At 40.6% G+C, this 70,855-nt stretch overlaps 5 protein-coding genes across 6 annotated transcripts; 2 read left to right on the top strand and 3 right to left on the bottom strand.

Moving 5' to 3' along the window:
- Positions 1 to 21,978: 21,978 nt before the first annotated feature.
- Positions 21,979 to 27,390, bottom strand: tor2a (torsin family 2, member A). The gene is given in 6 exon segments (XM_039802045.1): positions 21,979 to 23,039; positions 24,203 to 24,330; positions 25,139 to 25,314; positions 25,558 to 25,759; positions 25,761 to 25,821; positions 27,159 to 27,390. Coding segments are annotated over 6 exon segments (1,029 nt in total). The 5' UTR covers positions 27,376 to 27,390; the 3' UTR covers positions 21,979 to 22,794.
- Positions 27,391 to 30,526: 3,136 nt separating this feature from the next.
- Positions 30,527 to 61,725, bottom strand: sh2d3cb (SH2 domain containing 3Cb). 2 transcript variants are annotated; one of them, XM_039802732.1, is made up of 11 exons: positions 61,423 to 61,725; positions 55,106 to 55,145; positions 53,809 to 53,937; positions 52,226 to 52,620; positions 49,163 to 49,263; positions 37,640 to 38,106; positions 36,623 to 36,738; positions 34,398 to 34,569; positions 33,057 to 33,168; positions 31,585 to 31,791; positions 30,527 to 30,975 (listed from the first exon to the last, which is right to left on the bottom strand). In XM_039802732.1, exons 1-11 carry the CDS (start codon positions 61,479 to 61,481, stop codon positions 30,806 to 30,808), a joined length of 1,968 nt encoding a protein of 655 aa, XP_039658666.1. In that variant the 5' UTR covers positions 61,482 to 61,725; the 3' UTR covers positions 30,527 to 30,805. The 2 variants fall into 2 exon arrangements, with proteins under 2 accessions (XP_039658666.1, XP_039658665.1); XM_039802731.1 differs by lacking the exons at positions 55,106 to 55,145; positions 61,423 to 61,725 and having other exon boundaries at positions 53,809 to 55,075.
- LOC120560344 (UDP-glucuronosyltransferase 2A2-like) lies at positions 39,002 to 43,455 on the top strand. Its single transcript, XM_039802734.1, has 2 exons — positions 39,002 to 39,140; positions 41,246 to 43,455. Exon 2 carries the CDS (start codon positions 41,260 to 41,262, stop codon positions 42,838 to 42,840), a length of 1,581 nt encoding a protein of 526 aa, XP_039658668.1. The 5' UTR covers positions 39,002 to 39,140; positions 41,246 to 41,259; the 3' UTR covers positions 42,841 to 43,455.
- On the top strand, positions 39,028 to 48,357 carry LOC120560345 (UDP-glucuronosyltransferase 2B31-like). Its single transcript, XM_039802735.1, has 2 exons — positions 39,028 to 39,140; positions 44,664 to 48,357. The coding sequence occupies exon 2, from the start codon at positions 44,678 to 44,680 to the stop codon at positions 46,256 to 46,258; it is 1,581 nt and encodes a 526-aa protein (XP_039658669.1). The 5' UTR covers positions 39,028 to 39,140; positions 44,664 to 44,677; the 3' UTR covers positions 46,259 to 48,357.
- A 942-nt stretch (positions 61,726 to 62,667) lies between the features above and the next one.
- LOC120561070 lies at positions 62,668 to 70,544 on the bottom strand. The gene is made up of 2 exons (XM_039804034.1): positions 70,415 to 70,544; positions 62,668 to 63,434 (listed from the first exon to the last, which is right to left on the bottom strand). The coding sequence occupies exons 1-2, from the start codon at positions 70,431 to 70,433 to the stop codon at positions 62,668 to 62,670; spliced, it is 786 nt and encodes a 261-aa protein (XP_039659968.1). The 5' UTR covers positions 70,434 to 70,544.
- Between the last annotated feature and the right edge of the window lie 311 nt (positions 70,545 to 70,855).

Raw genomic sequence — 70,855 nt, 5'->3', positions numbered from 1 at the left:
TTCTTTGTGTTGTAATTTTAAACTCTGGTGGATTTATGAGGACTATGGTTAACTGCTCCTCAGATCTCTTCAGGGTAAATCCAGACAGCTAGCTAGACTATCTGTCCAATCTGAGTTTTCTGTTACACGACTAAAACAACCTTTGAACGTACACATGTTCCACCAAAACTAGTTCCTTCCCAAGTTATTTTGCAGAGGCACCATGGCTCCGTCCGGCGATTAGCGCCGCCCAAGACAATTGTGATTGGTTTAAAGAAATGCCAATAAACCAGAGCAGGTTTTCACCCATCCCGGAAGCAAATTTACAAATCCCACTATGGGCACGCCAAGACCTGCCCTACGAAGCAGCTCGATTGGTTGGGGTTAGGCATTTGACCCTGAGTGGTTAGAATAGCCGATTGGCCAGGGGATAGGACCTGAACAAATTGGGTTGCGTTACCTTGCGTAAGCATGGACGCCTGGCCAATAAATGCTATTGAAGGGCGGGTCTTGGCGTGGCCATAGTAGGATTCGTAATATCGCATCCCGGAATGCTGTGTGGACTCGCCACACCTTCCTCCGCAGCGCTGTGGAGGAAGGTCTGGCAACGCTGGACTAGTGGTCCCCAAACTGAGTTCCAGGCACCAGTAGGAGCCCCACGAAAAGTGACCAGGACCTCACTCACACTCACAATGTCTGGCAGAACAAAAGTATCACCACCCCCTGTGTCAACTGATGGTTGTTGGCAGATATCAAAGTCTACCTTCTGGGGTTCTTTGTTGTATTTTCTAATTCAGATTTCCGGCAGCTCCTATGGAACAAATCTGACAAGGACAACGTTGACATGATGACATCTGAAATCTAATTCTAATCTCTGTAAACTGATATCTGCGTTTGAATGCAAAATCTCTAGGCAACGGGAAAAGATTTTGGTATCAGAAGCATTCTGGTTTCCGTTTGTAGTCAGAGTAGTATTAGTCTCACATTGCCAGCTCTATCTCCACAGCGCTGTGGAGTAAGGTCTGGCTTCACCACACGTACATTCCAGGATAGGAGGGGGAAAAATCCTCAGAAGAAACTAGTTTTGGTGGAACATTTGCACCCCGCAAAAGAAAACGTCACATACAATATTAAATGAAGGTAACTGTTCACACAATACAGTAAGGTGAGCTATTTAAATGAGCTGGATACATGGTTAAATCTCATTTGCTCTTACCAGTGTATCTCCGTGTGTACTTCGTCCACAGCAATCCTACCAATCGGTCCCAAAACGTCCAAGTTAGATAGTTAATGCCGTAAACATATTTTTTGTGACTCTTTACAATCACTTACCGAAACACCCAAGCAGGCCTGCCTTGTTGCACAAACTAGTGTAGCATGCTAGCTCCAAGTTTGTTGTTTGTTTGTCGTTTCCTGGAGCGAAGGGATTTTGAGGCGGCGGCAACACACAGAGCGGAAGGTGAGGGACAAAGCCTGACATCCGTGCCAGATGTCTAACATTATGTTTAAAATATTTACATACATGTATATATTTATACTACATAATATATGCTGTTATATATGCTCACATTATATCTATATATCGTATATTGTATTTTATCATCATCACGACATCAACTGGCGCAATACACACATCGCGAAAGGCTACGACATATCGCGAAAGACACTCAGAGATCGTTTGTGTTAGCTGAAAGAAAATATCAGTAGAAAAGTACACTTTAAAATGTCACTGTTATTGTTTTTTTAGTGGTGCCTTTTTAATATTCAATTCAATGTTCAATTTGATCAATGAAAGAAAGTTGGAAATGATTTCCTTTCATCTGTTTTTCAAATTCAACAAGCAGCTTGTTGTATTTTAACAGAATACTGAAAGCAGCAGACATGCATAATGGAGTACACTTCTATAATATATGTTATTATATTATTCAACAACGTTATCGCATATTTTCCCTTATGTCGTGCAGCTCTAGTATGTATAATATCTCCTATATTGACTCATAGTGTCTCTATGGCCCAGAGCAGTGATCTCACTGTGCTCCATGTTATTTGTATCCCCATTAGTCTAAAGGTAACCCTCATGATGTTTCTATAATATATCTGCAGGGATTGAACACCCGTTTGTAGTGACCTTTTTAATGCATTTTATCTCTTGGTGTATTCCTATAATGTTCCAGTAGGGACCTTAAGTGTCTTTCAGTATCACTACACTACACGTTTTTCATGAGGCGTATTTATTGAACAGACTGAAGCCGTCGTGGTTTCCCATGGCACAGCCGCGTGTTACAGTGAATCCAGGCCCGTCGGGGATCCTTTTCTCATTCGTCTCTTTCTGCTGAGCAAGCATTAATAACGCGTCCTTTTCCCCTTTCATAGCCATAATCTCCAGTGATCTCGGGCCTCCCGCACTAAATTATTCTTACAGGGCCATGAAAAGGCAGCAGCGGGGCCCTTTAAGAGGCAAATGAGCATCCAACGTGCAAAGATGTTCCCAGCAACGGAAATGTTAACTCACCGTACAGAGCAGAGCAGGGCGGAGGGGGATCCACTCACATGTCTGATGAGAGGATGAGGAAGGGTCCGCCATCGCCAGGAAGGCAAAGCCTGCTGGGTAATTTATCCTTTAACCCCTTGTCTTACTGTTTACATTTGGCTTTAAGCTGATGGTTTTGTACAGAGCAATTTATAAGGAGTGCAACAGTAAAGATGCACATGCTGGGATAATATATCACCCTGGGATCCACTGTGGAGGTTTTAGAAGCCAATACAGATACATTGTTCATTTTTTCATGCCCAAAATGACAAGTGTATCAGACCATCATGGGACAGTTAACACTCACAACTGAAACCCAAAGTAAAGGTATCCCTTCATGGTGGCTAGCTCTGTAATTGGCCTTGTGAAAGCTGTTTCAGCCGTGTTTCTATTCACGCATTTATACGAACATTTTAAAGTCTCCAAATGGAAACGCCAACATTTGATTCAATCTTTTTCATTCTCCTTTGACGTGTTTTTTTTGGACTGGTGGACTGACCAGCGGTGGCACGAAAGTTACAAAAATTGTGGCACACCAATTCCGATGTTGGAAATGTGTTGCACGTGTGAAGTTGCAACACTGACAATTAGAAAGCGTACAGATGTATGGATGGAAATGGAGTAAGCTAATTATGGTCAACTCATTCGCTTTTGATCCTTCTTCTCCGGAAAGAGAATTGTCATCACATTGTCAGAAGCTGTGGCTTGGTCTGTTTTCAGTCTGCAAAGCCCTAAAGCTTTGTCCAACATCGGAGGTTATAAAGTGTTTATTTGATGGACAGTAGAACAGCCAAACACCAACTAAGGACTAATGTTTTCAACATGGACACCGATAATACTACAGTTCCTGAGACTGGGGACCCATCTTCTCTGGAATCGGAGGGGAGGAGTTACACAGGTGTTGTCTACATGTAACTGGAGTGAGGTGACTTACGGTCTATATGTACACGTGCTTCTTTTTTTCCTTTCTTCCCTCACAATATTTTCCATAAATTGTCTCCATAAGCCAAAGAGCTAAAGACTGGTTGTGTGAGGTCCTTTGTTTACCAGCAAAACAAGGTGTTTCCACTGATAAAATAAAAAACAACTCAAGCTCCACAGGATGAATTCTTTGTGTGTGTGTGTGTGTGTGTGTGTGTGTGTGTGTGTGTGTGTGTGTGTGTGTGTGTGTGTGTGTGTGTGTGTGTGTGTGTGTGTGTTAGGGGTGGGGGTCAGGCAATCACAGCTGCTTCTCATAATCCTAATTCCAAATTAGAAAAACACAGCAAAGCCACAAACCCATGCAAATAAGAACTGTTAACACATGCACTAATAAAACCAAATGAAAAACACACACTGCTAAAACTCAAAACTGGGCGATTAACCAAAACATGCAACGTTGGGAACAAAATGAAAAAGCCGCCTAAATTCACATTCTGACAGCAGAGACGTAGAAACACTTAGCAGTCCATTAGGGCCATTTTTCTGAGTCACAGTTTTTTTCATGTCAGCTGTGACAAACACCTTTCTGTCTCGTCTGCATCGACTTCTTGCCGATCGCCAGTATTGATTTAATGAGGGGAATCAATAAAGGATGTTTTGGTCTTGACCCGGTTTGTGTTTGGATCGTTTTCATTTGCGATCATATCATTAGCCGCTGAAAAAAGTTTTTTAAGTCTTCATCCATGTTGTGGCATTTTGAATCGGCGGCATGAATCGTGTCAAGTGAATTTAAGAGTAAACTTTTCAAAGAAATCCTCTTGTTTTCGGTCTTTAGTTTCGTCTCTGCGCTTCCAGCTAGGCTACATAGACAGGTCCGGGTTGTGTTTAGCCTAGCTTAGCACAAACACTGGAACAACTGTTTGTTTGATTTACACGTTCATCATTTTGTTTTTTTTTTTCTGCTCGAAACCAAAGTTAGATTTTATTTGGAAGCAACATTGTTTTGTTTTATATTTCTGTCTTTTTTTAAATGTGTAGAACAGGATATATAAAGCATTGCAGAAACTAATCGCTTAATTTTAATTACAGAAAAAAATATTGTCCTATGTTTAATTTTGTTGTGTTTTGTAGGACTCAATTTCAATCCGTCCGCTTTTTTTTTTTTTTTTACTAAAAAAGTTAATCAAATGTTTAGGTTATGAATATTTCAAAGGTATAATAATTATATAAATCATTGAGGGGGAAAAAAAGGTACTTTAAAGATTCGTGATCCATGATCTCATAAGAAAAAAATTACACTTTTCCATATTTTAACATTTCAATATAGGTGTAAATGTAACTTTAAACTTGCTCCATATAAACAAGTATAATATAAATATAAATAGTTTTTAATTTTTTTTTAATTGAATTAAGTTTACAAAATAATTTCACCTCTAGGTTCAGCTGAGGGCTTTTGTTCATAGTTTCAGATTTCAATTTTCACATTTCTAATATTAAAATTTTAGATGTTATGTTAAAACGAAATATGTCTTCAAAGATTGAAACAACTTTAAGAAAAATAGTTCAAGTAGCCTAAATGAACGAAAAATGTAGGCCTACATTTCATTTTATTCTCCTCAAAATCAAAACTAATTTGGTTGTAAACAGTAGCTTTCACATATCGATTTGTTTTTGTTTTTTCGTTTGGTTTAAGGTGAAATTTACATGATCCTTTTTGTTTATTGTCGTTATTGTTTTGTCCACCATCACATCATCAGTGAGGGGAAACCTCTGTAAGCTCCAACTGTCTCTCACAGCAAGAAGGAAACGTCATCTGTAGCACTCAGTGTGTGTGTGTGTGTGTGTGTGTGTGTGTGTGTGTGTGTGTGTGTGTTTGTGTGACAGAATACAGTGTTTATGCAGAAGGGTTAACAGTGTTTTGATTGTAATTGTAAATGATATAAAAGCGAGAGAGAGAGAGAGAGAGAGAGAGGAAAAATAAGACCGTTGTTTCTTTAAGAGGTTTGATGGTTGTTCAGTCGCAGCTGCTCTCTCTCTCTCTCTCTCTCTCTCTCTCTCTCTCTCTCTCTCTCTCTCAGTGCAGATTCATTACTTCTTCTTCTTCTTCTCCTCCTCCTCCGGGCACAAAGGGGAATTTATCATCACCCCCGCGGTGTGTGTGTGAATGTGTGTGTTTATTCAAATCTCAGTACCAAGAGCGGACCGGCCCCACTCCCGAGCTCTCTCTCGGTGACACGGACGCACCGGGGCTTATTGTTGGAGGAGCCCCAGAAAAAGCCCCCCAAATCGGCCAGTAAGGGAGGAGGAGGAGGAGGAAGCGGAGGAAGAGCAGGAGGAGACCAGGAGCGACAGAAGCAAACCGGCGGTGGCGGCCAGCGCTGCTTGTGGCGGCGGTGTGCCGACCGCTCGCACCCCGCGTCCTCCCTGCGAGCCTCCGGGGGTGGGTGGGTGGGTTGGGGTGGGGGGGGGGAGAGCATCCAGCCTCCCCAGCCCGATCCCCTCCTTCCATCATCAGCCTCTTTTCCCCCTGCCTGCCGCTGGAGTAGCCTCAACTGCTTCCTAATTATCTCCTGGAACTACACGCGGAGGAGCAGGTGCACATCATGCAACCTGCAGCACATCTCCCGTCGTTTTTCTTTTCTTTTTCCCCCCTCTTTTCCAGGTTCGTGCAGCTGAAAAGAGCGGTAGCCTATAGATGGTAGGCTATAGTTGCATCTTTTTTATTATTTTTTGGAAGGTTTTCTCTGGGGGAGAGGGAGACTACAAGGGGAAGGAAAGAAGGATGGAGGAGAGAGAGAGAGAGAGAGAGAGAGAGAGAGAGATGCGTCTTAACAGGTGCAGATATGGCGGAGAGGAGTTTTGGTCCAAAACTGCTTTGATTCCCGGGATTGCTCTTTCCGTCTTCTTCCCCCCTTTCTGCACATACACTCAAAGTTATTGTCTGTCTGTGCGCTGTTTATGAATGGAAGCTGATATTGCTTCTTTTTTTTTTTTTTTTCCTCGGCTGCTGTTTATTGGGATTATTTCCGATGAATTGGAGAGCGGCTAATTAGCGGCTGTGATTGGATAGCAGGGCTATGGCCGATGTGGCCTCCGATGTGTAGTCTGTGTTTGAGTGTGCATGCTGTCTTCACATTGAATGGGAGTCGTGATGGAGAAGAAGACTCACTTGTTAACACACCAATCCTTTAGAAGGCCTTTAGAAGAAAAGAAAAGAAAAATCCCTATAATCTTAATCTCTGAGCTTTATTATTTTCTTCTCGCGATGTCTGTTTTGAAGGCGATTTGATTATTTGTGTTTCTGAGCTCTAGCTGCTGATTGTCCAAACGCAATTCTTGTGAAATTTCAAATCCAACCCGAGAATTGTGCATGGACATCTGTTGCTGGACGCTCCTGCACTTCTGATCCTCTTTTACCCGGATACAATGTGTTTTTTTTTTGTTGTTGTTTTTTTTTTCTCTGCATGTGGCTCATTCGATTCATTAATTTAAATCATCTTTTCCTTTAATTTATTAGTCCGTATAGCCTATATGTGTTGTGGGATTTCTGTCTCAGGGCCTTTTGGAGGGCCACAGTCTTTTCCTGCCACCATCATTTGACTCCAATGACTTTTTAGTTTGTTTTTATGAAGTACAACTCTCTTTAAAAAAAAAGAAGCAGTTATTTCGTCTCCTTTTAACAAATGAACTGAAGCAGAAAAGGCCCCCACACACTCACTTTCTGCAGATTTAGTTTCATCAAAAGCCTGCAGAAGAAGGAGGCCAACCCCAAAATACAGAGTGATAATTAAGTATTTTACAAGCTGGGACATTTTTCTTAAGTTGTTGGAGTGAAACTAATATTTCCCAGGCAGACCCAGCTTCTCTCTTTATTCGCACTTTCCCCTTCTGAAAACGGCGCAGGGAAGGTTTATTGTCACTCCACTGGTGAGCTTTTGTTGCCGCCTTTTGTTGGCGTTTTGGGGATTATAATTAGCATAATTCTTCAGGAATGTATCATTTTAATTTTGTTTAACAAACCGTGACCTTTTCCAAGCCCTTTTATCCTTTTGATAAAGGATGCCATTACAAGCCAATAAAGACGGGATCCGTTTGTACTGATTCTATACTGTTGGTGAATAATAAAGAATGAATGATCATTGGGAGCATCAGATCTTCTTTTCCTTTCTTCTTCTGTTCATCTTTCCTGATTGTTTATTTTTAATTATTTATCTCATGTGCATGCAGGTTGTTTTTTTAAACCATTTATTATTATTATTATTATTAAAATTGTATTTATTAGAGCAACAGTTCAAGTTAAGCAGGTTAAATGTTTGTAAAGAAACAAATGATTGGGCATTTTCTTCTAGCATTTTTTAAAGGTGGGGGGGAGGAATGTCTTCTTCTTGTGGTCTATCAGGATCCATGTTCAGTTTGTTTGCTCTCATCCTGACATTATTCATCAGAAATCAAAAGGTGCATGAAACAAGATGCATTTAGTTTTTTTGTTCTTTCATTTATTTATCTTATTCATTGCTTTGTCTATTTTAAGATTAATTTAGTTTCATTCCAGAAAAAAAAAACTGATATTCACAGTACGAATAATATATATATATATATAAAAAAAAATCTTCAAAAAGTTACAAAACTTCAATCATATGTCACATTGAAATGTTCTTCTTGAGGAATCTTTTTCAGAATGAGGTTTTCATTTTTACAGTGAATCTCAGCATTGGGTGGAACTATTTGCTATAGATGTTAGATGGGTTTTAAGTCTATAATCTCAGCCTGTGAAAGCTGTGACATGGACAGGACTCTGACAGGCTGTCACAGCAGAGTAAACCGAACCCCCACCCCCAGTTTGACTTTGGCCTCCTTGGGTTTTTGAGACAGGGGTCTGTTTGATTTTCACACCACAGCATCGCCTGGGCTCGGACGCGTCGGGTCTCCTTAGACTAATTTGCTGCTGTAATCCGCTGTCAGCGTGTTGCCTGAGGAGCAGAGCGGCTCTGCCTCACAACAGTGGATTAAAAAACTCGGGGAGGTGTGTGTGTGTGTGTGTGCCGAGTCCAAACACAGTCCACCACCCAAGTTGGGGAGAAAAACACACAGGTCGTCTGTTGACCGAGTGCCACTGAACGCCTCGTGATTTGATCACAGCAGAGACCACTTGTTATGTCAAAATCGATAAAATAATAAAAAATAATAAAAAATAGGTCCAAATCTGATCACATTGAGTTCATGAGTAGAGCTGGGTGTTTGAAAAAGTGAGTTTCAGTACCAAAGAAAGTATCTTTTTACAAATATGTTTCATTTAACAAAAGAAAGTAAAGTTTTAAACACAAGAAGCAATACACTTTGTGCAAATAGAATACAGTTCTAAAATTGGCACATTTTTGATTGAAGCCTGGAACTAGCAGATCAAAGTCAGTGCAAACATTTGGGTCTTGACAGTTTTCATACAGTGCTTCAGTCACACTTAGCTGAGTACCAAAAAAGCAAAGGGGTCTGATACCCAGCTCGATTTTTGAGTAGAGATGTTCCGATACCGAGACCAGCATCGGTATTGGCTCCAATACTGCCTAAAACTGTAGTACTGGAGTTTACGCACCAATCCGATACCACGTAATAAAGTCCTAAAGAAAATCTACGTTAAAGTAGTTTATTTATGTTCTATTTATGTCAAACTGGAGAATAAAAGAAAGTTCTGTGGCGTTCATTGTTTGTGTTTGTTCATGTTTCACAAAGAGTTTAACCTGAGCCAGACTTATAACAAAGATAGAAATAATATCACATCCATACAGGGATAGTAGTATACAGTTAGTAAACATAATAAAATATATGATACACTGGTATCGGATCGGTACTTGGTATCGGCCGATACGCAAGTTCAGGTATCAGAATCGGTATCGGGAAGCAAAAAATGGTATCGGGCCATCTCTAATTTTGAGTCCAACAAATACAAAAAAGAGGTGTAAAACTGTAATAACATGAAGCATTTTAAAGTTTTTGAAACAAAGTACAACGGCAATGTTTAATTTAAGGAGTGACGTCTAAAAATGAATTAAAAAAAAGGAAGATTAAAAAAGAATCCTACTATTTAATAATAATAATGTATACTTTATTAATCCCACAAGGGGAAATTACAATGTTTTCACTCTGTTGTCATTACACACGTTACACACAGGCCTGAATAACACACACATGCTCAGTGGAGAGACGTCAGAGTGAGGGGGCTGCCCATGGAAAGGCGCCCCGAGCAGTTGGGGGTTCGGTTGCCTTGCTCAAGAGCACCTTGGCAGTGCCCAGGAGGTGAACTGGCACCTCTCCAGCCACCAGTCCACCCCTATTTGGTCTGGGTTTGGGTTCAGGAACTTTGACCAACTCTGGATATGTTGTTATTATTATTTTTTTTTATCTCTCATTGAAATGGTTATCATATTTTTGGCTTTAAAACTAAATAATATCAGTCCATTTGTAGTGGAAAAATGTAATAAACTAACTAAACTAAGATTGCCACCCTTCATTGCCAGTGTTGCAACCAATTTCACCAAAAAGTGCTATATATTTTTTTTCATCTTATTTTTTAGAGGTCTAAAGATTCCAAATGATTCAGAGACTCACAAGAAAAGTGGCAACGAGTAGCGGAAAGTCTGAAGAAATGTGTGGAGCAGAAGTATCATTTATCGCGACCTCTCCAAGTCATCCTTCGACTCCTTCTGGGGGTCCCGATCCTTCGGTTGGGAACCACTATGGATCAGGGTTAGGTTTTCAACAATCTTCACTAAATGTGGAAGTTTTCAATAATTGGGCTAAACCCCCCCAAAATTGAGACTTGAAAAGCTAAAAGGAGATTTGACGTGAACGTTTAGAACATATCTGATCTGAAAAAAAAAAATGGTGTGATAAAAGATTCAGCAAGAGAGCAAACGTGGGAGCATTTCAGCAGCTCGGATCAGGAGTCAGATATAAAACCGAAGCCCCTGTTAATTTACCATCAACCTGTGAAAACAGACCAAACTCCTCCATTATTTTACACCGAACCAAATCATAAAAGCTGCTGATGCAGCTGGAGCTTTCCTCTGGCAGCGAGGCCTACTTCAGGTGCACTTGCAGCCCGAGCGCCTCAACGAGGAATTGATCACTATCGGCAGCCATATTGATGAGAAAGATATCTTGAGGAAACAATTAGGAGAGCAGTGTAATGATTAGAGAGATCATTACAGCCATTTAACCTTTCTGGCATCTGCTGATGAGGTATAGACTGATCGCTGGGCCTCCTGGAGGTTTTGTGTACGTTTTAATATGATATCGCCTCTCCTCCTCCTCCTCGTCCTGCTTCTTCTGTCGCCATAACGCCAGTTTCTTTCTGAATCCATCTTGTCTCATGAAATCACCCAACGGGAGGCACATTTTCTCCTTGATTCGAAAGCCTCTGCAGCATCCCAGATGGACGAAATAAACCCTGTGTAAGTGTATTCAGGGTTGAATGTTGCAACGAACGCAAGCTTGGGAACATTTGGGCTGTCCTCTCCTTTTTTGGCAAATATCTCAAAAGAAAAACAAAGAGTCATCTCTGTTTTCATCTCCATGTCCAGGCAAAGGCTGTGGGGGGGGTGACTGAAGAGAAATGTGATTACAGACGTTAACGCAGCGTTAAAACGTTCAAAGCCGCTTCCTCTTCTGGCTTCGGCCTCCATGTTGGACGCCGTCGAGCAGCTCTCGTCCTGCTGTTTTCTGCTCCGGGTCACTCACTTCCTCCTTCATGTTTCTCATCCCCACCGCTCCTCCTCCTCCTCCCACCCAACACCACCACCTCCACAGTCACATGATCCGGGCTGTGTCATCACTGTGACACACACACACACACACACACACACACACTGCCGCAGAGTAAAAAGCAGGGAGGATGGAGAAGATGAAGGGAAGGGACCGGATGTGGGCGGTGTGAGGAGGAGGAGGAGGAGGAGGAGGAGGAGGGTGTATTGGAGCATCACAGAGGTGACGTCACATCACGACCTCCTTCCCAGCATCCCTCCTTCCCTCTTTCCCATCACACCCACAAACACACCCACACACACACACACACACCCACACACACACACACCACACACACCCACACACACACACACACACACACACACACACACACACACACACACACACACAGCAGCAGCATTTCACAGGCTTCTGTGAAACATGCAATATTCCTGAAGGTCTGTCGCTGGAAATGACCTCCTGACACGAAAACATGTGACGTCTTTTTTTTTAGAGGCGAGAGAAGAGCCCATTTGTGTGCGTGTGTGTGTGTGTGTGTGTGTGCGTGCAGGTGTGCATGTTTGCATCCAGAATTCATGTGCATCCTCCACAGTGTGCAATGTCGGCTGTTAAAAGGTACAGTTGGAATTGCCGCTGAGTGCTAGCTCGCCTGAGCTGGGTTAACGTTTTGAGGGCTGGGGGTGTGAGAGGGACTGCAGATGGTCCATATGATGTAGGACTCCCCCCTTCTCTTACTCCCCCACCTCCATACACACACACACACACACAGACACTCACTCACCCCCAAAAATCACACCATCACCACCGACCCCTCACCTCCTGCAAAATGTCACCGCCGCTGTGTTCGCCAGCCAGTTTGTTCTGCGGCGGAGACAAGAACGGGTGGCCACGTTTGACGCTCAAACCAGCAGAGCTGACAAATGGCTCCTTTACGACACCAAGGCACGCAACGTTTAAGTTCATACGTGACTTTAACGTGTGTGAGCGGGAGTTTACGTGCTTTTTTGGGCTGCAATTTGCACGGGCTGCAGACGTCTCTGAACCAGCCGCCATCATCCCCTCATCACCCTTTTTATTGGTACCAAACAGCAGCCTGTCCCCACACTGCACCACTGTTCAGCCCCAGCTGCAGACGCACAGCTGCGGTTCAGCAGGGGCGCGCTGACATCACCGTCTTCTCCCGGCCAATCATCTGCTTTGTTTATTTTAAGCGACACTCACTGTGTGGCCAGAGGAGGACATGTTGGAAGTCGCCATTTCTCCGTTGTCAACAACAATTCCGACAACAAGGAGAGTCAACGCTTTTAATAAAAAAAAAAAATCATAAAGACACAGAAATAGTTCTTTCCACACAGACAGTGAGTATGCAGTCTTATGTTGTGGTGGAACGTTGTGAACATTAGCACACACGGCAGCTAAGACTGACCTGTGGGCAGCAGAAAGGCCAAACCGAGGTCAGTTCACTGCACTTTTTTCAATGATAATGTTTTTGTCTAAGGGAGTAAGGGTTCATAATAATGTTAAACTCTCTCAGTTAAGCACCTGTTGATCTTTCTCAGACCCTGAATGTCGCTTGGCTTTTTCCAGTGTAATGGTAGAGAATCAAGGCGAATGTGAAGGACCTTTGTCTGAAAGATTACTGTCAACGTGTCGCTATTTTTACTTTCCGCCATTCTTTGTTTCATCTCGGGAACCAGAATCTTTGAAATTGGTAAACCAGGATTGACAACATGGTAAGAAACACACGGGTTCACTGTGGCGTGTGAATGTAAGTACTGTCGGCTATCTGCAGAAACAAGACAATTTACACACCACCCAGTTTTCTTCAAAGCATGGGTTGGGATTCATTAAGTTGATCTTATCCTGTCATACCATATCTTCTCATTCTTTTATTGGACGTGGACATGATCACTTTTTTGACCACAACGGCAAAGCTTACTCCAGATGTGATGAAACATTGAGATGTACTATATTGATTTTTTTTTTCTACCAGATATTAGAATCCTACTTTTGGCTTTCGACTTTTCGTAGAAGAATTACCTGCATGTAGAAGCACTTTGTTGCAACTTAAACGATATCTGAAGTGAGCAGTGAGGTTGTAATCCCGCTTGTCCTGTGGGATCAGAGAGTCGTGCAGAGCAGCTGCGTTGCAGCTCCTCGTCTCTTTCGGCGTTATTACCATAATTTGTGGTGGGAAAGGAATCGTTCATCAATCAGAAGGCTTGGGAAAAGTGACCACGCCAAAGACCTGGGGCCGCTGTTTGAGCAGCGGGCTCAGAGGGGTCAGCTGGGGTGCTCTGTGTGTGTGTGTGTGTGTGTATATGTGTGTGTTTTGTCATTAATCACTTTGGTTTGAAGAGAACGAGAGGCGTCACAGCCTGTATCCTCCCCTGCTCTTCACCCTCCTCCTTCACGACCAGTGGCCTTCGCACCCCATCTGACCACCGCACAGAGGCCAAGGTCAGCCCTGCGCCACCGCCCCCCCCCCGCCCCCCTCCCCATCTCCAAACACCAGCAGCTCATCTCTCATCAGCCCTTTCCAGGAGCCACCCTTCACCCGCTCACTCAACCTCCCTCCCCGCCTCACATTCCCCCCGCCGCGTCCCCTTTGTCCACCTGTTGTCCTGGAGACTCGATTGCCACTGAGACCACCCCTCTACTGTGTACTATGGCTGTGTGTGTGTGTGTGTGTGTGTGTGTGTGTGTGTGTGTGTGTGTGTGTGTGTGTGTGTGTGTGTGTCGGAGGTCAGAACAGAAGCTAAAATAACAGATAATCCCACAGAACGCTGGTCAGGCCATTACACCATAAACCCCAAACGTGAAGTAACGTCACAGAACCGAACATTATACACTCACAACATAATTTACTGTCCCATGACATCCCACACACGTAACTTGAAGTGACTTCATACAACATACCAGAGCTGTTAATTTAAATAAAACACTAAATGCCCCGATGCCTCTTCAGTATACTGACATCGCCGATTAACTCGCAGATGCCGTGGTGCCCCACATGTCTTTGTAATACAAAGTGGAGCAAACTAGCCAACGTGAAATGAAATTATCTGAGAAATAACGTGCCGAGGCACTTTGAAATCAACAAAACTCGTCGTGGTTAATTACCATGGCTAAAGGTAAGACTCCTTAACGTGCGTGGCCTCGTTTGAAAATGTCAAGAATGTCATGTGGATGGATGAAAAGTTATATTTGCATGCATTATTAATATTTTCTTTTGCTAACATGAACTATTGACACAGCTAAAGCCATACTGAGCATTATCAAAATTAGTTTTGTCTGTTTACGTTCACTTCTCCCGTTGGAATCGATACACTCAGGACCTGCCGCTAGTCTCCTAAAAAAGGCGTGGCCGTGGAGAAAGTTTCTCCACGGGACACACATACAGGAAATTCCTCTAAATTGGGGCGTCTCGCTTCTACAATGTTTCTCGGGCTGTGCCCTATAAGTTGCCACAGCCTCACAGAGCTGCTAGCATGGCTGTAGACTTTCAGTTTAATAAGCAGACTGGGTTGCAAATGCAGAACTCTCAAATTATCATAAAACATCCAAAAAAGCATCAACCCATTGCTGGAGCACCTGTTGTAATGGGGCCTCAATGTTGCATGCTATGGATTACAATGTTATGCTCTGTTATGCTATGCTAAGGGCATCTGCACACATCCTCCTACACAACTTCTGCCTGTTGAGCTTTCACTCTGGTCATCCCTCCACCTCAGTCCCCGTCCTCTCCGTCCCACTGGGGGGGGGACGGTCGGCTGCAGGAATGCGAGGCGAGAGCTGGGCCCGTCCCAACCGTCCCAAGTGACTGCACACACAAAAAAGGATTTAACTCTTTGTCACGATTGTCCCCTCACACTCTGGCCTGCAAGGAAAAACAGCACAAGACTCCCCAAACCAAACCCCCTCCCTCCCCTCGCCACCCTCAACCCTGACCCACCCCCTCATTGTACCCACCCACCCCCTCCTCTCCTGCCCCTACCTTTCTCCTGACCCCGGCCGCATGCATAAAAGACCCATCAGAAGTATCGCTGGCCACATTTACAAGTGAAAGAGGCCCAATAATGGAGCGGTTAGGGAGAAGAATGAGGAGACAGAGGGGCACTCACAGATGTGGAGGTAGGAGGGGAAATGGGGGAGGAAGGAGCAGTGTCCCATTGTTGCTCTCCCAATGAAGGGGAGGAAGAAGGGAGGGCTGGGAAGGGGTGTGAGGTAGGAAGAGGAAAGAGATAAATCGATCGAATCATCTCTCTCTGTCTCTTCTCTCAAATAAAAGTCGGTTTTCACAGCTGTTCTGATTTTGAGGCGATCTTTTTTTTTTTTTTTTTTTATGGAAAAGGCTCAGAGGTCATAAGAGGTGTGTATATATATATATGTGTGTGTGTGTGTGTGTGTGTGTGTGTGTGTGGGCGCGGTGGTCATCCCGGCATTATTATGTATGTATGTGTGTGTGTGTGTGTGTCTCATTGTCCAGGAGGATGGAGATTGCGATACAGCAGCTGGGGTGAAGAGGCCTCTAAGCTGACCTTCGAACCCCTCCTCTTCCTCACACCGCCTGTGGGTTGGGTTGGAGGGTGGGGGTGAATAAAGACATCACGGCAGGATCACGGAGAGATGTGGCATATATAGGAGGCGACGGGTGCCGTAAGAGGACGAGAAGATGTTTCCGAAATGTTGGGGTGGGTTGTCAGCCTCCAGTAGGTAGCGAGTCAACATTTGGACGTCGACAAAGAAGAAGAGTGGGCTGAAAAAAACTGAGTCAGAGTAGTTGGTGAAGTACAGTAACTTCAAAGGTGGTTAATGCCGGAAAGGCTTCGTTGATGTTTAGGGACAAACTTTAACTTTAAGGGACCAAACTAATGTGTTTTGGAGGGGAGCAAAGAGGTGACAGAAAATGATGGGAGAGAAAGAGATGATGGGAAACGCAGATCTCTGGAAGGGCTGAACCTGGGATGTTGGTCAACGTCTTACATCTCTAGGCCATCCCCGAAACCAGTGTTTCTACATCATTAGCCTTTTTACTACAAATCCAGCATGATTTACTCCACTTACTAGCTTTTTTCCAGAGCTTCATCAGCAGACTTTAACAACACTTTTGAAAGGAATAATGAGCAATAAAAGTAATAAGTGTCACATCATCTCTGCTTTCTGTAGTATATGCAGAGCGTTTTCCTAAACTGGCAGTGTATTATATAACTGGACTGGACCAGCAGGGGCAACGCAAAAAGTGTTACAAAGAAACACAAAAATTCCACCGTGACCCTATAGGGCCTCCATAAGTTTATGAAAATCACGTTCTAGACATTTATAGGCTGAGCTAAAAAAAAACGAACAAAAAACAACTAGACCATTTCAGAAACTGTTTAGCAGTTTCTGCAGGTTCCATCCATAGACAGTATTTTTAAATGGCCCAACAGATCCCGTGTCTCTGGACGGAGGCCAGTGAAGGATATTAGAAGCACTTTTCCGGTGATGGCTGAGCGTTACTGCGCAGCCTCCAACTGAGCTTGAAGACGTAGATGTGATGTGAGCAACGTGTCTGAAAGTTGTAAGTCTTCTGGTAGCTGTGCCAAGAGAAATCTCAATCATTCCCAATCTTACAGAGACGGAGAGTGTAGGTATTTGTAAGGAGATAACATGGGCACAGGCTAATTATTGATCACTAAAATGCTAGTTAACATTAGTAATTAAACCTAAACAGCTAATTTAAGTTGAAACTGCCTGCAAGCTTCTCCTGTACTATACGGTAATTCCTCTACTATGCGACAGAAAGTTGCTTGGTTATGACACAATCGTTAGCTTATTTTTACAAAAACGTCTGCTACGGAGCCATAACGTGAGGTACAAGGTAATGGAGCCTTTTATACATTGTCGTGTTTCTTTAGAAATAAACAATGGACAAATAGAGTCTTTAAACACTTCAGATGTAAAGTTATTCGCTGTCAAAGTGACGTCAAAATGAATGGCAGTCAATGGAATGCTAACGGCGGGTGAGTGCTTGTTAGCATCAAAATGGCGCCATAGGAGGTACGCGCTGTGGAGAGAGGCTTACCCCCTTGGTTTCGTCACAGCAAGTGGCCAAATCTCTTCCTGTTCCTAACCACTGAGGTTTCACTTCCTGGGTGCATCTTTCTGCAGCAATCGGACCTTTGAAGACAGTGGTGGAATGTAACTAAGTACATTTACTCATTTACTCTACTTGCGTACAAATCTGAGGTACTTTACTTGAGAATTTTCATTTAATGTTCTACTCCACTACATCTCAGAGGTAAATATTGTACTTTTTACTCCACTTCATTTTGCTGACAGCTTTAGTTACTTTTCAGATGACAGTTCTTCATCCCCTTCTTGTCCAGTGAAAACCGTGTCCATGTCACATCTCCAGATGTGTTGATGATGATGATGATAAACTGAAGGATGACAAAATTCTCCTACTTCTTAAGCTAAATAAAGTCTTTAAAACACCTCTTGAATCAGCTGGAAAATAGGAAAATCAAATATGAAGCACAGCTGTAGATGAAACTACCTATCAGTATATAAAGGACTACTTACTTGAAGTGGAGTGTAGTGTGATATTAATACTTTTATTTCAGTAAATGAACTTCTTCCAACACTGCTTAAAGATATATTTAGGTATCTTGCACAGAACAACATTTCACTATCAGCATGTCCATAAAACGCACAGGAAAAACTCATTTTTCAGAACCATCTTTATTCTGGTAGACCACCTGAAATGTCCTCACAACCCGCACTGTTCCCGCAAGCCAAGTGGACTTCAGGTTGTGAAACACACACACACACACACACACACACACACACAGAATACTAAAGACCTCTGACACCTGTTCATTTCCGATGGAGAAACTATTAATTTCCTGCAGAAGGAGATAGCTGAGCTACGTCTCTGTCAGAGAGATCACATCTCCTCTGCTTCCTGCTCAGAGCTGACCAACAAGCCGCTCCGCTCATTCTCCATCAGTGAGAATGAGCGGAGAGTAGGAAAAACAACATGTATCAATACTACACCATTTTTTCAGACATCAGTGTCACTTTTAGGTCCTGATAAAATACCAAAAGTCAGGCCGATGGAAAAGCTGGAAATGCTCAAGTGAAGTTCTAATACCTCCAAATTGTACATAAGTAAATGTATTTAGATACATTCCACCACTGTATTTGGTAATATAGGCCTATGCAACTTTATAAGCTTTTTCTTTTTACATTGATCTTTGTGCAGTCCATCTGCTGCATTTTAAACATAAAATCTGTGAGGCCACTATCTATATGTATAGACACACAACCATCACAACCAAATACCCCACATTGGCTAAATAATGTTGAGTTAATGACTGAGAACAGCCATAAAAGAAAATGTTCACCATGTTTTGTAAAACAATATGTTCTATAAACCAGGCTATGAGTGATACTTAAATAAACCCCTCTGTAAGAACCTTCAGAATATAGATAGGAATCAAACTATACGGTTTGGTGTCTGTTAGGGTTAGGAATCTTCACTGGTCTCACGATTTGATTACGATTATCCTGTCAATTCGAATCAATTTCGATATCACAGTGCATCACAATGCGTCACCTCGTCAATATTATTATATATTGCTACATGTGGCTTTCATCAACAAATTCAAACATATGATCAGATATATATGAACTTCCCTTTTTATTGCATCTGCTCTAAAAAAAGAAAAAAAAGACAATTGCTGAATGCAGCAAAGTCTGAACACAAGAGACAAAAGGCAAAAACTAAAAAAAAAGGCAAATGGAAAATCAACAAGTAACATCAGCAGGCAATAATGGATTATGGTCTGTCACTGCAACGATGCAGAATTGTCCAGGTCCGCATCGCGATGCATCGGTGCAATGATTCATTTCAACACCCCTAAGTGTCTGTAGGTGCCATTGAAGTGGAGCCTTTAAACTTATTTATTATAAAATGGCATACATTTTTATTAGAAACCACAATTTACAGACACAATATCTAATCAAATCCTCAGCATGCTTTACCTTGTATCATATATAAATATATATATATATATATATACTTATATCCTACACACTTAGGAGACATCTACAGATAAAAATAGACAAAGTGCAGTAAAATAAACACCTAAATGTGTATTTTGGATGTTTTCTTTCCACTACTCTAAAAGAAGACACGTTATGGAAGCAAAATAGACTGAAAAAAATTTGCCAAAAAGGTCGGTATGAGATTTTGACGGTATAACCTTCAGCAAAAATATCACGGTTTTACGGTATTACAATTACAGCTATAAATGTATTATTTTTTAAATGTCTGGGTAAAAAACAACAACTTTTCTTCCATTTAACACAATGTATTTTATTTTGAAACACACTGCACACTGGCAGGGAGAGGGATTTCTAAACTGCACCTTCTGTCCTTTCTGCACAGCTCATACCTTAGGAACGGTATGACAGAAAATGTAGTGGTTTTGAAACCGAGACTTTTTGAAACCGGTAACCGGCCCATGCCTACTAAAAAAATTGACCAGTGCGTTAAAAAAAACCTGCCTGCCGTGCTTGGCCTTAAATGTTGTCACGTAATGTATCCGTTTTTGTTGCAATTTGCCAAGAAAGAATAAGTCATCAATGTAAACAATGCAGGTTTTTAAATCTTTTCCAACGGCTTTGCAAAGGTTTTGGAGGTGGATGAAATATGCAGAAATACTGTTATTATAGAAAAAGAGAACAAAGAAACCAAATGTATAAGATTACTTTAAAATATGGTTTTAAAATGATCATTTCAACAAAGTGCAGAGAAAATGTGTTCAACCAACAATCAATCACTAACACCGCTGTTTTAGAGTGTAGACAGACATGTTGTGTATTTAATGGACTTTTTTTTTTTTTTTACATGTCTGAAAGAGAACAGAACAACAGTTTCATTGTGCATTTAAATGCATTTATTGTTTTCATTACACTGTAGTACAATAAGTTGTATTTGGCTTCAGTCACCAACATCCAGGCACTTCAGTGGCTGACACAGAAACATTAGTGGTCATGTAACAATAGAAGATGCCAGAATTGTCCAAAAAGACACAAACAACCCAACAAATTATGTCTGCTTCTGATTGTTATGGCTAAAAAGGGGAGATTATGTAGTTTATTGGCAGGGTAAGTCTGATTACAACTGGTAATACTCTCCCTGCCTGGCCATACTAAAAATGACTGATATGGACATGAAGTCTGGTGGGAGTTTACAGGCCGTCTTCTCTGTGTACAGTACAGAACAACGTTCAAGTCTGTGCAATTATTTAATTAAAAAAAAACAGAATAGAAAATAAAACAACTGAAACCAACAGCTGGCTGGAAGGAGCAAAAAACATCTTTAAACTGATAAATCTTCTGTGGACCACTTTACAACAGTAAAGATGGACTGTATGTTACAGACTTCTGACTATTATGGGTCAATATTAAGTATGTCTTTGCTCCAATAAGAAAATCCTCTTCATGTACTGCACTTGTAACTTCAATTAAGCATGATTTTCATGGCATTTAAATTGTCTTGCCTTGCTGCCGCAGGTCTTCACACAGCCATCATGTAATACAACAAACCATTACAATGATTTCAAAAATTAAATCATGGCAATATTTCAGAATTAAAGAATGCATTTTGGCAGATGCATACTGACTTCTCATCACACACTTTGCCTTCACAAAGGCAGAATGAGACTATAATAATAATGCTAATAATAATAATAATAATAATAATAATAAAAATCAGGTCCATTTCATCCTCCAAATAAGTAAATTGCACTTTGAGTGTGTTTGAAAACACACGCATAAATTTACAAAACATTTTACACTAAAGAAACAAAATATAACTTACACATCATTTTCTTGACAGAACTCTGAATTAAAATGCACTGAGCTGCAGGTGAACTCTGCTTCACCTCTTCCACTCTTGGCAAAGTTAAGTATTTACTGCCCCCTGATGGCCGAACGGATGATGTGCTCTAAGACCATGACCACCACGCTGGACAGCAGCAAAGGAACAAAACTAGCTTCAAGTAAAATCCATTTTCTTTTTCAGAATTCTTCCTACATTTTTTTTTTTTTTATAGACATGTCAGGATCTTGAGTCCCAATACAGCCTTCCAGAAGACAAATACTAATGGACATTGTACATTTTAAATACATAATGTATGTTGTTTGGTACGACACATTGGATGCTGATCATTTAGAAGAAACCTAAACGTTGCTGAGTGAAGTCATAAGTTGCATTTATTGAGGAAGCTGATCATTTAAGGATAATTGGGTTCTAATTAAGGACTTTTATTGGTAGCAAAAGTTGTAATCATTGTATATTGTTTTATTATACAGTACAGGCCAAAAGTTTGGACACACCTCATTCAATGTGTTTCTTTACGTTCATGACTATTTACATTGTAGATTCTCACTGAAAGCATCAAAACTATGAATGAACACATATGGAATTATTTACTTAACAAAAAAGTGTGAAATAACTGAAAACATGTCTTATATTTTAGATTCTTCAGGGTAGCCACCCTTTGCTTTTTTTGATAACTCTGCAAACCCTTGGTGTTCTCTCAATGAGCTTCATGAGGTAGTCACCTGAAATGGTTTTCACTTCACAGGTGTGCCTTGTCAGGGTTAATTAGTGGAAATTTGTTCCCTTATTAATAAAAAAGCAAAGGGTGGCTACTTTGAAGAATCTAAAATATAAGACATGTTTTCAGTTATTTCACACTTTTTTGTTAAGTACATAATTCCATATATGTTCATTCATAGTTTTGATGCCTTCGGTGAGAATCTACAATGTAAATAGTCATGAAAATAAAAAGGAAACACATTGAATGAGAAGGTGTGTCCAAACTTTTGGCCTGTACTGTATATTGATTGGATTTGGTTGAGCGCCAATGATGGCATGCCTAAATTTCTTCCCTTAAAAGCTCTGGTATGTTTCTTAAATTTCTCAATCTCACATGGAATTACATAATCGCTTAAAGTGTTGCTAAGTGAAAACTTGTATTTATGATTCTAGCGGGGTTTTTTTACACTTTCACACAAGTTGAGTGAGTTCATGAGTGCTCACTTACCAACTCTTTAAATTAAGCCAAATATGTATCCTAATCCAGCTAACATACCCATTTTCAAGCTCATGGAAAGTCAACATTTCGGAAATACAGGGTTGAGATTTCATCTCCCTCTTTAACTGCTGCATGCAGGAACTCTGAAAGCGCATTGTACCTGTACCTTTAGAGTTCATAAATTAACGGTAGAGTTGGGTTTGAGGTAGAGCGTGGCTCCTGCTTTAGACACTGACTAATGTTTAGAGAATAAACTCTCGTGTGCTCACAGTTAGTATCGAGGATGCCTTCAGGGAACCTCTGCACTGACAGCACAAACCTGCATTGAATTCGGGAGGCTGCGAGTTCCATTCCCCTTGATTCCAAGTGCAGGAGGCGTCCTTGATGCTGCTCTTACCTCCATGTGGAAGAAACAGAAACTGGGATCTGTTTCTCTTCACTGACTCACCTCAGAAGGAGTTTCCCTTTCAGTCCTTGAAAAAAAATCAACACTTCAGTCCCCGCCTTGGCTCACAGGAAGAGGTTGATTTTGGCGGGGACGGCCTTACAGCCGGTGCTGGAGAAGTATTGTCCCTGAACGGGACTGTAGATCATGTCGCCCCCTACTGCCTCCACCACGTCACTGCGGCCGCAGCTGCCCCGCTGGCAGAGCTGCGAGTGGACGCAGCGCTCCACGTGGCGTCGGCTCAGCGGCAGGAATGGAACGTAGCGCGTGATGAGCTTCTGCTGGATGATGCTGGACTGGAAGAAGCCGCCTGGAGAGAGAAATCCACGTCAGTTTCCTTTCGTCTGGCAGTAATGTAACAGTAACTGGGAAAATGAGCTTGTTTGATCAACTGAACAAAGATGAGTAGCTGTTTCATCTCAGCATGTCCAACATTCTGCTCATTAATGTGCACTGAGGAGGCTTTAATCCTCTCCAAAATATTGTTGGATTGTGTGTTTATTTCATCAAAACCCAAAGATAATCAGCGAATGTCAGATGAGACAAAGAAAAGCAGCAACTTTTTTCATAATTAGGATTAATTAGTGGCTCTATATAAGGAATTTGAAACATTACATGTAAATAACGGAGCTCTTACAATTTTCTCTGAATATTCCTGACACAGTTATTAATTGGCCCATATTTGTTTTTTCTCCAATGTATATACTTTGTCAATGTACTGTACATAAATACACAATTTCTTTTGAATAGCTTTGTGCACACTGTGTTCCAGAGAGTAAGATGTACTGGTGACTGCACACAAAAACATAAGCCCAATTAAACCACAGATATTGGCAGAAGGAAGTGCTGAGCAACATGTGAATTTAAAAATATGAAAATAAAGTGTAGTGTCAAATAGGGCTGGACGATAGAGAGAAAATCAGATATCACGATATTCTTGACCAAATACCTCGATATCGATATTGCAGCGATATTCTAGTAGAACGGCTAGAACAGGCTGGTAAGTTCATCACTTATGTCAAATCACGATATTATGATATCCAAAATCTAAGACGATATCTAGTCTCATATGACGAGTCAACATCAATATAATATCGATATATTGCCCAGCCCTAGTCAAATATACAGTCTGTTAGCCTAGAAATCTAGTCGCTTTGGCCGCGACTCTAAAAGACTTGGAGTTCAGCTTTTCTTTGAGAAAAGAACAAAGAACGGCACTGAAGTCATTCTTAAAAAAGGAAGATGTGTTCGGAGTTTTGCCGACCAGATACGTTTAATCTATCAACTAGCGTTGCTCTGGTTGGTTGTAGCGCTATCCTATTGCTGCAGAGGGAATTTGAAAGACAACCGTTTATCCTGCCCCTCCAATGGGGAGTTCCCAGACCCAACATCTTGATGTGGGTCTGGGTGGTCAGGCTAACAGTCTGTACTTATAGCTGAATATTTTCAAGATAAATTACAAAAGACACTCACTTGTTGTGCTGTTGTAAACCGCCCGTGCGATGGCTTCCTCCAACTCGGCTAACTTGATCTCCTCCCTGTCCCGTCCGGCCTGCCGGCTCTCCAGAGCCAATTTTTTTATCACCTCCTCTCCTGTGGTGCTGCAGGGAAAACACACATTAACTGTTCAATGCTGCCATTTTATATTTCAAAGTTTTGTTGAGAGTTTGAACCCCGGTATAATCACTTTTAATATAGTTTCACATGGAGGCAGGGCCGTAGTACTTGAGTCCGGACTCGGACTAGAGTCCAGACTTGAGACGCTTTTGTTTAATTCAAAATCCATCTAGAATGGGCATCGAGACTGGTCGCCTGGTCTATGCCTGGCTGCATCAGATACCTCAATCATCAGGTATCATTTTCATTTTGGCCACAGACACAATGTCAGCGAGCACTTTGTACTATCAATTCTTCAGGACAAGTAATAAGTTCCAGAATGGGAACATTTCCATTTCATATTTTAACTATAAAATATAGCCTTATTTGATGCCATAGTGTGTTACTCTGCACTTGCTTTTTGATTATTACAAATAATAAAGCAAAATGATCATCTTAAGGTAGAAGATATACTGTCTCTCACATCACATAAACTATGAACAGGTTAAGTGAGTGGTCTTGAAGAGGATTCTTTTTTTTTCTGTCTCGGTATTGACCATTTCTCTCTTGGCTTGGACTTATGGAGGTGACAGGATAACAACTACATTCTAAAAACTCTTGATTTATGTAGTTTATCACATTAGTAGATTACAAAACCATCACTCATAGTTATAATATTTACTTATTTGGGATATCCTCTGTTTTCAAGTCATAGTGGCTGATACATTTTGTTGTGGTTTGGTTTGGATTTTTTCCACGGCCATGTCCAGACTGACATTAGAATTTCGTAAAAAATGTAGTGTGTGTGCGTACCCGATGAAAATGTAGATAGCCTTGCGGTAGTTAGTGCGAACCACAATGTGGGAAGGACCCAGGAAGGGCTCCAAGACGTCGATGAGACCCGGAGGCATCTTCTCCATCTCCTCGAAAAAGAAGACGGAGCGAGCGCACTCCGTCAGGTTGCCCTGCACCCAGCTCTTCAACTCCTCCTGCAAACCAAAGGAGGGAAATTCAGTCCTGACATGAGTTCCAAAGGATGCCAATAATTAACACATTTCTCTTCCACCCAACACCATTTTCTTGTTAGCTAAATTAAGCATTAGGTAAAAATGAACAATTACTGCATCTAATTTTTAATCTGTTCTTTGTCTCTCATTTTAGGTTTGGTCACAAACTTAAACTCCTGCTTAAATCAGGATTAACACTGCCCTACACATTGATCCCTAACTTACCCTGTACTCCTTGACCCGGTCAGGTAAGGAGAAGTGCAGCGTGGGAACAAACTGGTGGACGTACGGGCTGCTCATCGCCGAGCCGTACAGGTGATTTCCCAGCATGGAGCTGACGAGTGTCTTTCCCGTCCCAGAGGAGCCATGGAAGGACAGCACCAGGGGCCGCTCAGGGCTTTTATTCTTTAGGAACCTGGCCACCTCGCGACACAATTTCCTGGGCCAGATGCTGTCCGTAAACATTCTTGTAGAGATCCCACTCCAGGTCTGGTTGTCAGGAAATAAAGACACCTGTGATGTTAATGTTACCAATCATCCTCAACACCTACTTGACTGACAGCCTTAAAACTTGTGCCCCTTGTCAACCAAATTGGTCCAGGAACTAAGGAGCCACAGATATACTAAATACTCCAGTACAAGTAAAAGTCCTGCATTCAAAACCTGACTTAAACATATGTAAGTATTATCAGCAGAATGTAATTAAAGTACGTAAAGTAAAAGTATTGATTGTACAGTAAAATGTTCCCTGTCAGTGTGGTCCTATTAAATCTGATGTTTCTGGATTAATATTCCTGCTGCATTAATGTCTATGTTGCATTTGACTGCTGTAGATGTTTAAGGTTGGGCTCATTTTATCTCCTTTACATACTGATGGGTAGTTTAATCTACAGCAACGCATCATCTTCTATAAGATCATCATAAGTTTGTAGCGTTGCTGTCCTGTGAGAACCACGTATCTCTAAAAAGTTTTAAAACTTTCCATGGCGACAGAAAAACAGCCCTGTTTTCAGCTCTGTGACGATGCATTTTCCAGCTGATCCAAGAAGCTTTTAAAGACTTTGTTTGGCTTAAGAAGTAGGAGAATTTTCTCAAAACATAAAGGAACACTTCATCACAAACATTCAACATCAACACATCTGCAGATACGTGGTTTTCACTTAAAAAAAGTTATTAAATCTGTCAGACAAATGTAGTGGAGTAAAAAGTACAATATTTACCTCTGAAATGTAGTGGAGTATAAGTATAAAAAGGTGCATAAAAAGTATAAGTACCTTATAGTTAAATTACACAATTGCCCAATGTATTGTCAGTTTGTTTTAAGTGATGGGCTCTAGTCTGTGTCTGTCTGCCTACCATGGAATAAAGCGTACATTTAATTTAAAAATGTAATTTCATATACCAAATACTTTCCATGTAGCAACCACCACACATTGTTATTGTGTTAATTTCACATTTTTAAACTGCATATTAAGGAAGATCCCCCATAGTTACAACTTGCAAAACAGTGTTTTGTTCCAACCTCTTTAAACTGTATCTTCAATGTTTATTAGCAGAGAAGACTTCCTGTGTTTTGCTAGCTAGCATAACAGCCAACTAGTACATCAGTGATTACAGTAACAGTATTAACTAGCTCTTGAACACTGTAAAATAAAGACAGTTGGCTAATCCCCTCTGCACACGAACAAGACATATTACATTTGTTTAAGTTATTGGACAAACTATCTTGGCATACTTGTTTAGCTTTTTAGCCCAGGCGCTAGCTGGCTAACAATAAGTAGCATCCATCAGTTAACGTTAGCTAGCTACGACATGTGTCGACTTACCTCTGATATTTGGCTTAAAGTCGCACTCACAGCTTTCTGATATGCTGCAGTAAAGTTTCTGAAAAACGCCACAGACCGGATTAGAAAGGCATAAGAACAGCACAGACAGGATGGCCAACATTTTGGCTGCCTGCTGGCAGATAGAAAAACCGAATGGACCTTCTCCTAAGGACAACCGGTCAATCTGTAGTTTTTCTACTTCAAGGAAGGCGTCCATGAACGCTTAACGAAGTGACAGATGGGACAACATTTCCCAGAAAGCATCTGGCATGGGGCGAAGTGTTTGGGACCGTTTGGGACACGTTGGAGGATCACAGTCCAGAGCACAGCGGTAAACACAACATCTGGAAACATACTGACATTTTCTTTTATTGCTGTATATGCAGTATTTTATCAGAAATATATGCAAATTAGAATGTATTGAATTATACTGGACATACTTGCGAAACATGGTGAAATAGAATAGATTAGAAACGTTGCTGTAATAGCTGATTATGTATTAGTAGGATTTCAGCAAATAATTCAAAAGAAAAAAATATTTTAGACACTCAAAATAGACGTTGATATGTGTAATGAACTGTAATATATAGAAATAAACAACCTACAGTATAATAGACAATCATAGAAAATATCATAGAGGGTAGTAGAGGGCAGTAGAGGGTGCTACTGTCAAGGGCGTAACTTTGGGTTCAACATTGGGGGGGTTGAGATTTCAACTTTTGAGCACAATTGAAATTTTTAACACATCAAAGACCTGCATTTTGGTGAATTTTTTCAGCAACAATTCGTTCCTTTTCTGCATTAATTTATGGTGCCAATGTCTTTATTTATGTAAAGGAAATTATAATAGGTTTTTGGGGTGGGTTGCACTGGCAAGTTTTGATTATTGGGGGGGTTGTAACCCCCCCTCTAAATTACGCCTATGGCTACAGTATTAATGTGGAAATGGGAGCATTTCCACATTAATACTGCTGTGGTGCAATTAAGTTGATAAATTTTTTTTTTGAGAAAAAATTTAACTTTTTATGACGGTTAGACAACCGACCACTTTAGAGCAGAGATCTTCAACAGGGGGTCCTCAGAGTTACTGCAGGGGGGTCCATCAAATTATTGTTAATTTCTTTTTTTCAAAAATGAAAATGTCTGAAAATGAATCCAACAAATTATTAGCAAATGTAAATCAACCTATTTGTGAAAAAGCCCCACTGATGATAGGCTAACAACCCTATAGGTAAGGTAGTCTCTAAGATAGCCATCCACAGGTACAGGTAATCCTACAGATTCAGTGTGCCACATGTATGTTTAACATTTAAACATGATTTATAAAATCATGACAACTATTATTTTAATAGCTTAGTATTCTATGCACCAAAAAGGTATGTACAAAGGCTTCAGGCCGCCCTACACGTTATTGTAGGCCCGGTTTAATATGCAACTTTATTTCATACAAAATATGTAGTAAGGGGTCCCTGTCTCTCTTTCAGTTAAGGGGTCCTTGGCCTAAAATACGTTGAAAAACCCTGCTTTAGAGAGATTAAGGTTTCTTTAAAAGAGAACAAGTCGGTAGCCTTTCAGTGACCTGTTTGGAAAGGTTGTGAAATACTTACTGTGTGCTCCTTCACAGATACATTTGTGATCCCACCATCTTGCACCAAAACAAGTCAGTGTTCTCCCTCAAATATCACCACACCTCAAAAAACATTTAAAAAATCCCATGTTTCTTTCATTCATCCGACAAACTGGCTAGACAGTGAGGTAAACTGCTTTATTTCCATTTCACATTTCAGATCAATTTTAGACATTAACACTATATGTAAAGTAATTGAAATACTCTGTGTGCTGCAGTCATGTGGTTAGAATCAGTTCACTTTTAGTTCAATCACTTCCACTTCGCATAGTGGTAATCTCAACCCAGATTATATTAAATACTCACTTTAAATTAGAAAATCATAATGATTAACACATAATGATAAACATTATACAATAAACTGGAAATGTAGATACAATGTTATTCTGTTATTGGGTTGTACAATATGACATACAGTTTTAGATTTAGGGAAGGTCCAGCCTTCAGGCAGACATAAAATCATTGCTATACATTAAGCTAACAGACTGAGAGGCACTGCCTCATCACAGAAGATGTTTCCACGTAAAACAGAGAACAACTTCCTGTTTTTTTTCTGCAGAACAAAAGCACCATACCACGACAGAACCTGGCACAGTAACGCATATTTACACAGATATCTTTCGTTTACATATTTGGTTCCTTGTTGGATATATGCCAATCAGGATTAATAACCTGGCAGCGTTAAACTCTCTCCTGCTATGCTTAGAGGAGGTGAAGGCATGGCTGGCTCAAAATTTCCTCTATCTAAATGATGATAAGACCGAGGTCAGTGTGGAACTTGGGTGTTCTCGTGGACCAGTCCTTAAAATTTGATAAACACATCTCCTCTGTAATCAGGTCCGGTTTCTTCCAACTTCGTTTACTGTCTAAAATCAAAGGCTTTCTCACCCCGATAACTCTGGAAATGCAAATTCATGCATTCATCACGTGTCGGCTAGATTATTGCAATTCACTCTACTGTGGTATATCTAGTTCTCAAATTGCCTGTCTTCAGTTAGTCCAAAATGCTGCGGCCAGACCTATTCTTAACTGTCGCAAATATGACCATATCTCTCCTATTATCAAATCTCTACACTGGCTGCCCGTTCGACAGAGAATAGATTTCAAAATCCTTCCCTTTGTCTTTAAATCTATACATAACTTAGCTCCTGTCTACCTATCCGAACTTATTCATCCGTACACTCCTCCCAGAAGCCTAAGATCACACGACCAGGCTCTGCTGGTAGTCCCTCGTGTGAGACTAAAGCGTAGAGGGGAGCGCAGGGCCTCGTCTGTGGAACACCCTGCCTATAGGGATCAGAACGGCCCCCAACCTTGCTATCTTCAAGTCGTTGGTAAAAACCTATTTATTCTCATTAGCATATTGATCTCCTTTTTAGGTTGGTTCTTCTTTTTTACACTTCAGTCTGTGTTTTAAGGTTGCTCTTAGCTTTGCTGTTTTTATTTTGTGTTTTATGTGTTGTCTTGCTGGTTTTATTTTCTTATATGCTTGTTCTGTAAAGCACTTTGGTCTGTCTAGCGGCTGTTTAAAAGTGCTATATAAATAAATGAACTTGAACTTGAACTTAAGTCCTCTGGAATTGGCACTTTGAAACATTAAAGTTGTGTTAAGAATATAGATATTGCATGGCCGGGTTGGCTCAGTGGGTAGAGCAGGTGCACATATATTTAGAGGTTTATGCCTCGACGCAGAGGTCCAGGGTTCGACTCCGACCTGTGACGATTTCTTGCATGTCTTCCCTCTCTCTCTCTCCCCTTTCTCACCTGTCCTATCCATTAAAGGCAGAAAAGCCCAAAAAAATATTAAAAAGAATATAGATTTTGGTAAATGAAAATACAGTTTGGGAAAAAAAGCACCAAAGCAGGAGCTGAACTGTACATTTTGTAGCTTCTCGGTTTGCCTCTTCTGTCCTCCAGGGTGCTGTCTTACTTTATACTTCCAGTGCCTCCACCATCATCTGCATCTATGTGTTTCTGAGCTCATCCCGGATAAACTAAGCCATTAAAAACAGGTCTTGGGTCAGCACGGTCGTACAGGCGGCTCCAGCCTGTTGGACAAGGCTGTCAGCACCTGGTCAAACTTGGCGTATCGCAGATCCTGGCTCTCCTCGGCTCCCCTGCTCCCCCACAGCAGCCTCATCTGGAAGTCGGTCAGGAAGAGCTCCAGGATCTCCGCCTGCTCCTGGAATCCTGCAACATCAACATCACCTTATTAGTGGATCAACGGCAGAGTTCACAATTTGCTCATAATAACCAGATTTTTTTTTTTTTCACTTTCACCTCTTTTTTTTAATATCATTTTCTTCTATATAAATAATAAATTCAGAAAAAAACACAACTGGGAAAAAGGCCTCTTACTCCTCTATAACTGGGCCGAACTTAGGTTAAGCACCTCAGATAAATTATATAAACATATGCTTAAAGCTCTTAAGTTAAATAATGTAAACATTATATATAGCCTATGCTATGAGCACTTCAGCTAAATCATGTAAACATAACATATGTGTTTTAAGCACTTGCTTCTGAGGAAACTACAGATGAAAGTAAGTAAATTAGTAAAGTAAAACATAAATCATATCACCCAGCTGGATGAATAAACACTGGGTTATTCTCTAAGTTTATTAATGCCACAGACTCTTTTTGATACCACCACTGGAAGGCACAAAAGACAAAGTTTCAAATCCTACGGGTATCTGCAGACTTAAACTATTACTTTAATTTGGTAATTCATAAATAATGCAGGTATACTTTTCCTTTGACCAGTTTTGATCAACAGCACACCACTCTCCACTCCCTTACCTTGCAGTTTGCTCTCAGCGTTGGAGCGGTAGATGCCCCCCAGCTGAGCGATGGTCCTCGCCGCCCCCAGGTGGAACATGACCACGTCCACCCCGACTTCCACCGTCTCCCACGGCTCTGTCCCCTCACCCACCGCTATGCTCTTCTCCAGCAGAGACAGGAGGGGTAGGACGTGGGGGAAGGTGGTGCTGGACAGCGGACAGCTTTCTGGAGGACAGACACACAGACAGAGTCAGTGTTTTACCTCTTTTGCTTGATTTTCGTCTATTTACCTTGCCCAAAGGGAAAAGCTTATAACAGAAGAATTGCAAGGCCAAAATGCACATATGAGGCTTCATTTGAAACCTAAATTCTTCTAGTTTCTGAAAATGTGCTTGATTTGCATGTGATTAAAACACAACATACACTACAGCAGTTCAAACATGGTTCAAAATAGTTATTTTGGACCCGTCTAAAAAAATAACTACAACATACTTACAACATACAACAAGACCTCTATAAAGTTTTCAGAACTCTAGTCCTAACCTAATGGGAGCTAGGGAGTTTTCAGTATTTGGTATTACAGGTGTCACTGGTGTGCCAAAACCTCTCCAAAACCTCTCCAACTAACCACATTTTGCTAAATGCTTAAACTCACTTCTGTGCTATTAGAAAAACATAATAAAGACTTAAAATGACTTACAAACCTTTTTACATTCATTCAAACACTGTTGAACATATTTTTTTCTCATAAATCACATGTATGTGCCTGGTGGCTCTGGGAGGCGGGACTTAGCTCTGTTGCGCATTCATTTGGACTGGCTACCATTGGATGTTCTTATCATGCTATATACCATTGGAAAGGGAATGTGATTGGCTACAATTGCCATGATTGGGATAGCCAATGACAGCTTTTTCTAAGATGGCTGCTCAGAGAGATGATGCAGCATATTGACGCTCCACAGTGGGAGCGCTTGCTGGATAGTTTCATTGTGTAGGCAACAACCTGAAGAAAACAAACATACCCGGAACACCGAAAATGGTGCAGGGCAGTTAGCAGACAATTAGCATGGACTCTACAGGACAATATTCATAACCTGGATTAATTTGTTTGAAAAACTCTTGTTATCATTTTGATCTGTGGACCCGACGGACTAGAGAAATATAAATAAGCCAGGAATAGACGGGGATTGAGCGTTTAGGACAGCCTACAGGTAGGGAAGCGTCATCATTTTGCATGAGCACTAAGATCATGAGTGATGCTTTGGTGCTTATGATTTCAGTAAAATGAACTGAATGATTGAATTGCAGAGAATTTTACCAATCAAACGATGTGCAGCATGTCCATATTGACAAAAGGTTTTGAACTTTTGTGTTTAAATACTTCTTATGTAACATGTCAGAACTCACGCGCCACCGGCGACCCGGTGGATGTTAACAGGTTTAAAGGAAGATGTGTTTTACGAATGGACCGTGCAGCGGAGGAACCCTACCTCTCCCGTCATTCAGGCTCTTCATGAACGGCCTCAGAGTTTTCTCGTAGAGAATAGCCCCCTCTGTGTGTCGCTGCCGTAACGCCGTCCAGGTCTGCTCCAAACGAGACACCTTAGAGAAAGTAAAACATCACCATTAAAACCTGGCAGTAAGGGGTGAGGCCCCCGTGGGACCCCCAGAAGAACCAGGATTTACACTCCAGTCGGTTCAGTTTCTAAACCAGCCCATTTTACACTTCTACTTGTGCTTGGACTGAGAACTGAGAGCTACCTTTGGAAGCCTCAAACATTATTTTAACTCTCAATTAAATATATGTAATTACAATTATATAAAATCTGATATTATGGGGTGGCCTTTAGCTCACCCAGTAAGAGCGTTCGCCCCATGTTGGCTGAGTTCTGCAGCGGCGCAGGGTTTGAATCTGACCTGCTGCCCTTTGCTGCGTGTCATCCCCCACTCTCTCCCCCTTTTATATCTATCCACTTTCAAAATAAAGGGAGAAAAGCCCCAAAAAATAATCTTAATCTATAATATTACATTATTATAAAATATCTTACCTCTATAGTGTTTTGGAGGGAAAAAATGTGTAATGGGATTCCACTGGATGTGATGTTTATCTCAACCGCTTACAAAATTAAATAAATAAACTTTTAATGAAAAAGTACAAGAAAGGATTTTAGATTTTGTATTTTATTTATTTTCTTGTCTTTTTGTTAGGTCTTTATTCTGAGATGGAATACACTAAAAGGGGTAATTTTACAAGATGTTATACTGTATTTATATTATATTATATTATTATATTATCAGTACAGTCACAGGTGATGTAGTGATGTGATTCTGTAAAAGATAATCTCTGGAATACAAACTTAAAAGAAAAACACAAATAATAAATGACAAAAACGATCTAGGAGTTATTTTCTCTACTAAAAATAATGATAAGGCATTTATGATACCTTTTCTAACTTACCAGGTCATGTTAACTTTGACATAAAGAACACAGGAAGGACCTGTAAATTCTTTCGAATTTATAATACCAATCAAACATAATATGGCCATGCCGCAGTATTATCAAAGTATAGCCGTGCTAATTGTTTTTTTATGGACAGTGGGTGAGGGGTTATACTGCAGGTTTTATTGCAGAGGATAACCTTAGCGACACATAATGTGTTAATCTTTCAACTTTAGCCTCTTTCATGTTCAGCAGGAACACCTGTCGCATATCGTCCCCCTCACTCTCCTCATAGTTCCTGTCCGTCTCCACTATTTCTATCAATAAAGGCAAAAATACCCCCAAAAATCTTCCAATCAATGTAACTCCAGGCTAAGTGACCCATGTGTACCTGCGGCAGCTCTAGAGCTCTCATGAAGGCAGCAAACCCGAACATGTTGCCCATGGTGCTCTTGAGCTCAGCTGCGATTTGGATGATTTTATGTAGCAGGCCGGCCCGCTCCTCAGTCGTCCCTGTGCAGCCCAACACATCCACAGCCAGCATGATCGCCATGGTTTGGAACCTGCAGGAGTTTAGCTCATATATCACAATCATATCCTCATATCAGCCCTATTTCACCAGGCATTAGAATGACAAAAAATCTCCTGCTTCAGGAGAAATATTTTCATTTCTCTCAAAAAAGAAAACCAAACTGTTGAATGGATGAAAAATGGAGAGACAACTTTGCTGTTCTTAGGACAGACTTCACATATTGTGTGACTTACTCATGGTTAAAATCTTAAGGGTGGCACCAGATCCTCTGTACAGTCTCAGTTTTACACTTTCATTTATTCTCATAATTTGATGCTGTACTTTGTCACATGTAGGGGAACCTGCTAACATTTAACATGTAACATTTAGCATGATAGCTTGTTAAATATTTTTCCATTCAGAGGAATGAGTACAAAGTGCATTTCCCAGTCTAAACCCCCCTCAAATACATGAAGCAAACAATAGATATCTAAATAGACTGCATGCTTAAATATATATACAAAATTAAATAGATTACAGAAAAAACTGTTATCTTCTTAAGTGTTTTTGTGCTATAATTTTGGTAATAAAACGAACACAGGATTAATTTGCTATTACATTTGCTTATTCAAGCAAAAGACAAAGTTTGTACGTATCCCATAAAAGGGGGCCAAGTCGTATGCAACTTTTTGCAAGACCCAATACCTGACTTTTTCTAATTTCAGAGTGGTCGTCATCTCTCTGACCCATTGTATGAATGAAAGGGTCTTTGTTTATTTCCAATTGAGAGAAGGCCAACAGAAATGCAACTGTGATTTCCTGAGGATTTCTGTTGCCTGTGCTGACCGTTGCTTTTTACCAGTTTAAATGACGCCGCTGCCAGCAAATTCCAGCAGCTGCAGCTGGTTGACCTTAATTCCATCAATTAAATGTGGGGCTGCTCTCTAAGCCTCTTTCTATACTTGTTGGTGACAATAGCCGATTTTTGCAGTTCCTAGAACATAAAATTCCTAGAACTCTTTTTTTTTCTTGTGTTCCGACTGGACCAATTTGGGGATTTCCTCTGGCCACAGTTCCTGTAACTCTTTCAGCTCCTACTTCAGGGCAGGGTCTTTTCGCTGTTCCCTTATCAGCATAGGGACCTAGGTCAACGAGGGTCGGGTTTCCGGTACAGACAGACCAACAACGGGACAATTTTAACAATTTTCGCCATCTTATTCATCACTAAATTCACTTCTGACAACGTTTTAGGCGAGAAATGAACTTTTAACATTTCTAATAAAGGCAGTCTTGCGAAAATTGATGCCAAATTGACAATTTGCTTCAAAGTTTTCTGAGGTGAGAAGCTCCATGAAGTGAGACGACAGTCGGCAGGTGCCTGCCCCGGCCGCTAGCTCGTCGCTCGGCTATGTCCTGCTCAGAAACCCCGCTGTCAGCTGGAGGTCTCTCAGACCGCTCTCGTAAATAACAGGCTTTTATTTCGCCGTTGACGGCTCGTTTGTTTAAATATCACAACACATGTCCATCATAAGATTAACGGGAACCTGTGGTTAACCGTCTTTTTGGCTTGACAACCTCGCTGTCCGGCCATCTCACACACACACACACACACACACACACACACAAACACACACACACACGCACACACGCACACACGCACACACCCACACACACGTCCACAACGCAGCCGGCAGAGGTGGGGGAGAGAGAGATACCCGTTTCTCTTCGGGAGACTTGTTTAAATTATGACAAATATGCTATATACATTAGATTTAGTATGTAGTTCATACTTTTTTGGTGTATTTGTTTTCTGATTTTAACGCTATGAAGACCGTCGCCGTGCTTGCATTACTCCCTTACCCCTCCTGCCAGTCCCTATGGCCACTTGGCCAGTGCGAATGCAAAAGGAAAAAACGGTTTTGGGGGAGAGTAGTTAGTAGAACTGCTTAGAAGTGGACTTTTCCTATAACTACGTTCCTGTAACTACTTGGTCGGAAAGCGGCTAATAAAGAAACACCCTTCTGATTGAGTATTCTGATTGAGAACTACTGGTTGAACTAGGTTGTCTGGGTGAAGGTGCCCAGAATTTCTGAATTCTTTCTCACCTCTCCAGTAGGTCCAGTCTTAACTGTGTGCCATGTGGTAACGTAAGCAGCTCCATCCCAGAACTAACTCCCATCATCCTTTGCACCTCCGGGGTCACCTCCAGAATTCTGGCCACCTGTGAAACACAGACATAGTTTTATTGATCTACTCCTGACTGTGCATCTTTTTATGTGGTTGGGTGATTTAATGCACTTCATGTGTAGCCCTATATATGTGTGTGATGTGATGTGGTTTTCTTTAGTTAGTGGCAATTTTATGAGCAAGACACCTCGTCATACGTGTAAAGAAAAACATAGTAAATTATTAATACAAATGTGCATTAAAACACAACATTGGCACATTATCATCTAATAGTTAGGCGAACAGTTCTACACACCAGCAGATACTGAGCAACATAAGCATTAATTTAAAGTGATGTTTGTGTCCACCTGATGAATGTTCAGTATTCACTCTCCTTTTAGCTCTGTTTTGGATTCCGCCAACTACTGAGGAAAATACACGTCTCTTCAGTTGCTTAAAGTTCCGCTTTCTTCACTAGCTGGTTTCTAACTGTGTCTTTCTGCTGTTTGCTGCTGGGGGTAGATAGCATGGCATTGCCAGACTGATTCGCAAATGCGTATTACTCTGGAACCTCTCAGTTCATTTTTGATTTCCAAGAGCGTTTTCCAACGGTACAGACCAAAATACCTCTACACACAATTGAATAGACCTACAACCAATCAGAACAACAAAACAACGTGGCTCTGAGCGACACATGCAAGTTGAGGCATTGCATGGTATGTTTTGAAGCAGGAAACTAGAAGATTGGACTGGTTTACATGCTAGGGTACAGAGCTTTTCCCCCTGACAACAGCTGTTGCATCTGGAAATGATAAAAGTGGTGAGACGCAATCAAAGCAGTTATGTTGTAGGGCATGAAGTGAGGTTAAGAGACTAAAGTCTTCGATATAGTTGATATAGTAATTTTAGCGATTTCATTCTAAAAAAATATTGATTACAGCAGCTTTAAACAGTACCATGCAGTCAGCCTTGGTGATCTGTTTGGCCGCTGTCCTGGGGTCGACCTCTGCCAGCAGCTCCTTCACTCTCCGCAGGATGCCCACTTCCAAAGGCTTATTCTCCTTGGGCATCAGCGGCGACAGATACCTGCTCGGTTTGAAAGACGAGACCGCCTCCACCACTGGCGAGAAGTACACGTTCCCGTCCTCCAACCTCAGCTGATCGATGCCCGCTGACCCTTCCTCCACCCGCAGCCTCTCCACGTAGCTGTGGGGGCCAGGGTGCAGCTCTGTGTAGCAGCTTCCACCAGCATCAGAGGACGGGGAGTCCTGGTTCAGAAGAGGTTGGGGTCTGTTGTTACACTGTCTGCGGAGGGTGCTTTTGGGAGAGGACAGGGGTCGGCCGGTATCAAAGCGCCTGGAGAGGGACGGGGATGGAGCCACGCTGGCTGCCCGGCTACTGTTAGGGCTTCTAGACTGTGGGGCTGGAGATGGAAGAAAAGAGTGAAAAGGAGAAATTTTATGAACTCTATAATGTGTTTCAGTCCCTTTTTACTCGGCCCATCAAATGATTAAGGTTTTAGTGCAATTTTATCAGAAAAACACAATGTACAGTATATCTCTAAAGGCTAAAGTGTATATGACATCTAGGGTCTAAGGTAAAGTTGACTTGTTTTAAAAGGTAGATTGTTTATTTCCCTGACAAAATCCTTCACCTTAGCCTCTGTGTGAATATTTGTTTTGGGGTCATTTGTCTCACAAATGAACATTGACTGTATCAAAGGTAAATGTAGTTCATGCATGAGCACAATGTCTGGTTACACGCTATAACTTTCAAGGTTCAGCACACTGACTTAACAACCATGACTAAGAATACTTTATCTACTGCATGTAGGTGCAATGTTAAGATTATTTAATTTCAACTTCCTTCTGTTCACATTCTTTTTTTTTGTTGCTTTGTTTTATAGTTCTTTTGTTAGATCTTTTTAATTTTATTTTGGTTTTTTTGTTTCTTTTTTCTTAACACCTTCAATGTCTTATGTAAGCTGTACAATGCAATATTAGTTTTTATAATTATTTTCAAAGTTAACGTTACAAAATAACGGCTCGTTGGAAAAAACAGTTAACAGAAAAGACAAAGCGTAGGAAATGTAAATTAATAAGGATTAAAACAAACAAAATAAATCTCTTGAGTCTTCAAATCGGGATGGTTTGCCTTTGTTCCATTTAACCAGTGCAACAATATCACTCTTATCTCTGTACATCTTATGATCAATGTCCAAGTCACGCCCCCCCTCCCGCCTTGTTTCAGCTCTCTTGTATAATCAACCTGCAGCTGCTGCATGCCACACACACATACTCCGAACTTTATTCCTGTTCAGAGTGTACACCTTCCTAACTGCTTAACCGTCAGAGTTGGACGACAGTAAGTCAGTGATCCATCTGCTGTGAGAGTGGCTGGACGCACAAAAAACAAGCTCACGTTGACACGTGAAATCTGTTGACTAGGACGCTCGTGGTAAGTGTTGAGATCAAAGACTCTAGGCCAGTGAAAGAGTTGTACAAGCTGACATAGGCTGGTGGTATGTTGATATAAAGCTAAAAAAAACATCTTACTGATTTTCAGTGCAGTCGTTTTTGTTTTCATGTTGGATGACGCAATTATTCTACGTGTTAAGTTACTGTGATGTATATGTGCATGCATCGAGTGTGAAGCAAAAGTACTTGCAGATGGTTGCTACAGTCTCAAAGATTAGCGAGTTCCAGATGTTTCCTATTGACAAGTTCAACAAAAGTACTCCACTTTATGAATGCTTTGAGCAACCTAGCTTTAGACTAAGCCTAAGACAAATTCACAACTATGGTATTCCTAAAGTGCATCTTATAGACTGTAAGAAAATGAGCAGACTCATGGCTGCAGGAAAACTCAGACTCAAAAAACAAAATGTTCTACTGAATGTAACTACAGCAAGAACATTGAGGAATTATTTGGGAAACAGAAGCGTATCAGCTTACAAAATGGCCTCAAGTTTCCTGCAGAAATGTCACCGTCAGACTTTTTCTTTCCTTATTCAGAGAACATGCACTTGTACAGTATTTATTACTGGTAGTCTTTTGTTAATGCATTGCTCTCAACTAACCAAAAAGTTCTTTACACATAAAAAGTTATAAATAGTAAACTGTTTTAATTATAGCTAAGAAAAGAGCCCATATCATTAAGCCCCTGCACTGGTTTCAAGGTACTGTAGTTTTATTAACCTTTACCCAGGTGTATAAATTATTTATTATTTATATAGTTATGTATTTTATTTTGAATTCACATGAGCCATAAATGTATATTATTATTATTATTATTATTATTATTATCAGTAGTAGTAGTAGTAGTAGTAGAAGTAGTAGTAGTAGTAGTATTAGTAGCACATAACGTTTTACTTTAGTGAACCTGAGACAAAATTATATTTGCTCACAACAAATGATATAATAACATGTTTGAAATAGTCTGTGAAGGTAAAGTTGAACATTTGTGGTTCTTATTCTTGTTAGCACCATATGTGAAAGCTTGTTTGACCTTGTGAATACAAAAGGCAGCTGCTATTAAATCCCCTTCATAGTTCAACACCTATTATAATGAGCAACACAAGTACATGAACACAAGGCTGTGAAACCTGAGAGAGGAAACCTCTACCTTTATCCAAACTGCTTTTGTAAATCTCTTGGGAATTAGCGGCAGGATTTCCACACTGTATGGTTGTGTAATCAGGGTCTTGGAGCAATGAACGTATGTTTGCTGACAATCATTTGTGGAAAGACTTGTAAGGATGTGTACTGTATTTGGGCTGCACTATTGAAACTTTGCTCTCAGCTGTGAGTAGGTGATATTTGTTCATCACAGAGCCAGCAAATGTTGCTCTTGTAGTAAACATGACAATGTCAATATCCAACCATATGCGCTGGTGCTATATTGCCTTGTCTAACACACTATAGTCTTAGTCCCAGAGCCAATTTGCAAGACTCAGAGGACATTTGGCTTGTATCTTAATGAATTCAACTAAGAAATTATTATTGAAAAGTAATTTAACCCTTGTGTTGTCTTCACGTCGACCATGCAACTTTTTGTTTTTCGGGGTCAAAATATATATAGCGAATGAGTCTAGCTTCCAGTGGCCCGATTCAATCATTGCTCAGTAGTTGTTTTCCAGACTAAAACCTTTGTCTCTCAGTATAATATCATATATAATATAAGGTTAGGTTACTTTATTGGTACCCGTAGGTAAACTACTTTTACAGTCTAAGAGGCAGGACATCCTTAAAACTTTGTAGACCGCAACATAACATACAACACACAAAACATTAAAACATATAAAAACAGGTAGTAAAACACAGAAAAAAGAGGAATAGAAAATAGAATCGGAATAGAAATATATCATAGACTAATCTGAGAGGACTGAAAATAATCGATAGAAACATTTCTAAAACTATAAAGAAGCTGAAATTAGATAACAATTATATATTTTAAAGTTATTTATGTAAGTTATTTGTTAAGTTGATGCATGCGCTGTGACCTCAAGAAATGTAAAGCCTTGTTGAGAGAGACAGATCTAACATCCTCACATCTCTTGTCAGAATTTCTTTCAGAGATGTACCAACCGATCTTGGTGGCACTTGCAGTGCTGCTCTGCTCTTCACCCTTGGTAAATGGAGGGAAAGTCTTGGTGTTCCCAGTGGATGGAAGCCACTGGGTCAACATGAAAGTCCTCATCGAGGAGCTTCACTCCAGAGGCCATGAAATCACAGTGATGCGGCCATCAGACAGCTGGTACATCAAACCAGAGTCCCCTCACTACAAGTCCATCACTATAAATTCCTCTGCTGGTTTTGATGAAGAACTCTTTGGGTCATTTGTAATTACGATGATTAACATGCGGCGGGAAGGTGCTTCACTTATGGCCCGTATATCTATGGAATATGGACTGTTGCAGCAGTTCTATCAGATGAATAAACAGGTGATTCAGATGATGCGGGAGATGTTTGAGAATACAAAACTAATGCAGAGCCTGCATGATGCCAAATATGATTTGGTTCTGACGGACCCGGCGATTGGTGGTGGAGTGCTTTTGGCTCACCGTTTGGGTCTTCCAATTGTCTTAAATGTGAGGTGGACTATTCAGGGTGAGGCGCATCATGCAATTGCTCCTTCCCCACTCTCCTATATCCCAATACCAATGTCAGAGCTGACTGACAAGATGACGTTTCCCCAGCGAGTCAAAAACTTATTTTACTTTGCCTTCACGTGTTTTCAAACTTGGTATGTCACAGAATCAAACTACAAACCATTTGTACATCATTACTTTGGAAATGATGTACATTACATGGAGCTGTTTCAGGCGGCAGACATCTGGCTGATGAGGAATGATTTTACTTTTGAGTTTCCACGTCCCACAATGCCAAACATCATCTACATGTCAGGATTTCAGTGCAAACCCTCCAAGCCACTGTCTAAAGAACTAGAGGACTTTGTCCAGAGCTCTGGTGAACATGGGGTCATCATTATGACATTGGGAACCCTGGTAGCAAAACTTCCGGAGGACATCACAGAGGACATTGCGGCTGCTTTCGCCCAACTTCCTCAAAAGGTGATCTGGAGGCACAAAGGCAAAAGACCATCCACCCTCGGCAACAACACCTTACTCTTGGACTGGCTGCCTCAAAATGACCTCCTGGGCCACCCCAAGACCAGATTGTTTGTGGCCCACGGAGGCACCAATGGAATACAGGAGGCCATCTACCACGGTGTCCCCCTGGTCGGCCTTCCCCTCATGTTCGACCAGCCTGACAACTTCTTCAGGATGAAAGCAAGAGGTGTGGCCAAAAACCTGGACATTGCAACTGTGAACAAAGATAACTTCCTGGAGGCACTGAAGGAGGTACTCTATGACCCAAGCTACAGAGAGAAGATGAAAGCGCTGTCCAACCTGCAGAGAGACCAGCCCATGAAACCACTGGACCGGGCCATGTTCTGGATTGAGTTTGTCATGAGGCACAAAGGAGCAGCACATCTAAGGACGGAGTCTTACAAGATGTCAACGATCCAGTACCACTCAATTGACGTGGTGGTGTTTCTCCTGGCAGTTATTTTGCTAGTATTTACTGTTTTTGTTTCTGCAGTAAAGTTTTTTTTGCGAAAAGTGTTTTCTAGAAGCAAAGTCAAAAAGGAATGAGGAATGTGCCACGGGATAATTGTTTAACATTTTCTGGATCCTGATTTATTTTAAAGAAAACTTCAACATACATAAATTGAGCCGGATACAAACACTCTTACATCTGTATCCTAACATGCCTGAGTGTGTGTAGCTGAATGCCCTCACAAATCTAATATTGTCTAATGACGTCCGCCAAAGACGTCATGTTTTTGTTTTGTTTGTTTGGGTTTTTAACTTAGCAGAATATCTGAAAAATCTGTAAATATTTTACAATACAATTTGGTGATAAATTAGACCTGGAGTCAAGCGATCAGTTTAAAGTCCAAATCCAGCAATGTTTAAGGATTTCCTGCAGGTTTTATGAAGAAAAAAAAGTATTCTCATAAACTATTGCACTTACTTAATTGAAACGCAATAGGCTTAATTTTTATAAAAACTGGCACATGTATCTTGTGATAGTTCATCACTAGGGCTGGGGGATGATTCAATATTGTATATGATTTTTGGTGATGATATGATGTCATGTTTTCTTTTCATTAATTTCTGTTGTCCACATAATGATTTTGAGCAAGCTGTAAGTGAAAACTAACAATATGTGTAAAGGGAAAACTATAATAAACAATTTTAAGAGTTTGGTCTTGTGTACTGTGTAACAATGGAACATAGTTTATTGCTTCACAAAAAATGTGATTAACTTTTATGTACTTTTGTATATCATTACCATACACCACAAGTCTGCAAATATGTAATGGAAAAACTTGCATCCTGGACCATACATATACACAGTAATATATACACACACAGGACCATATATATATATATATATATATATATATATATATATATATATATATATATATATATATATATATATATATATATATATATACAAACATAATGACTCACTGTGTTACTATACACAAATATGGTGTACAATAAATAAAAATGTTGAAACAATCCTTAATAATACAATAATGATTACAACTTTATCGGCTAACTGCTTGTATCATGCTTGCTTTTGCAGAAGTGAATATAGATGCAGGTTAAAAGAAATACAGAACCTGTAGTTTTCCACAATTAAATATTTAACTAGGTAATTGTAACTAATAATTAATTAAATTAATACATTTCATGTTTAGTTTACCCAATCAGCAATTAATGCTGTCATCTTTGTGAAGTTATGTATTAAACATCTTTGTTAGAATTTTCACTATTAAAGATGTATTTTCTGCTTTAAAAAAATAAAATAATGTTCCATACAACTGTTTGTAATATAGAGATTAGGCATGGGCCGGTTACCGATTTCAAGGTATTCCGCGGTTTGAAAAAGTCATGGTTTCAAAACCACTAACATTTTGTGTCATACCGTTCCTAATAATAATAATAATAATAATAATAATAACTTCATGTGATATAGCACCTTTTACAGACAAAGTCACAAAGTTCTTCACATTAAAAACATTTGTAAAAATGCAGTAGGTGTGTTTAAAAATAAAATATATTGTGTTCAATGGGAAAAAAGTTGTGAAAAATGTTCAAAGTAGTTTTTTACCCAGACATTTCAAAAATAATACATTTTAAAGCTGTAAATGCGATACCGCAATACTGTGAAACTGTGATAATTTTGCTAAAGGTTATCATACCGTCAGAATCGTATACCAGCCCATGCCTAAAAGAGATGTTCGTAGGCACAAACATTTCTAAAACTATGAGGTAGCTGAAATTAGACACCTCAGTTCTTTATGTTCAGTTGTTTGTTAGATTGACGCATACTCTTGAACTCAAGAACTGTAAAGCCTTGTTTAAAGAGACATATCTAACATTGATGCATCTCTTGTCAGAATCTCTTTCAGAAATGTACCGACTGATCTTGGTGGGACTTGCAGTGCTACTCTGTTCTTCACCCTTGACAAATGGTGGGAAAGTCTTGGTGTTTCCCTTTGATGGAAGCCACTGGCTTAACATGAAAGTCCTCGTTGAGGAGCTTCACTCCAGAGGCCATGAAATCACAGTGATGCGGCCATCAGACAGCTGGTACATCAAGCCAGAGTCCCATTACTACAAGTCCATCACTATAAATTCCTCTGCTGGTTTTGCTGAAGAACGCTTTGGGTCATTTGCAATCACATTGATGAACATGCAGCGGGAAGGTGCTTCACTTTGGACTCGTTTATCGCTAGAGTTTGAAGTATTGATACAGTTCTACCAGTTGCATGAGCAGGTGATTAAGATGATGCAGGAGATATTTGAGAATAAAAAACTGATGCAGAGCCTGCATGATGCCAAATATGACTTGGTTCTGACAGACCCCGTGATTGGTGCAGGGGTCCTTCTGGGTCACCGTTTGGGTCTTCCACTTGTCTTAAATGTGAGGTGGACTGTTCATGGTGAGGGACATCATACAATTGCTCCTTCTCCACTGGCATATGTCCCAATTGCCATGTCTCAGCTGACTGACAAGATGACGTTTGTCCAGCGGGTCAAAAACGTACTTTGCTATGTCTTCACACTGTTTCAAATTTGGTATGTCACAGACCCGAATTACAAACCGTTTGTACATCATTACTTTGGAAACAATGTACATTACATAGAGCTGTTTCAGGCGGCAGACATCTGGCTGATGAGGAATGATTTTACTTTTGAGTTTCCACGTCCCACAATGCCAAACATCATCTACATGTCAGGATTTCAGTGCAAACCCTCCAAGCCACTGTCTAAAGAACTAGAGGACTTTGTCCAGAGCTCTGGTGAACATGGGGTCATCATTATGACATTGGGAACCCTGGTAGCAAAACTTCCGGAGGACATCACAGAGGACATTGCAGCTGCTTTCGCCCAACTTCCTCAAAAGGTGATCTGGAGGCACAAAGGCAAAAGACCATCCACCCTCGGCAACAACACCTTACTCTTGGACTGGCTGCCTCAAAATGACCTCCTGGGCCACCCCAAGACCAGAGTGTTTGTGGCCCACGGAGGCACCAATGGAATACAGGAGGCCATCTACCACGGTGTCCCCCTGGTCGGCCTTCCCCTCATGTTCGACCAGCATGAAAACTTCTTCAGGATGAAAGCAAGAGGTGTGGCCAAAAACCTGGACATTGCAACTTTAAACAAAGATAACTTCCTGGAGGCACTGAAGGAGGTACTCTATGACCCAAGCTACAGAGAGAAGATGAAAGCGCTGTCCAACCTGCAGAGAGACCAGCCCATGAAACCACTGGACCGGGCCATGTTCTGGATTGAGTTTGTCATGAGGCACAAAGGAGCAGCACATCTAAGGACGGAGTCTTACAAGATGTCAACGATCCAGTTCTACTCAATTGACGTGGTGGTGTTTCTCCTGGCAGGTATTTTGCTAGTATTTACTGTTTTTGTTTCTGCAGTAAAGTTTTATTTGGGAAAAGTGTTTTCTAAAAACAAAGTCAAAAAAGAATGATCAATGCGCAGCGGGATACTGGAGTCACATTCTCTGGATCCTGATTTATTGTAAAATAATAACAAAAGAATAACACTAAAATTAAACAGTAAACTGTTGTTAGTATACTGAGCAGGTTACAAGATTCCTACACTAGTAAATTGTAAAGAGGTCATGTTTCTGTTCTGTTCGTAGGGGTATGTATTTATTCTCAAACTACTGCAGTTATTTGAATGCAATGAAATAAGATCTCTATCACTAGGGCTGGGCCATTATTCAATATTACATATGACTTTAGTAATAATATGATGTTGTCATGTAATTGTTTTGCAGAGGCTGCAATTACACCCTGGTCACGTGACACGCAATAGTAAAACAGTCTGCAGAGGAAATTTCTGCAAACCGTCACGTATTGTGCAAAACGTGCCTTGCTAATGTTGCTACCTCACGGGGTAACGCCACTAACCTGTATCACCACTTAAAAAACACACAGCCATGTACGATAGTTGCATGGCTAAAAAGACTAACACCAGAGTGCCAAGTACTGTCAAATAAGCAAAATACCACCCGACAGGGATCACTGACCGCATAACTCCATATGAACACACTTCAGTAACGGAACGTTGAAATTACTCAAGCAGTAAGTTTATCGCGAAAGAAAGGATGCTCCTCAGTACTGTGACCAACCCTGGGCTAACGGCTTTGATAAATACACTGGATAAGCGGTACAACATGCCCTCTGCACATATTTTAGCCAGGTCGCCATACCGAAGCTAACGTTACACAAAAAATTTAAACATAGAGTCGCAGCGGAGCTGAAAAAATGAGTATTTTCCGCTGCTACAACTGACGTGGTCAAGCCGTAAGATCACTGCGGCTGGCACTGCCATAATCGTTGTGTACATATACATATTTAAAGACTGTCCAGTAAAGTTCACAGACAGTGTTTAAAAAGTGCTTTTCTGCAATCTGCACTTTAGTAAGTGTGATTTCTTACTGACTTTACTGGACACTTACTGACCAGGCTTATTTGTCAGTGATTTATGTTGTCATGGTAATTATTACATGTCATTGTATTACAAGGCTGGACGTTCAATAAATCAGCCACTGTGATTAAAGTAGTTTATAAATAAATAATGTCAATCATATAAACTCATGCATCACCTAATTTAATCAATATAATAACAGTAAAGGACAATTTGTTTAATCCATCTAATATTGTGTTAGTAATACAATCATTTTTTTGTCTTTGTTAAATAATACAGCAGATAATGAGCTTAAAAAATTATCGCATTTTAAATCGCAATCACAATATAGGTGAAAAAAATCACAATTAGATTATTTTCCAAAATTGTTCAGGCCAAATTTCACGGTATTGCGGTATTGCAATTACAGCTTCAAAATGTATAATTTGAACACAATGTTGTTTTTTATTTTTAAACACACTGCACACTGGCAGGGAGAAGGATTACTAAACTGCAGTTTCTCTCCTTGACCACTCATTATAAACAGCTCATACCTATAGGAACGGTGTGGCAGAAAATGTTAGTGGTTTTGAAACCTTTACTTTTTCAATGCCTTGAAAACAGTAACTGGCCCATGGCTAGAACAGTCTTCCTGCTTAAATTAATCTTGCAACCTTACTGATTTATTTTAGATTGCTACTGAATAACTCATTTTTCTAAACCTGCTTTGTAGTAATAACTTGTCTTTTTTGTATATTTGATGTGTTATGGGAGAGGTATATTATTTTGTATTTGTATACATTTGTATTTGTATGTATTTGTGAAGCACTTTGTAACCCTGTGAGCACATCATTGTTCTGAAGAATTTGTTATTATATTATTATATATTTTGACATTTCTGTACTGCTGTATCTTGTTAATTATCACGCGACAAATATGCACAACTGTGATTATTGATTAACTAAAATCATTGAGTCAGTCAAGCTCTATTTGACAAAGGTAGAATCAAAACATCCAAAACATTTGGCTATAATCCAACCGCCTGTTCAGGTGATTTGTGTGTTTGTGAGTAAGAAAGATATCTTAAAAAATCTTTAGATAATTGACAATAGAGTTTTATGAAAAGTTACACCTTGAGTTAAGTTATTAGTTTTAGTCCATTTCCAGAAATGTTTTGAAGGATTCCTTTTTTTTTTCTTGAAATAAAAATAAAAAAAACTGGCACATGAATCTTGTGATTGTCTATAGGGCTGGGTGAAGATTCAATATTACTAATGTATTTTAGTGATGTGTTGTTGTCATGTTGTCAGAGCCGTGTTGAGACACAGGAAACCTTGAAACAGAGAGGTTTAACAACAAAGGTGTAACAAAGGTCCCCAGCCAAAATCGAACCGTGGATATTGCTGTTATGGCACATGCGGCAAAACTCTCAAATCAACTGACTTGGGAAGAATGGCACATTTCGAATTTGAATTTGACTCCTGTATCCTGTTAGCTCTGGGGAATTATTTTACAGTGATATTGGTCATTAATGCTCCTGTTATGGTGCAAATTTACCCTGTTTAAAGTTTTTAAGATTCGGTTGATGTGATCCAATCACAAGATGGGGTCTGATTTTTGTTCAATTCTGAACATAAATAAAGTTTACTTTCAATACAAATCCTTATCATTAATTTGACTTGATTTTAAGTAAAAGGGGAAATTTGACCCTAAAACGAAGGTGTGTAAGCATTAGTATTGGTGTTAGTCATGAAGTACAAACAATGTTTGTTAGAATTTTTTGGTTGCTGACAACTTGTGGATGATTACAGTAAACATGCACCGGGTCACATTGACCAAGGAACATTTCTGCTGTTACTGGCAAATAAACATAACAGGGTTAATGATTTAACTATTTTACGGGTTCATGTAGGACAGAGCATCAAAACAAAGAGGAGAAAGAGTTTAGTATTAAACTCACTGTTGTACAGAGTAGAGACAGAGGATTCTCCAGCAGTCATCAGAAGCCGCTCATCCTGTTCCCTGTGTACATCGGCCTCCCTGTGGTGCAGAAATGAAGGACTGCATGGAGACACAGAGAGAGAGAGACAGATGACCATACAGGAAACAGTATCTTATTTTGAATTTGTTTACTTTCTCAGACTAAGAAAATTATATAAAAAGGGAGATATGTCTGTGTTTCATGTTGCTGCTAAATAAAGTTTTGTCACAGAAGAGTTGCACTTGGAATGAATACAACTTATCAGCCTTTAACCCCAAAAAAAGCTAAGACACATACATCATGCATTTGCCCAAACTAAATTCAGTTAAGGAGTACAGTCACACAAAGGAAATTCATTCTTTATACTTAATTCCTGCTTTACTTTTAGTGTAAGTGTAAGTTTAAGTGTGTTCTTTTCATTTTCTTTTTGGCCTTTTTTTACATGCAGGCTTGAAGAAAGAGACAGTCATCAGTCAGACAGTCCATAAAAAAGCCTTTTTTTTCTTTCTTTTTTACAGTGGATTGCATGATGGTTGATTCTATTAGGCATGTTTCCATCCATCTGTTTCAGTGCTTATCTACAATTTGTGCATAGAAATACCTGAGTTAAAATGCTAGGAGAAAAAAAGCTGGAATGTTGCAAGTTTCTACTTGACCATGGTGAAAAAAACAGCACACTGAATAGGAGATAAAAGCTGTCTATTTTAGACCTCCACTCCACCAGCCAGAAAAATAAATAAAAAATACAGAAACAGTGTGTTGGGGGTGTTTGTAACCTCAATGCCCTCAGTTTGATTCCAGGCGGTGCTCTGGTGCTGGATTAATTACAGTATTTAATCTTGTTCTATTCTCTTAAATATATCCGCATTAGGGTAATTGACCTAAACATGCACTAATCAAAGACTTGTGCAACAAATGGAACAATGCAACTATGGAAACAAGACTGTTGTTTCTAAGATTTGAACTCTGATGGTTCTAGAGGGGGGCCAGTGCTCCTTTAATATTAAGCCTGGACCCCCCTCTGGCCTAGCCTGGTCCTACCAGACTCTCGTACATTTCATTTGTACAGAGAGTCTGTCCACTCTCCACTGACAAGTGTTAACTTCCTTGAAGGCGGGTACTCTGTTGAAGTTTAAAACTATTGGATCTGCCCAGAGCCACTCTGGATCCGCCATAACCAATCGCTAACGTTTGGCCGTGACGTCGGCTTAGCATCGCTAGCGTTCAGCTAGAGACAACTCCTTCACCACTAACGGAGCGAGCTGGAAAATCAAACTTTTCCTGAACCCTGTGGGGAGCAGTATGGAGTTATGCGCGCTCAGATTTTTTTGTGTCATTGTAAGATAAAAAGATCTGAGCGCGCAGGAGAAATCCGTGAGGAGAAGATTTGCAAGCGTGCAGACTCAACCTGAGTGTGAGAAGAAGGGCCAAAGCTGAGAGCAAGCAGAAAGTTTGAGCACAAGCAGAGCAAATCCAAGCGCGAGCAGTGACTATTTGAGTGTGAGAGCAAGGTTTTGAGGGAAATTATTACAAAATCGGAACGTAATATCAGTGAGAAATGCTCTCAAATTGAAAGAATGCGCACTTGAATAAAGATAGGAATATAACTCCATAGAGGAGGGCCACAGCATCATGGCCACCAACAAAACTCAGCAAAGACTGTTCTTGCTCGGGCTTTAACTTCTGGATATTCTGCAGCATGGCCGCAACGGACCGAATGGCTTCGCTTCCATCTTTCTCCGCCGCCATTACGGAACTACAACTCAAACAAGTGCACAACCTCAACGTCATTGTTCTCAGCCACTCCCTCTGTTCGCTGATTGGACCGACAAATATTTGGCCGGAGAAAACCCAAGAATATACCGCAATCCCAGAAGGTGTACTGAAGGAAAATGAAAATTGAGCGGAAGCATGTAGAAGGGCGGAGCCAGGCTACCTCTGGCCCCCCTAACTGTGACAAACATTTTCGATCTGGGCCAACATTACTGTCTTTAAGAGGCGGTAGCGGGCTTAGTTTTAAATCTGAAGGTATTAGTCTTATATGACTAGAAGACCTAAGGAATCTGTGCATACCAACTATATCATACTGGCTTGTCAGGCTAAATAACACTCCAAAGTTAGGAAGATTTGTTGTTTTTCTCTGTTTTATATAATTAGAAATTGTATATTTTGAGGGGTTGGACTCAGCGGCGTCTTTCTCCCGTCGCGGGCGGCTGTCTCTCCTACCTACACCGGCCCCGCACCCTGTCCCTTCTCCCCTTTCTACCTGCCTGCGCACAGTGCAGCTGCACATGAGGAGAGAGCACAGAGGGGGCGGGGCTGCTCCTCAGTCACAGAACAGAAGAGAGAGGTGACGGTTTTAGGGTCACAGGAGAGAAATACCTTGCGTGCTCACTGGACAATACTGCCGACTTTTTTTTTTTCTACAGAAAGTCGCTAGATTTGTCGCCAGTCGCTTTTATGAAAAGACTCTAAGGGGGTTTGAAAAGTCGCTAAGTTGGCAACACTGCGCACACACACACCCGACTCAACGCACACATCAGCACACACGTATAAATATCAGACCACTTACGTAGGCTACAGTGAAAGCTCCGAGCTTCCTGTCGAAAGCACACTGTTTGTGTTAAATCCAGAGTCTGACTTATAATATAAAAAAAAACGTAAGTTTGATACCAATATAGGTCTTACTGAAGGCATTTAATGATCAAAATATTATTAATAAATATTCGAAAATATTCTAATATTAATATTAATAAACAAACAAACTTTGAATATGATTTTTGGGCAAAAGTCAAAGCCCTAATGGTAACATCTGTCTTATTCTGTCTGAAATCCTTTGTTTCCTGTCACTCTCTACAATGAACTTTCTAATAAAGGAAAAATGTCAAAAAAATAAAATATCACGCAAATATCAATATTAGGAATCTCCTGTGACCCCACGCTGTGTTACTAAAAAACTTATTTCTCGTAGTTTGTGCTCCTCTGAATAACACAAAACCAATGGAAATTGGAGTTTTTTGTATATTCCCAGTGAAACCTTACCTTCTGGGACAGACCCTCTCCTCTCCGCTCACGCTGCCATTTTTTAGCCCTTTGTGACAGGACGGGGGGCTGACGGCGGTCCAGAAGGATGTCTCCAGGTAGCTGAGAGGCAGCGTCCTGTTCACAGGCCGGTGAATCTGAGCTTTGCTCCACCGGGTCAGAGCCGCCTTGCTCCCCACGTAGAAATGAACAAGAGCCGGTAAAGAGTCGAAGGCCTCGTCCTCCAGGCTGTACTGGACCCGAGTGTATGTCTCACCGGACTGAACCATCGTCTTCCTGATGACAAAGTGAAGTGTTTTCTTCTCCCAGTGGCTGGTGAGGACAAAGTCGCCCTGGCTTGACTGAGAGTCCCTGACGAGGAAGTCACCGGGATTTACGACCAGACTCTCGGACACCTGAGGGGACGTGTAAATCATAAATTCATTTTGATTAATATTATGTAAATACATATAGAAGTTCGAAGAACATATTGGCTCAGTGTGATGGCTTGACTTTTGACATTATATTGTATTTGTCTTGGGATAAAATGCTGTCACAACCATTTTCAGTGTTAGTTCATTTTTTGTAGGTAAATGATGGTTTATTTTGAGGTTAGTGGAAAAAACTTTTGGATTATGTTTTGGTTGCTTTCTTTACTAGACTAAACTCAGTCAATGCCTATAATCTGCCACTCCGACAAAAACATATTTATTTTTAATTAAAATAGTCTAATTTGGAAGAAGATATGTTTCTAATTCTGATTTATACAATAAAGAAGGAATTCATAGGAAATAATCGCTTTTCATTTAACATCTGCTGCTCTTTCCTGGCACAGAGGAAATGATGCATTTCTCCAAATAAAGAAGAGGCCCACATGTGTCAACCCTCCACCCTGAGTGCTGACAACTGCCTACAGAAGAATTAATACTGTATATGTTCTTCTTCATGCTGCTGTATTTTAATATCCAGGACACCATTCTGATATCTGAGATTCTCAAACAGAAAAGCCAATCAATCAGGTCTAAATAATGACTCCTGTATTAACACAGCTGCTTAGAGGGATCCCTTCTTTTTAGCAAATATTTTTTTAATATGGATTTACTGAACAAGATTTTGCCTTTGAATTTAGAATCAGTTAAACTGGTGTTTGAGCAGAGCTCCCTCTTGTGGTTTAACCACTGCATGACTCAGATCCCTGAGATTTTAAAGGAAAAATCCACTGTAAATAATTTTTATGTAAAACCTAATTTGAAGGTAAGGTCCTATTAGTTTTAGTTTTATTTGGGTTCCTGTTGTCAAAATACCTGCTTTCATTAAGCACTTCTTAGCTAAAAGCAACAAACAAATCATTCAGGTGATAAATTACCTAAATGGCCAAACAAACCCCTTTAACCAGGGGGAAAATTAGAAGAAGATGCCGACTTTGTACACTTTCCTAACTTAAAACAAAAACGAGTGTGTGTGTGTGTGTGTGTGTGTGTGTGTGTGTGTGTGTGTGTGTGTGTGTGTGTGTGTGTGTGTGTGTGTGTGTGTGTGTGTGTGTGTGTGTGTGTGTGTGTGTGTGTGTGTGTGAGTGACAAACTAAGTGTGTGTTTGAGACAGACCTCCCAGGGGATCGGTCCGTGGTACCAGGCGTGGCTCTTCAGGTTGCTGCCGCTCAGCTTCAGCTCCTCCTCCAGCTGCTTCTTCAGTTTCTCCGACGGTGGCTCCAACCAGAACTTGTCTTTGGAGAACTTGAATGGCATCACACGCGCACAATCAGATGCAAAGACCCAAAAACATAAAAAATAAATCAGTTCAGATTCATTAGGTATGTATCTGGCTTTGGGTTTAAATCCAGACAAACACAGAGGTCTACTCTGCTGCATATCTGCTGCTCCTTTCTACTTTCCTGCATCTTGAAAAGCAAACCAGACTCCTTCAAAAAGCTGCTTGAAATGTTTGTGTGTGTGTGTGCGTGTATATGTGTGTGTGTGACGGACAGCTCTGGCATTCCCACACTGGCATCAACACTGGCGACACCAGGGGCCCGAGAACCAGACCCATGCTGGAGTCTTGGCCTCGGCGCCGTGGCAACATCATTGTGCGATGGGGGACATCACTCAGTGGCGCTTTGTCTTACACGTCTTTATACAAATAGAAAAAAAACGAAGATACTGTATATCAAGAGTTTACACCAACGATGGGCTGGGAATGCTTTTGTTTTGGGACACACACGCACACACACACACACACACACACACACACACACACACACACAAACACACACACAGTTAGTTACTGTTATTACACTTCTTTATAGGTGACATGTTGTTTTTCTACTCCCTGACGCCTCCCACCCTTCGCTTTTTGACAGAATGGTTTGTTCCACTGGACTGTGAATCAAGGGTTGAGCACCGGGCCTGGACCACTTCAAAACAACTAATGAATAGCTTTAATTTCATTAGCATTATCATTCATTGCCAGCTTGTCCCTTTCAGACAAGTGTGTTTGTCAAGTATCCAATTATAAGTCAATGAACTGGAAATTCTCTCGCTCTCTGTGTCCACCTTTTCCAGGCAGAGCTGCCGGCCGAATCGAGGCCGCCGCGGTTACCAGCAGCAACCGCAGCGGCTTCAAAGTATTTCACCACAGAGGGCCGCATTCCCCAAGTCTTTTCTGTCACCCGTCCTGATTGAATTAGAGCCTGAGTGCCGTGTGTAGAGGATCACAGCAGCCCAGTTTTAATTTAACCTTCACTGAAAATGGTGCCATGGCTGGGAACAGAAAGTGTTTTGTCCAATGAGGAAGGGAAAAGCAGAAAAGAGAAAAGCAGTATCACAAGCTAAAAAGGAACGCACATAAAGAGGATAAGAGTGTTGGATTAAAATAGATTTAAAGTAATGTAAAGAGAAAGCTTACCTTCACATATTCTCCACTGCTGTCTGTCAAGTCCTGCTTACTGAAAAACAAAAGAAACATCATTGTTTTAGATTGCTCTTATATATTTTATATATATTTTATTTGTTTAAAGGTGAAATTTAGCTTGTTTCCAAGAGAAGGTGGACCTTTTATTCATGGTTTTCTAATCACATTTCTGTTTAATTCTGTGGTATCTATTGCTGCATGTGTATCTTGTCTAGGACACTTTAATTTAGGTTTCCTCCACAGAACTTTGTAATTTGGTATTAATTATCATGATAATAATTGACTTGAGAGAACAGTTCTAATTTAACCAAACTAAATAATCATTCATTGTTCATTTACTATTATCTAAGTTACAGTAGCAGTTCATTATAATTTATTCAAATTAGATGTGTTCCAATTTACCAATACTTTGCCTTTAGTATCAGATTACATATTTGTTTCCAGGAGACATCCTGGGAAATTATTAGGAAGTTGTGGGCATCTTAAAATGAATATGTTATGGACAACAGTCTTGAGTAATTAATTAGATCGTATATATTGTATCGATATTGTGATATGAGACTAGATATCGTCTTAGATTTTGGATATCGTAATATCGTGATTAGCTTTATTTTTCACATAGATATCTTGTAAGGATTGTGTGGGTGGGGTTCGATCAGATTTGATTCTCTGTGGTAACATAAACAACTGATCAGATTCAGATTTTTAGCACAATAACTTTGACTAAATAAATCTCAATCAGAATCTGTAAACAAGATGACAAATCTGACCAGATATTTAATTACAACTTTCAGTACTTTACAGTTTTTGATACTCAATGCTACAGCTATATTTTTGCAACAAGTCCTCCAAACCACACGACAATATACGTAGGATGTTTATTCCTACCTTTTAATATCACCCACAGGAGCATTTTATAAATTAGCACCCTTGGGTGGCATGAAATATGACCCCCAGGAGCATTTTCCATCCTCATATCTAAACCTAACGGTTGCAGTTTTAAATACGTTACAAATATTCACAGCGGGCACAGTTTGGTTATGTTTAGGCACCAAAAGTACTTGGTTAAGTTTAGAGAAAGCTCGTGGTTTGGTTTTAAAACTGATGCTACTTCACTTCCGGTTACGCACGTGACACGGAACATGATGTAGCTTTGTTTGTTACATAAAGTTTAAAAAAAACTTGACGTCTACTTTAACTTATAAACGGGGCACAACCCCCTGTCGACTGGTTGAAAGTCCTGTGTTCGTCTGACCCATCCACCACCCCAACCTCCCTTCTTACGCAGAAATTTGGCGCTCTTATACTTTGTCACCTTACTGCCTGCTTTGCTCCCGTCATAATTACTATGGCCACTAGAGGGCACCCCCATTATAAATGTAAATATAATTCGCAATGGGCATTTGGTAGAGCGCGCGCCCATATACAGAGGACCAGTCCTTGACGCAGCGACAGCAGGTTCGATTCTGACCTGTGGCCCTTTGCTGTGTGTCGTTCCCGCTCTCTTTCCTCTTTCATGTCTAAGCTGCCCTGTCACAAATAAAGGCCTAAAATGCCCCAAAAATTATCTTTATATAATTCGCAATTACTGCTTGAACAAATGCCTTATGTCGAGGTTTTTCAGGGGAGGACAGTCTCCAATTTGGTCTCTAACAAAGAAGTGTTGAGGTTCAATCAGTACCCAGCAGTAATAGTCAAGGCAGAACATGCTGTTTTCCTTCTGTCTGTCTGTCTGTTTCTGTCCTGTTGCACAACTCTCTGACAGCAGCAGTGTGTTAACGCGACAACACCCAGCAACAGCTTGCCACACAACAAACTCCTCCGGGGAGGACGGGGAATATTTCGGCTGCTGTGTGAAACGTCATATCTGCAGTCAGTCTGTTTTTCAGGACTGAAGCAAAGGAAACTTCTTTTCTCCCCAAATGTCCATCCAGTGATCACACCAGCTGGCTTCTCACCAGGTCTGAAGGCTCTGGGATCCAAAAAACTCAGCTGCACACACGGAGGAGCACAAACACGTTTAACTGATGTTAGAAATAGGGGAAAAACTAACTGCAGTTGCGTGGTTTTTTCCTGACACCAGTGACGTGGGGTGTCAGTGGAACTGCACGTTGGCTATGTGAAACTTTCTTGGGTCACTCTGCTCCTCGACATGCTGCATATTTCCATGGGTAACGTCAAGGGAGGTGACCTTTTGTTCCCAAACACAAACTCTGACAGCAAACACACACACACACACACACACACACACACACACAGATGGGAACGCACAAGTAAAACATATTGCATGTGAAACTCCCTGACAGTCAAAGGCTGCATTTACAATCTTATGTAGCAGATTTTATTTCCTGAATTACTGCTTGTATCAGTATGGAGCTCATCGGGTGACATCAGATAAACAGTTTTCTAAATATTTTCATGATAAACCCTGGTTTAGGATGTGCATGCATTATAATAACAAGTTTTGTTTTGCTGTGAGTATGAAATAATTAGATAACAGATCATGAAATAATAAGAGTTGAAAAAGAAAACACGTTTGATTTATTGATATCATGAAACCACTTCCTCATGATCATGAGAAAATATCTTACATTTCAACAACAACAACATTTCATCATCTGGCCCTCATTACAAGTGAATATTAGTTTTTTGATTATGTTGTAAATACTGCTGCACATAAAGTATATATTTTTAAGGTTTAATGTCAGCCTACTGTACCCACAGCGTGTTACGATATAGGTTTGTATTTTATTTTATAAAAAACATAAAACATTGTAGCCTTGTTTGTTGGAGAACAGTTTTATCTCTTTACTTAAATGCTACAATTTAAAATCTATATGTCTATATCCTAGTAATTCTAGGGAGAAAATATGATCAAATTGCTGCTTCTCTGCAGAGCCGATGTGCATCCGTTTTGAGAAAGAGGAAACAGGACAGAGGTATCTGAAATTAATGGATGTGTGTCAGTGTGTGTTGACCTTTAGTGAGAGTACAATAACTTATGGTTATTTTTATGCCTTTATTACAGACAATAGAGAGATTACAGGAAATGAGGGGAGGAGAGGTGCAGCAAGGTCCCAAGCTGGACTAACTAACCTTAATAGAATAGAAAAAAGTAAAATTTCCCGCTCTATATCTATCTTTCTTTCTAGAGGCTATTTGTTTTCTGGTATTATATCTTCTTATTGTCCACATCAACTGTTTTATAACCACCTTATTTACGGCAGAACACAGCACTGGTTCTGGAAGCGAACAATGTAACGATCCTACAGTTTATGTTGTGGCCACCAGATTTAATTGTTTCAACTTTGTTTCTGGGATGTTGTTTTGTCCGTCATCTTTGTATGTAAACACTATGATACCCATGAGCCTTGGCCGCCGTTGCCATGGATAGAACGCCAATTTTTCCAGAAAACTGCATACCCCAGCTTTAAAGTAATAGCCGAGACACACCAGCCAGACGGCCGACCGTCGACAGAAAAGCCAGTCGGAATGATCAGTCGGGTCCCCGAGGTCCAAAAAACTGCCTCGGAACACACTGAGGCGACACCGACTTGAGAAACGTAATACGTCTCCAGCAGGCGACGCTACTCTGTATTGTTGCCCACGAAATGAAAACCAGCAGCTGATTGGACGAACGCATCACATGGGTTTGTTTTCTCCAGAAATTCAAAGCCAGACTGTCATGGCGGCTCGTTCAGAATACGATCTCATATTGTACTAAAATAGTTCACCGAAACGTGTTTCTGAAAACATTTTAAGCGAGAAATAGGCCATGCAGTTGCTGAATCTGTCTTCATTTCAGCTCAACAAAGGTCAGTTTAAAAGATTTTCGTCAGATTTTGAGAGACTGTAGTTACGCTCATTCTGCTCGCCATTTCCGGGTGAGTCCCGACCGCCCTGCCTCCGACCGAACGTGTCAGGTCGGCCAAAATGAACGCCGACAGCCCCCCAGACTGACGACAGCACGGGACACACTGAACAGACTCGAGTCACTGACCTCGCCAGACTGTCCAACAGCCGATTATCGGCCTGGTGTGTCCCGGCCTTAAGGGAAAGACTGTCGTCATTGTTAAGAGAAACAAACAGTGACTGTTGGTACGAGATCATGCAAAACTCAGTCTTTGTTCATCCAATTATCCACCCCGACCTCCTCCCCTGGGAGGGTTTCCAGCAATAACGTCACACTAGTTCTGACTTTGTCATTATCTGCATGACCACAATAAATCCTTTTTTTCCAGCTCTTTTACACCTATGCGATGCACACTGTAATCAAGCCTCTCAAAATAAAACACACACACATGTGAGCTCCCTCTCTCACTAATGAATTACTCCTTGGGTATTTTAATTTGGCATTGATTGACTTTTTTGATACTCTTTTTGGATATTTCAATACTAGGCAACTGGGTCGGTGCCTAAAAGTCAGAATCAAAGTTCGGTACCCAGCCCTATGGCTCTGATATTAGCTGGATTTATTTTACACATGGTCGTTCACAATTTATATAATGTTTATTCAGACAAGTATGTTAACCTGAGGAGCCAAATGGTTTGTTACACAGAACCATCTGAGAATCCGTCACTGGAAGCGGGCAAGGCACTCTCAAAAATACCTGGCAGGTGATTGGATGAACCATCTGCCATATGATTGTTGTTTTGAACGAAAAGTCACAGCCGTCACACACCTAAACCACGCCCGTAGCTGCCAGTAGCTCCTCACCGGACGCTGATTGGTTCGGTATGCTGGATGTTCAGACACAAATGCATTTGACAAGATTGATTTTCGTGTGATATGTGATCCCGCAATTCTCGCGTGATCTCGTGACTACGCATGAATCCAGCTGCCGTGCAAGTTAACAAGTATGTAGCATAAACCAATAATAACATACACAACCACTGTGCATTTACAAGCTAGGCTAATTTGCAATGCTGGTACTGAGATCGGGAAAAAAACTCAACACAAAAAAACCACAAGAGACAGTATAAAACACAAGAAAGAAAGAAAATACAGACAAAACAATAAAGCACCATAAAACAAGAAGCACCAGAGCATTCATGACTACATGACTGCTCCCTCTATATTAAGGGTCAAAGGTTTCAGTTTAAGTTAAAATGATCCCAGTCAGGATCCAGTTTAAAGCTTTAGTGCATAACTTTTTGATATCAATAAATGCCCGTTAAATTCAAGCCATTGCCAAATGAGTTGCTACAAAGCTAATTAAGACTAGACAGCTCCACAAAACTCTCTCTGTATTTCTCAGTATGACTATGTTCAGAAGATTGTGTCGTCCGGTGACTTTCCCGCGCAGAAACTCGAGTGAAGATAATGACCTCTTCTGAAGAGTCCATCATGTTTTTTAATCCTCCGTGTCCTCCTTGGCTACTAGCAACTATGTGGAGTGGGGGCGCGTGCGCCTTCACGGAAGGCTTCATGTGGATGCGCTGACAGTGTTGTTGTCATTACTTAGAATTCCTCATGGGGGCAACAGAAACTATACACTATAGCTGTAAGTTCTGTAGCAAAAACAATTCCACATGTTGATCCACCGAAAAGAATAAGCTGATCGTCCAAGTGAGGATTTACGTATATAGGGACACCTTACCAATTCCAATATGATGATCAAACAAGCAGTTCCTTTTTTCAACAATCTGATACAGTGAGGTCAGAAAAAAAATGTTTACAGCCTGAAGATGACATTTAGACTGTACAGTGATGACTGTATGATGATATGATATATGATATATATAATATCTGGTGTCATATATCAAACAGCTTACTGTTAACAGTCACAGATCAAAGTCAGGTGTAAATCCGGTCAGACAGACAAGACAGACAACAGCCTGCTGCATCCGTGCAAAAAAGCCTTATCACTATTCTCACTGAGAGAAGAGCAGAATCAAATTCCTCCTCTTATGTAACATACATACAGTACAGTCCAGTCCAGTTTCCTCCTGCACTCCTCCAGCACAGACACAGACGGACAGACAGACTGTGGACCAGCCTGGTCACCCACTGACTTCAAAGTCGACTAGTTGTTGTAAATGTTTTACTAGTCAGGAGCTTTTCATGTTTTATGGCATCAAACTAACAGAAACCATGGGTTTGTTTCCGCTCTAAATGCACAAAACACAAACTACACTCAAATATTAGCCTCAGAAATGTAGAAAAGATGACTGATGCAGATGACTCCTGGGGGAGTTTAACAGAGATGACATTCTTCTTCGGACAGTGACTGTCCCAAATTAACAGCAGCGTACTGACTTTATATTAGTAAGTAGCCTATTCATTTAGTTATCAATATTAGTTGTCTCACCTTATATCTCGCTCGCCGCAGCGGGCTGTCCGACAGCTAACGTCCCCAACTTCACACATCTTCTCCCGCACAGTCAGAGACGCTCTGCCGCTGAGTGTGTGAACCAGTTAACCGACTGGACCACAGCGGGCAGGCAGGGAGCGCACTGCGCATGTCCGCTGCAACAACTACTATGTTGGCTGTTTTAAAGCCTACTACAGTTGAACAAACATCCCCCGAAACGCTCCCAGTTTATTACCTAAGGTAATACAATTAGTTTTTTTTATTACAAGTTTGCGGAAATTTCATGTTTGAATATGTAAATGAGGCGTAGGAGAAATCTACATGCGCAAATTTAGACAAAGTGTTGTAAAATAAATGTTTTATCTTTCCACTAGTCTGAAAGAAGATATGTTATGGAAGCAAAATAGCCCAAATTCTCAAAATTGACCAGTGCATGAAAAAACCTGCTTGAAGTGTCTGGCCTTAATGTATTTTAAACATGATATTGTTAGGCATTATCTGGGATACAACATTAGGCCAACTGTTTATTAAAATATTCTTATATTACCATGACTGTTTTCTTGTTATATGACTTTACTGTATAAATATTAACATTTCCTCTTTTAATAATTTTATGACAGTTAGCCTAGATAGAAAATACTTAATTCTAACAACATTACGACTTATTTTCATGTAATTATCATAATACACTTAAAAGTATTATTAGTATGCATTACGGTATTTATATTTTGTTTTTATCTCTGTTGTTGGTATAGTTATTCTTGTTAATTATTCCAAATATAGCCTATATTTCTGAATTAATGTGTTTAATGTAATATGTATTATAAAGTTATGTTTTTAACATTGTAAATTGTAAGGTTATTTCTGGACCACCTGCTAGGAGTTAGATTATTGCCTTTCTTTATTTGTTTCAGGTGTTTTTCCCCTATTTTATAAAAAAAAAGTATCTGCCAGTGCAATATAGATGTAGCGTTCCACCAAAACAAAATAAATAAAGTTTTTTTTAAATTTGTAAGGTCTATTTGTCTTTATCCTGTGGCAATCTGCCTTATTCTGACTTGTATCAAGAGACTGACATTCTACTGACCACAGGTTGATATAATCTCATTGCCATGGCAGATTATTCCTGGTGTTGCTTTAAACCTTAAATCCTCTTTTTATAGGGCATGGCCTAAAAATAAAAGAAGAAAAACCCACTGACTATTTGTGGGATGTTCTAGCTTCTGAAAGTTCAATAATAAATTAATCCACTTTCTCACCTGTCACCACGCTTCCCTCCCCCAAGCCCGCCTTAAATTTGTTGGGTGGTGTGTGGCCCCCCTTGCGGCCCCCCCCCCCCCCTCCCTGTGGGATGCCCACGTGGCTGCGAGCTGCTTCAGCTATCGGATCCATCGGAACGTAAACATCCTGCGGCAAAGCCGCTTTGGTGCCATTGGTCGCCATGTTAGAAGCCTCTCTTACAGCTCTACCAGTTTCTAAAGCATCCCTGCTCTTTGACAATGACCCTGAGCTCCAAACGGGGTCCACTGAAGGATCATTGAAGCAGCTTTCAGGTGCTGAGGTCAAAGGTGAAGCCTGGCTGGGTGTCGGGGTGGCGGGCAGCGGCCAGGCCGGTGCAGAAACAGGTAGAGGCCGGTCCAGACTGGTCGTACTGAGGCCGGACAGGGCACCGAGCAGAGGGGAGTCTCGGACATGTTCCCCCGCCTTCCACTGGCTCTGCCCTCCACTCACCAACCCCTCCTCCTCTTTCTTCTTCTTCTCCTTCAGCCCCCTGCAGCTCTTCTTCTGTGTCTGGCTGCGTGGCACAGTGCCCACATGTGTGTACATCTCGCTGGAGCGGGCGTAGCTGGGGCTGCGGAGACAGTCCTCCATGTCGTCCACCGATTGTTCCCCCGCTGCTGATTTGGCACCGCTGCGGCTCCCATCATGCTCTGGGACTGACTTGATGTTGGCCTTCTCCGACTGGCGGCGGGTGGAGAGATTGCTGAGGCTCCCAAACCATTTGAAACCTGAAGAGTAGGAGGACGTTAATTAGGGTTGACAGAATCATTCCTTTGTCAACATCGTAATGGGCCTTAACGACTTTGAGACTCAACGTGAATGAAGACATATAAATAACAATAAAAGAGGGAAAAAACAGATATGTGCTTTTACACAAAAAAATTATAATTTACTTTTACTAGATATAATTTCGGCTAGTTGTGGAGATATTTCACTCTGAACCATCATTGGTACATTTTGAGATCAGTCAGAGGCCGACACATTCTCTCCAACAACTCCTCCAATCCATAACACCACATAGGTCATTTGTTCCAACCCTCTATACGACCCACAGGAGCGTTTCCTAAATTAGCGCCCCTACTGGTGGCAGGAGATCAACACATCCTCATACCTTAACGCAATGGTCACGGTTTTTAAATGTGGTAAATGTGTGAAACGGTCACAGTTGGGTTATGTTTAGGACCCAAACTTGGTTAGGAAAAGATCATGGTTTGGCTTAAAATAAGTAGGCTACGTTTGTTACATAACATCCTTCACTTACGTACATAACTTAACTTGAAAGGTAAGTTATGTACGTAATTTCAGTGTTTACTTTTGGTTTCACACAGGACACGAACAGCGTTCCCCTGAGTGAAGGTCCTTTGGTCGTTTGCCCTAACCATCCCGACTTCCTCCCTGAGCGGACTTCGGCGCTCTTTATACTACCTCGCAAACTTTTCGGACCTCTGACCCTGCAGAGCTCCAAATTCATTCACTTGTCATGAGAGTTTGGCATCATTTTATATTCTGTTCCCAAGGCCCAGTCTACATGTATGCGGGTATTTTTTTAAATGTAGCTTTTTCTGTGCGTTTTAGCTAGAGATGGCCCGATACCATTTTTTGCTTCCCGATACCGATTCCGATACCTGAACTTGCGTATCGGCCGATACCGAGTACCAATCCGATACCAGTGTGTCATATATTTTATTATGTTTTAACAATTGTATACTACTATCCCTGTATGGATGTGATATTATTTCTATCTTTGTTGTCGGTCTGGCTCAGGTTAAACTCTTTGTAAAACATGAACAAACACAAACAATGAACGCCACAGAAATTTCAGTTATAACGGAAAAAGAACATAAATAAACCTCTTTAACGCAGATTTTCTTTAGGGCTTTATTACGTGGTATCGGATCAGTGCATAAACTCCAGTACTTACCAATACCAATACCAGCATTTTAGGCAGTATCGGAGCCGATACCGATGCTGGTATCGGTATCGGAACATCTCTAGTTTTAGCCTTTCGTCCACACAAAGTGCATTTTAGGTCAGTGAAAACTAATCTTTTCAAAACTTGTTCCAGGGTGAAGATTTTCATGAACTCTGTTTTCAGTGTTGTGGTGTAGACAGGGAAAACTGAGCTTTTATCTCGTAGCGTCAGAGTGTGCGCTGTTATCTCCCCTCTGTGAGGTGTCACCAATGATGCAACGTTTTGTGTAATGGTGGACGTGGCCAAAATAGTGCAGGTTCTAAACCGCTAACAGGACTTATACATAAATGTACAGTTACTCCATGTTTTCTTGAGTTTTGCCGACTTTATAGTTAAGTGTGATATTAAAGAGTATCTCCACTTCACCATCAGTCCACACATATGATTGCCCTCTTCCTCGATGCGCCATTGCAGCCAGGGAGACTTCCGGTAAAAGCTTTAGGGTTATATCTTGAGAGCACATCAATTGTGTTTTTATATTAGACAGAGTGGTTTTTTTTAACCATTGTGTTGTCTTCCCATCGACCATGCAACGTTTTGTTTTTCTGGCTCAAAATAAAAAATCCCAACTTTCTTTTCAACGTTGTGGTCTTCTTTTTTGTCACTTTTTTTCAACGTTTTTGTCACGTTTTCCTGGCGTTTCTGAAGCTTTTCCCGACGTTTCTGTCACGTTTTCCTGGCGTTTCTGAAGCTTTTCCCGACGTTATTGTCACTTTTTCTGATGTTTTTGTAAATTCTTTTGACATTTTTGTTTGGGTTTTTTTTTTCTACGTTTTTGAAGCTTTTTCTGAAATTTTTGTCACTTTTATAAATTTTTTTCAAATGCTATGAAATTGAATAAAAACCCCAAATTCAGTGAATGCAGTGAACTGATCATTTATTTTACTTGTGAAGAGCGTTGTAAGGAAACCATTGCACGTTATTATATTTTTGACAGTTTGGTTAAAAGAAACCCAAACTTCTCATATCGAAACTTTTTGAAAATGGGTCAAATTTGACCCTGAAAAAAAAAAAAAAAGTTAAAAAGGGGTTGTGGTGAGGGGAAAAAAAAAAGGAAAAAAAAGGGGGGGGGGGGGGGGGGTTTTATTTAGAAAGGAGGAAAAACCTCTTTTTAAAAATATCCGTGTACGCCCAAATGGTTTATAAAGACATCATGCTGTATCTTAAACTTGTTTGCAAATTTATTTCAAAGTTATAATGCCTAACTGCCTGTTATACCTCTGTACATCCCACTACTCTACAGGTCTGGACCTTAATGTTGAGACACTCGGATCTGACATTCTGAATGATGACGTGCAGGAAATGACTTACTGTTCTTTCAAAGTATGACACATTGTATTCAGTAACACAGAGAAATACAACCTGTGACTGTTAACCTTGTCATCAGAGCTGTCTTAAGGCAAAGCAAAGCAGCTTTATTTGTATAGCACATTTCAGCAACAGGACAATTCAAAGTGCTTTACATAAAACATTATAGAGCAGTTCAAAACAATTAAAAAAACATAAAAACTGATGAAATATGAGAATAAAATGTACAGTGCAGGATAAGAAATTAAAATTTATTTAAAGAAAGGCAGCATCAAAAAGAATTTAAAAGAACAGAGTTGCGGCGGACCTGCAGTTTTCTGGAAGTTTGTTCCAGATATGTGGAGCATAAAAAAACTGAACGCTGCTTCCCCGTGTTTAGGTCTGACTCTGGGGACAGAAAGCAGACGTGTCCCCGACAACCTAAGAGGCTTGGTTGGTTCATAATGTAGCAGCAGATACAGAAATGTATTTGGGCCCCAAACCGTTTAGTTCTTTATAAACCAACAGAAGTATTTTGAAATCAATTCTTTGCGAGACAGGAAGCCAGTAAAAAGACTTCGGAACTGGAGTGATGTGATCCACTTTCTCTTGGTCTTTAAAGAAGAATCCGACATGGTATCTATTATTACACCCACCTGCTCAGGCTCATGGTCTCAGTCAGGTACATTAGTCCCTTTGTAAGATGTAGTCGTACATTTTAAAGACAATTAAAGAATAATGTTGGACCTTTGGGCCACCAGCAAAACCAGCAGCTGCAAACATTTAATTTTCACTTTGTCCTGTGAAAATGTTTTTCTTTTCCTTGGAGTCAGCTAAGGAATGTTGTTGTACCCTCATCTGCTAAAACTCTCATCGTTTCTATTCCAAAGCGCAGCCCCTCAAGCTCTCAGCAGTGTTTGATTATGTTTCTGCCCCGGGGACCTATCAGACTCCGAAAACAGCGACGGGTATTTATTTCCTCAGCTAAATATAGACACCATGATTTTGAGAATGAGAGAGAAGGGAGATGATGGAGGTGCAGATACAAAGAAGCTGCATTTGTTTCATGTTAAAGCCAGATATCTCTGCTGAACTTTCCTGACAACGTGCACTCAATGTTTTTATTCATCTTACAGTGAAAGTATTAAAAGGACTTTTCATTAAATATTATTTATATCTCTACCACACACCGAGAAGCAAGATTTCCATCAGACCTCAGGGATATTTCTTTTAATTAGAATTTTTTTTCACTGCCTCCTCATAGTTCAACATTTTGGGAAAGACACCCTTTCTCCCAGGCGCAGAGTTCGAACAATATACCTTGTTCAAACAACATATAATGTGTCATTCAGTGAGCTTTAGAAAGTTACAAAGTTAGGCTAGCTGTTGCCCCCAGTCTTTATGCTAAGCTAAGTTAAGTGGCGGCTGGCTGTAGCTTCATAATGGACCTTTTTCACAGCAGTTCAAGTGGATTTGGGAGTTTGGACAAACTCTCAATAGAATCCAGCTGACTAGACGTAAATAACCTTTGAATTAATTTGTTTAGTAGGGTCACTTTTGATGGAGCAAGGATAGCAGTTTCCCCCCTGCTTCTAGTATTTGTGCTAAGCTAGGCTAAACACGACTCATAAAAGTGAAACTGACTCTGGATAGGACAACATGCAGCAGGATTTCGCAAAATGATGATCTGTTTCTTTACTTGATACACATGTTAATATATGAAATATTACCAAACAGTGAAAATCCAACAGGTTCTCACTCCCATCTCGTAAAATACGGACGCTTGGTCAGGTGCCTTTGTCGTTGTTATTGATGCTAAAAGTTTCCTTTAGCGTCATATAACTAAACGCGCTTGGTCGGGACTATCGGCGTCCCTTTTGACGCAGTTATGTTAAGTGGGTTTAGGAAAAGGTCATGGGTGGGCTTACGCTTCCGTGACACGCGTGAATAATGGGACGGTTAAAAAAGAAAGCGACTTTAAGAAAAGTGACAAGTGGGACACGAACCCCTGTCTCCTGGGTGAAAGTCCTGTGTTTGACCCATCCCCCAAGCCTAACCAACCTCCCTATGCGGAATTTCAGCCTTACATAATACTCGCTAAACCCTGTGTAGCTGCCTGCTCTCCCCGGTACGTTACACAAACCCGCTGAAGGACGCCTTTTTCGTCGCTTCGTATTGTACGAGTTCAGAGTGAGAACCGGTTGGTTGATCTTTTTTTTGGTGGAACAAGTGAGAACTGACCTGTCTGAACTGTCGCTTTATAAAGAAAAACTATCGGTAAAGACACACAAGGCTTTAAGATTTTAACTTTTTTTTTTTTTATCATAGATCATAGATGAGCTGGGGGGTTTTGACATCCTTTAAAGCTCAGAGAATAGCAACACAGTTTGTTTACTGTCCTAAAGTTTCTAAACTGGACTGAATGGCAGGCCTTCAGATGCATCATGGGTGAAATCCAGCTTTAAATAGTGAACAACTATGATGTCAACCAGCAGAAGACGAGAAGCACAGCCAGCTGCTGTCCGTTCAGGAGAAATTTGCTTTCTTTTCTTAAACTCTGCTCTCAGCCGCGCCGCTGTCCATTCAAACTGCACAAAGACACGTCTGTGCTTCGTTTACAATGCACCAAAAAACTGTTTGTGAGCAGAACAAAGAGCCAACAGACAAACACACACACACGCACAGTCGCACACACACTCACACACACTCACAGTGAAACAAGTGTCTTTCTTTTATACTGTAGGATGACACAAATAAACGCGCATCTGCCTCTTTTCCCTGACTCGTAATATAACAACGTCTCTGTCTCTACTGTAGAATCACTTCCCAGTAACCCATTACATTTACTCAAGTACTTTACTTAAGTATAGCTTTAAGGTACACGTGCTGTATATATGTTATTTATAGTATTTCCTGCATTGCCGGAAATTGTGTGAATGCAATGCGTTATCCCGTCTGTTACTGTGTGTCTGTCAGGTAAACTTGAATGTCGGTATCAAAGCGGCGGTACCTGAGAATGAGCTGCATGCTATTATTGGCTCCGGGTTAAGCAACGTGGGGCCCAAAGGCTCTTTGCCGATGCCCATAAACGTCAATCTGCAAACACAGACACCACCACCATACACTTCCAGTGAGTCATGTGATGATTGAGAGCGATTATTCAATTCACTTCATTTGTCATTTCCCTACTTGCATATTCAGAAGAAACGAAAAGTTGTTTCTCATCAGTCACAGTGCAAAACAAATGAAACCGAAATAAATACTTTAGTTAAAAAGTGATATCTAATAAAAGAGATAAAACACAAACATTCAGCAGCACAATCAGTCCATAAAATAGGAACGTTTGTAAAGTGTTTGTTTGTGTGTGTGTGTGTGTGTGTGTGTGTGTGTGTGTGTGTGTGTGTGTGTGTGTGTGTGTGTGTGTGTGTGTGTGTGTGTGTGTGTGTGTGTGTGTGTGTGTGTGTGTGTGTTCACACAGTTAATTTTATAGGTTGAATGTACCTTTTATTCTAGCATGGAGGAAGCTATTTTGACCAAGGTCATTAAATACCAACCACTCCTAACACCATCTCAGAGCTAGGCTATAGGTGCCGACTATTTGTTTTCATATTTGGTAGCTTAGGGGACACACACACACACACACACACACACACACAGGCTGGTTGTAAAAGGGCTTAATCAGCTTGGGATGCCCAAAAAGAGGGCTAAACGGCTAGCAAAGTACTGTGCTCTGTCTGCTATCATAGGTAGCCGCCATATATGGCGAAGATGCTGTTACTTCTACCCATAAAACCAGAGGGTTAAGCTTATGAAGACCTTCTGTATGCCAATGGCCCATGATTTTGTATACGTATTTAACTGCAACTGCATGTGTGTGTGTGTGGAGGTCTACTTTTAGTCTATGCATTGTGACATTTTAGTCGTTAGCCACAGTGGAGGAAGTACTCAGATCCTTAACGAAAGTATAAAAATACACACAATGCACTGAATAGGAAACGTAAAAGTACAAGCCCTGGTAGTAAAATGTCTCCTGTGACTGATATTATTATGTATAGCATTATTAATACTGATGCATGAACGTGAGAGCAGCATGTTTCTGTTGGAGCTGCACGAGGTGAAGCTGGTTTCAACTACTTTATATAGTTAGTTTTATAGCTTATTATAGTTTTATACATCTCTTTATTGATTTTTCCGTGACGCTGGTCATAATACAATAACTGGAATAAACACCAGAATTGACTTTATTTTGTCATATATTTGTCCTTATTTACCTTCTATTTTGTTGCACTAAAAATATGTTATTTTTGTGCCATGGAGACATATATATTTATACAACTTTGGTCTTACCATGTCTGGTTTGTCTTATGATAATTTATGGAAATAACCCCCAAATATCCACAATTTTGAACAACAGCATCAACTAAGTAAAAAAAGTTAAATATAACTTACTCAGTTTTCGTTTGTTCATGGTTCAGACGTGGACTTCTTGATTTATTCAATCATTTAAGACAGTTTCTGCCACTTGTTGCTGTGGTGTGATGAGGTCGACCGAGTGACTCTGCTTCCTGTCTTCTGAACACAGCGGAAGTGTGGGGGTACATTTTTCGAAGCAGTTTTCGTGTCATGTTGATGCAATCAGATGGCATGTCACATTCTGACTTCACACTGGAAACGTCAGTCTACAGTCACTCTGGATGTTTTTGACAGGATATTAGATGTGGATGTCCATATTAAGGCCAGAAAAAGTCATTTGTGATAAAATTAAACTTATACAAACCTGTATACAAAGTCTTTTGACATTAGGGATGTTAGATGCTAAATACTAATGTCATGAGTCAAGACTCCTCAAGTCAAACCACCTGACCTGAGAACAGGAAATAGGAGGTTTTC

The sequence above is a fragment of the Perca fluviatilis genome, chromosome 6 (genome assembly GCF_010015445.1).
Source record: "Perca fluviatilis chromosome 6, GENO_Pfluv_1.0, whole genome shotgun sequence".
NCBI classification, from domain to species: domain Eukaryota; kingdom Metazoa; phylum Chordata; class Actinopteri; order Perciformes; family Percidae; genus Perca; species Perca fluviatilis.
Note: the sequence above shows the minus strand (reverse complement) of the source record. Positions and strands in the feature narration are given on the sequence as shown.

Coding starts and splice junctions, on each gene's coding strand:
- sh2d3cb (XM_039802731.1), bottom strand. CDS start 54,072: ATGCAGCAGAGTAGACCTCTGTGTTTGTCTGGATTTAAACCCAAAGCC. Junction 49,264..52,225: donor GAGAGGGTCTGTCCCAGAAG/GTAAGGTTTCAC, acceptor GTCTCCATGCAG/TCCTTCATTTCTGCACCACA. Junction 31,792..33,056: donor GAGCCTGAATGACGGGAGAG/GTAGGGTTCCTC, acceptor TCTGTCCTCCAG/AAAGCTGTCCGCTGTCCAGC.
- LOC120560345 (XM_039802735.1), top strand. CDS start 44,678: ATGTACCGACTGATCTTGGTGGGACTTGCAGTGCTACTCTGTTCTTCA.
- LOC120560344 (XM_039802734.1), top strand. CDS start 41,260: ATGTACCAACCGATCTTGGTGGCACTTGCAGTGCTGCTCTGCTCTTCA.